At 36.0% G+C, this 70761-nt stretch overlaps 4 protein-coding genes and 1 long non-coding RNA gene across 10 annotated transcripts in view; 3 read left to right on the plus strand and 2 right to left on the minus strand.

Moving 5' to 3' along the window:
• Positions 1 to 6896: 6896 nt before the first annotated feature.
• On the plus strand, positions 6897 to 15427 carry LOC121318434 (protein mono-ADP-ribosyltransferase PARP12-like). Its single transcript, XM_041255103.1, has 10 exons — positions 6897 to 6992; positions 7744 to 7895; positions 9308 to 9500; positions 10210 to 10345; positions 10723 to 10867; positions 11073 to 11196; positions 12585 to 12678; positions 13170 to 13266; positions 14204 to 14324; positions 14426 to 15427. Exons 1-10 carry the CDS (start codon positions 6965 to 6967, stop codon positions 14485 to 14487), a joined length of 1152 nt encoding a protein of 383 aa, XP_041111037.1. The 5' UTR covers positions 6897 to 6964; the 3' UTR covers positions 14488 to 15427.
• Positions 15428 to 19896: 4469 nt separating this feature from the next.
• Positions 19897 to 36335, plus strand: LOC121318436. 2 transcript variants are annotated; one of them, XR_005950611.1, is made up of 4 exons: positions 19897 to 20009; positions 20606 to 20651; positions 22256 to 22356; positions 35787 to 36335. It is a non-coding gene; the product is annotated as an uncharacterized LOC121318436 (long non-coding RNA). The 2 variants fall into 2 exon arrangements; XR_005950610.1 differs by lacking the exon at positions 35787 to 36335 and adding an exon at positions 22467 to 23138.
• LOC121318435 (SCY1-like protein 2) lies at positions 29510 to 48456 on the minus strand. 2 transcript variants are annotated; one of them, XM_041255104.1, is made up of 19 exons: positions 48339 to 48456; positions 46965 to 47169; positions 42158 to 42315; positions 41385 to 41529; positions 40440 to 40589; positions 39665 to 39886; positions 39379 to 39495; positions 39022 to 39147; positions 38370 to 38546; positions 38009 to 38020; positions 37768 to 37890; positions 36878 to 36991; positions 36351 to 36483; positions 35183 to 35301; positions 31588 to 31688; positions 31215 to 31278; positions 30672 to 30761; positions 30444 to 30563; positions 29510 to 30305 (listed from the first exon to the last, which is right to left on the minus strand). In XM_041255104.1, the coding sequence occupies exons 2-19, from the start codon at positions 47139 to 47141 to the stop codon at positions 29676 to 29678; spliced, it is 2778 nt and encodes a 925-aa protein (XP_041111038.1). In that variant the 5' UTR covers positions 47142 to 47169; positions 48339 to 48456; the 3' UTR covers positions 29510 to 29675. The 2 variants fall into 2 exon arrangements, with proteins under 2 accessions (XP_041111038.1, XP_041111039.1); XM_041255105.1 differs by lacking the exon at positions 38009 to 38020.
• Positions 48457 to 52138: 3682 nt separating this feature from the next.
• Positions 52139 to 60583, minus strand: LOC121318438 (actin-related protein 6). Its single transcript, XM_041255112.1, has 11 exons — positions 60334 to 60583; positions 59709 to 59826; positions 59326 to 59394; positions 58652 to 58775; positions 58405 to 58540; positions 57753 to 57809; positions 57351 to 57449; positions 57140 to 57218; positions 56777 to 56948; positions 53255 to 53393; positions 52139 to 52752 (listed from the first exon to the last, which is right to left on the minus strand). Exons 1-11 carry the CDS (start codon positions 60399 to 60401, stop codon positions 52623 to 52625), a joined length of 1191 nt encoding a protein of 396 aa, XP_041111046.1. The 5' UTR covers positions 60402 to 60583; the 3' UTR covers positions 52139 to 52622.
• A 2125-nt stretch (positions 60584 to 62708) lies between these two features.
• LOC121318437 (T-complex protein 11-like protein 2) overlaps positions 62709 to 70761 on the plus strand; it is an 8359-nt gene continuing 306 nt past the window's right edge. Inside the window, exons 1-11 of one of the 4 annotated variants that reach the window (XM_041255110.1) lie at positions 62709 to 62852; positions 64218 to 64426; positions 65453 to 65638; positions 65786 to 65918; positions 66163 to 66283; positions 66416 to 66636; positions 66901 to 67037; positions 67907 to 68097; positions 68316 to 68497; positions 68764 to 68936; positions 69414 to 70761. The exon at positions 69414 to 70761 is cut by the window's right edge and continues 306 nt beyond it. In XM_041255110.1, the coding sequence (XP_041111044.1) occupies positions 65482 to 65638; positions 65786 to 65918; positions 66163 to 66283; positions 66416 to 66636; positions 66901 to 67037; positions 67907 to 68097; positions 68316 to 68497; positions 68764 to 68936; positions 69414 to 69664 (1566 nt within the window). In that variant the 5' untranslated portion in view covers positions 62709 to 62852; positions 64218 to 64426; positions 65453 to 65481 and the 3' untranslated portion in view covers positions 69665 to 70761. The remainder of the gene's footprint in view (positions 62853 to 64217; positions 64427 to 65452; positions 65639 to 65785; positions 65919 to 66162; positions 66284 to 66415; positions 66637 to 66900; positions 67038 to 67906; positions 68098 to 68315; positions 68498 to 68763; positions 68937 to 69413) is intronic. The other 3 variants (XM_041255111.1, XM_041255108.1, XM_041255109.1) reach the window with 3 other exon arrangements.

Raw genomic sequence — 70761 nt, forward strand, 5'->3', positions numbered from 1 at the left:
TTTGTCTGTGACTCTCTGTTTCCCCCAGTCTTGTTCAGCTAGTGCAAATGTTAAAACAGTTCCTCATCTCAGGTTAGTGGCTGGTCTCTGGTCAGGCTGAGGTGGAGTTGCTGCTGGATCAGCCACTGGCCTGTTTGTGAATGGGAGACACTGTAAGAGAGCTGAAATACAAATCTGGGTTAGTCTCAGGATACCAAGTGGCAGCTGAATCTAGTTAAATCAGGTCAATTAGGTTTTTAATTATTTATTTAGAGATTTATTTAAAAATACGAATATTATGTCCCCTTTTTAAACTAAGCATTTTGAGCGTCATCAGAATTTGGTTTTAAACCGAGTTAATTAATCTTTCAAGCAGACAGACTTAAAAACAACATGCTTTTTGGAAAGTAATTCCACCGAAAACAAAGAGCAAAACATTGCAAACATCTGGCAACCAAAAGTGTTGGATCATCATAAAGGTATTGGTATTCAAATGCAGTTGCCTGTTAAATGTTTTTTTGTTTTGCTGTTATCTGGGTTTTTTTTTTTTTTGGGGGGGGGGGGTATTTATGTATTTTTTTTTTGTATATGTTTAAATTGTATTTTTAATTGTAGGCTCCAACAGCAGTACATTATTTCTAATTCCTCAATAGTTTATACAATACAGTACATGGCACTATAATTAGAGGGTATGCAGTAATTAATATGGCCATTACATGGTATTAACATTAAACCACCACAAAGAAATAATTAAATAAATAATAACATAACCCAGTATGACATAAACTACCCCATAAAGAAAAGGGTTGTGCTGTACCTCACAATGCCCAGGTGAAATGTGTGCTCTGACTCACTTATACACCCACCACATTTTATCTCTAAGGTGTTGTTGTGGAACATAATTCAATAGATAGGAAAGCAATTAAAGTGTTGAAATGTTCATTTAAAATATCTCCATTGTCAGAACCACGTAATGCCCGTTGTGCACTGAAAATACTAAGGAAAGGCATATGTGTAAATGTTTACTGGCATGTCTGGCAACCCATTGTGGATCGTGATACAAACGATTGCTCAGACCTTATGTCTGTACACCTGCTGGCACAAGGACGCGTCAGTTTTACATTGCTAGCTAAAACCGAGTTATGCAACCCTAAAGCACAATGGTATTAGGTAAGCTTTTTTTCCAGTGCAACGATCAAATTGTTTTTATGTAGGTTGTGTGTATCTGAAGTGCCACAAAAAGACAGTTGGTATGGGTGAGTTAGTTTGACTATTGTACTATGTTTAGAATCACTTCAGTCATCACTTCCTCTGGGTATCTTCTATAAACTCAGATGTTTAAAGCCCCTCATGTCTAAGTACAGATGGTACACCAAAGTGAAACCGTTAATGCAATGTTTGTATCCATGCAAGCAAATAGGAAAACATGTATGTAGTGGTATAGCTCTTATTTCTTTTGTTAAGTTAGGCTATATCATAAATAATGGCCTCTTTAAAAAAAAATATTAATTTAAAAAAAGAAAAAAAACGCAAACTATTAAGAACTAGCCCACTTCAAAAAACTGGATTTCATAATCGTGATTATTTGTTAACTGGATCCAGCAGTGACATTTTCTGGAAACAAAAAAACGGATCAAAATGATCCAGAAAAAAGTAATCTCGGTCACAAAATATAGGATTACAAAATCTTAATCTCTGTTACCCAGATTGAAAGTTTTGAAAAACTGGCCCCTGGTGACTACCAGACATGGTGGTTAGACATGCTTCTGAAGCTACGGGAATGCTTTATTGAAACACATTTTAAGAAGTTACCAGGATGTGCTTACTGAAATAAAAACTGGTACCAAGTCATTCTAAACAAGAAGAAGAGCTCATGAGTTCGGATAACCCTGATGTTTTATACCAAGTTGCTCTTTGAGCCTTCTTTAACATCCTCCAAAGTTCACCTGTTTAAATGGCTCTTAATTTAACATAACACATAAATAATACTGACAGTAGAGTTTCACACTGATCAAAGATGTTTCTAAGATAATGAAATGCATTCTAGTACAGGGAGACAGCAGGTTTAAGGGGCTCAGTCCATGCAGGTGGAAATAAACCTCAGACAAGTGCTATCCAAGCATGTAACAGCTTGAATTTGTTTGTTATGCATTCATTTGTAACTTTAACTGGAACGGTTTATTCCAGGGCTTTTGCAAAAATTCCCAATGTGGTCAGGAGATGCAAATATATTACGCTGAAATCCTGCTATGACAAACTTAACTACTGTAACCAGAAAATATTTGTACAATATTTAAGATTAATGCAGTTTGCTTCCCTTAAAGAGACAGCCCCTAGAATTAACTGTATAGTTGGACCCTGCTGCTTTATAGGTTCCAAGGGGGGACTTTTGTTCTAGGGGCCTGGGCATGTCTGTTGGAAGGAAAGGGGTATTTTTTTCCTTCAGTTTTCATTATTTGTGTGCCTCCCCCTGCTGGACATAAATTGAAAATGCATCTCTGTATTCTGTAGTGATTGCAAAGCCAGAGTAAATCACCTGGCTTTATTCTGACCAGCCACTCACACTCTGTATTTGTTGATTCACCTTGGATGCTTATGTATGCTCTATTTGTTGTTCAGTTAAATCACTTTCATACTATGAAGTTCTTTGATCCTGGCAAATATTTGCTGTTAGCACCTGTGTAATTTACGTTCCAGAAAAATAATATTTAATCCATTCTTTATTGAGCATATTGGTCACCCTGATAATTATTTGAGTCATGTAAATTACAATCTACAGTGCACTTTGCCAATAGTTTCACCTGGAATTGCATTTATTTTTAAACAAAACATTAGAAATTAACTATAATTTATGCTAACTGGATTTACCTAGGGCACACCATACAAAACCATGTCTAAAACAACGCTAAACAAATTGCCATTTGTATTATTTTAAGGTTCCTTTATTTATTTAATCTAGAAAAACTACCAGTTTCAATATGCAAAACAATTTGTAAAAAAAAAAAAATTAAATACTGACCTAGAATGACCCATCTAAAATTCAACCAAGAAAAACAATTATAATCAAAACAAAGAAAATCGTCTCAATAAAAAAGTATCCATGTGAAACCTTTTAACATACTCACCAAACTAATCGTTTCAAGCAACTCATCACTTCTGTGCTCTCATTTGTCATATGATACAGGGCTGTGCCTGCTCTTAGTTACTGCTTTTCACTGTGTGGCTTCCAATTTAGTCTATAAGGAACCTGTAAAGTTTCCACGATGTTACATAAAAAAATAAAATAAATAACAAAAAACTGTAGACAAAAGTACAAAACAGTACTGCTCTCAAAAGACACTGTATTGTATGTGTTTACTAAAATATTGCTGTCAATATTCAACCATATTCCCATACCCTTTACTTTTCAATGTTGTTTAAACAGCACAAAACCCAGTAGGGGGTCCCTGTACTCGTGTGTACAGGTTTACCATAATTAAAGATGCAGACTTTCAAACTGCATAGTGTCCATTAAAACAGTACACAACACAGTTACACATTATTTTACAGCTGACTGATAAAGTGTAGCCAGTGGGCAATTATTAACTGGATCCTTTGTTTGCTAAAAGTCACTTTTTTGGTAATATAGGATCTTCAATTTATCTTCAATTAAAAAGAGTAACACACTGATGTGTTCTCCATCAGTATACAAACAGATTTTTTTACAAAATGGACCATGTTATTACTGCTCCTGGACTTGCCATATTTCACCAGAAAATCCCACCCTTTTCTTGAACGTGAACCAGTAAACATTCCACAAGCGCATCAAAGCAAAGTGCCTATAAGCACACAGTCTTTCTCCATTTTTGCCAGTATTTGTACAAAGTTTCACAATGTACCCAATCATTTATTTTCAATTTTGAATACAATATTTTTTACCAGATGACAATAAACTTCTCTGTTTAACTGAAATCCTTGACACCAATCTGGTACTTTGCTGTAGAAGGAGAACTGAAAATAGGCAATTTTCAGTTAGAAAGTGTAGTGTTAGAAAGTAATACATTGTCAGAATGTGGTATGTGTACCAAAAGCAGACGCTTTTATCCAAGGCGATTTACAGAGATTACGGTGTGTGAACTATGCATCACTTACAACAACATCTCACCTGAAAGACGGAGCACAGGGATGTTAAGTGACTTGCTCGGGGTCACACAGTGTCAGTAGGTGAACCAGGATTTGATGGGTGTTTTCCTATTGTCAAACAGAGGAACATTTACCATTAATTACACATTATTTTTTTGCAAACTTAAACTGGAAGCAGACAATTTCACAAAAAAAAAAAAAACAGTTCACAGCGAAGACAACATGAGATGTCCTCTGCAAAGTTGCACAAGTAAAAAAATGTACAAGTCCCAATGTATTGCATCTGAAAAATATTTACATACTATGTTCTTAACGGTGGAAAAATATTATAAATTACATTAACAACGATGTAAAAGACCGAAAACAACATAATATACCAGATTTTAATGGGCAGTTCCCTGCTGCGGAAGTTGTTTAGGCATGCGCGACCAAACGCAGGGCACCGCATATCACTTTTTACCACGTACCTGCAAATAGCACTACACCTGTAACAACTGTTTTACCGCGTGCCTGAAAATAACACTACACCAGTCCAATCCTATCGCATTCTGTGGCAAAAAGCTACGACTGCCGCGGTAATGTTGCACTGCTGTTTTCGAAATGCAATACGTTCTTTTTCCAACAGAGAGCGCCAGAGAACTTTTTACAGATTTGCAACAGTACTGCACTGTATTTTAATTCACAGGATGATGAATGCTGTACCGCACAAATATTGTATGTTTTTGTTTTTTTTTTTTTTTTTTTTACGTACCAGTACTAATCTTTAGTTTTTAATTAGCACTCTTTAAATCACTCGCTAGATTTGTTAATTTCTTTCTCTTTTTATTGTTGTATAATTCCCATTTATGTACTGTGATTTTTTTAAAATAATTTTGTTAACTGGCAACCTGAATTATGACCAATGGGGAGCATTGACAGAGCACGGGGCTCTGACAGTTATTGAAAACAGGCACATCCAGCTTTTGTCAGCTTAAACCAGGGCTGACTATCTTTATAGTTTCTTAAAATGATGATCTAAATTCACAAAGCAAAAACCACAAATCAGACAGACAGGCCCCATAGTCACTGTCACTGAAGACTGTTCGAACTACAACTGGGTGAATTAAAGTTATCGCTGTTCGTGGTGCTCTACCAGTCTTACTAAAGCTCCAATCATGCAGTTGCATGCTCGCTCCAGCTTTCCAGTCAATTTAATTTTACAGCCACTTCGTATCAATTACTGGTTATTGAATGCATTATCCTAAGAGGTCTAGCACTGCATGTGTACAGAAACTGTTATTGAGCACAGAAGAAGCACACGAATCTACTTAAATTATATTGTGAATTTACAGATTAACAAATTCATTATTAAAAATGAAAATCAATGATGCTGTTGATTATTATACCTTTACTGTGGGTCAAAATGTATGAGTTTAATGGGTGCGCCGCATTAGGCTGACCACAAGGTGTCACTATGATACTGCAGCTGTGTTCCATGCAGTGTCACGTTGGAAACGTAGACTTTCAAATGTTGACTGCAGGGCTGCAGTGTAATTGAAGAGGCCCCTTTATCAGGAACAGTGTTTACCCTGATTTAGGTAGGAGATTGAACTCCTTAGGATATTCTCCACTCCGCAATATACGTTTTTGAAGAATTTAGCACCGCTGGAGGTGGGGGGGGGGGGCATTTATTGGCTATGTTTCCTAATACCCCCACCCCTCCCCAACCTGCTTGCTAAATATTTTGGTATCCCTAAAAAGATAACTGCCCCATCTTGAAATACATGTAAACGCTCTGAAAGAATAAATTATCCCACAAGTGCTGTGGTACCCCCAAATATTTTTTTACTATAAAAAAGTACTATTGTAGTACTACAGTAATGTATAGTAATACTATAGTATTTTGCAGTAATACTGTAGGAAACCATAGTAGTACTGTAGAGTACTATCTACAAGCTAGTAACAGCATTTTATACTATTCTGTATTAGTACTATGAGACAGAATGGCTTTACTATGTTACTAGTTACAGTGGTACAGCAAAATGAAACAAATTATACACAGACACATATAAATATGTTTTACATATTTTTCTCAAAAGTGTGTCAAATATGACTGTCTAAGATGTTGTACTTTATTTAATTTTTATTTTAAAACAGGCTAGTATAGAATAGGAGAGTTGCTTGCCATGTTCTAGATGGCGATTCATCAGTAGAAATGCTTCTAGGTGTGCAACTGTTATGAGTTAACGTGTTTTATGTGTTAATGGTTATTACTTAGACGGTGTTATTTAACACACTGTAAATGTGCTTCAACAGTTATAGAGCATTGTACATCAAATTTTAAAGCGTTAAACTTTTAAGGACAAATACAAAAATATACAGTAAAACTTAATTTGCAACTGTATTTTTCATTTTAGTTATAGAACAACTGGGCGAGTCGTTGTTCCCCATTTTACCCAAAAAACGGTTCCTGCAATGGTGCCGTGCAACATTCTATGTACCTATTGCATATCCCTATTGTCACAAGTAGCGCAAATACTGTGTTTTTGTTGACCTATTTTATAGGATATACTGTATAAATATTTTATTTAGTTAGTGCCAGTATATATGTTTTGTCAGTTCATTCTTATTTTTGAAATGTTGAAAGTTGGAAAACGATTCCACTCATATAACACTTAAAATGTAAATTGTTCAACGCAACAAGCGATACTACTGCATTATATGTACAGCACATGTTGGTAATGGGAGTGTTTATTTTGTTGTAAACATAGACAGTATTCTAGGAAAGCCCCACTGTGCTTTCGATATTGATGAAATGAAACTGAAAGTATCAACTGTCTTTAGCTTGTGTAGCCTTAACTTATCAAAACAGTTCACTTGTACAATGGCTTCTAACATTGTTGCCGAGTCTGGTAAGTAAAGTTTTTGTGAAACTGTTTTTTTTTTTTTTTTTTAATTAAATGTTTATTTTATTGACACACTTGGTATAAATCACTGTGCAAAGTCATATGTCACATGGTTTAAATGGAGTGAGGAAGATATGCGCAAAGCCAATTGAGGACAGATACATACAAAAATTATCTGTTTTTTTTTAAACTACCGTAGCTAGAAAAGAACAATCATCACCCGGTGCCGGATTGCACCGTCAGATTTACATTGATTTTAGGACGAATGTAAATGCCAAATTATGTAGAGGGGCTGGATTAGACAGGTTTTACTGTGACTCGATATTGGAGCAACAGAACCCAGAACACCTCAGCATGATTGTAAAACATACAAGTAAGGGAGAGATGTTTCAAAGGGGCTGGGTCATACAGTAGATCAACACTTGTGCTCAATGAGAAACATTTAGTTGATCCCTGAAAAATGTGCTACTAGCTTATTTCGACAGATCCAAACCTATACTACAGTACAGTTGTCACAGTTGAACGATTGTATACTTTATGACTGCAATAGTCTTAGCAACAATATCAATACTACAGGTACTTTAGAAATATTAAAATAAACGTATCTTCAATGACAAACATTTGGACAAGTCTTTTTCAGCATCCCCCAAGTTGCAGTACAGTATACAATACATATATTACTGGACCCATGGTCCTCTACATTGTATGGATGAAGTATTTGTGTGACTAAGTAACTAAGTAACAAATCTTCAAGCAGAAGATGAGCAGAAGTCATCCACGTACCAGGACTGTGAGGACAGCAGTCAGAGCCTGTCAGATACGGATGATGATTCATCAGATTCAGAGAGCGACAGTGACAAAGAACAAGGAGCCGTGGCATCTTCGGGAGCCAGGGCTGTTAATCAAGAGGTAACTAGACAACATTAACCATTTTAGTATTTGCATTCAAGATTGACAGGTATATACGGTACCAGTTCAGAGTCTTCACAGCTGCTGTCTTCATTTAGATGTGTTGATTTAAGGATAGTAAGAAAAAAAGAGAAGTAATGTTCTGAGAAACAGCTGTATGAAAATCCTTAATTGGCACAAGAGAAAAAATGAAATTGTAACATCAATCGAATCTCTAACTGCGGTTTAATATGCAGTAAAATACTTATTATTTTGTAGAGCTGCTATTGTGAAATAGACTTACTTTTAATGGGTGTACTGTGTTTGTGGTGGTGTCTGAATAAGGAGTGTAGCTGAAACTGCTGGTGAGACGACTTTTGATCAGTAATTGTCTGGATACTCAATTTAATCAAAGCTGATGCATACTGCCATAGCTATAATTAAGGGTTGATTTGACGACCCCAATTAGCACTAATCTTGGACTACTTTACCCAAGTAACATTAGGTAGTCCAAGATTAGTGCTAATCTGTGTCTATTTTGTTATAACTAACAAACTAGTTCCATATATTTTCTCTGCTTTGCACATTCATTGAAAGAAAAACACATTTTGAAACATGATATCTGGCTTTACACTAGGTTTAAAAAGTATCTGTTTGCACACCATGCTTTGCACTTGCTGGGTCATTTAATCTGGAGTCAAATTATCCCCACCCCTTTACAGGATTCTTTACTATTCCCCACCCCTATTGACTGACCAAAACCTAATTTGCATGGTTATGATACAACACTAACAAACTAGTTCCATATATTGGTTCTCTGCAACGATTGCACATTCATTGAAAGGGGAAAATGCAAAACATAACTGGCAACTCTTAAAAAACAGGTGCTTTGAATGGTGCATTTGAGGGTATTCTCTGGCCAGAACATCGTATTTCATGTTTAATTTACTGACTTTTTTTGATGAAAACTAATCCACTTCTGGGAGGTTACTAGAAGTCCTCTGCTTTTGATCAACTCTGAGGATACCTGATTTTTAGTCCCTTGCAAATCATGCTTAAGTGTTGAATATTGTATAGTACCAGGTGTCTGTTTTAAAATGAAAATACATGTTTGCTATAACATGTGTTTTATTTTTTGAAAACTGCACACTTGAGCACTATGTATCTAATGGACAAGGGTAAGATAGATGGAATTATTGTGTTAGCTGCAGTTACTTTAATAACACATACAGTCATATGATTTCTATTTTTTAAATTGTTAACATAAGGCAAAATTCAATCAGTCATAACCGGTATTCATTTCTCATCTGTAATTGTTTTCATAAACATGCAATGAATATCACATGTTTGCTGCTAAGGGAAATAGACTCCTAAAGATAAGTACAAACATTGTTATTCTTTACTGATCTGGAAGTTGTTAACATAACCTACAGCCATGCAGGTACTACAATTCCGGTAAATGCAAATATGGAAAGAAGTGCAAATATCTGCATGTTTGCAAGTACCACTTCAAAGGGAGGTGCAAGAAGGGATCAAATTGTCCTCGAAGACACTCTGCTGCCTCCCAGAGTGACTCGTCATCTGATGAGGATGACAGAGGGGGAAGAAGAACAGCTACCCCGACAGGTATGACCAGCCATTATGAATGCTGGTTACAGGTTGAGAAGCTGGTGCCAAACCAAGGATACATTCTGGCTGAAATGGAATGCAATAGTGGTGATAATAAAGCTTCTCTTGCTTGGAATTCAGGACAGAGAATCCGCAATGTGAATTAATTGAGTTGCAGTTGAATAGACAATAGCGAGGATGAATTTGGCCGGAGACCTTGTCCCTAGGTGCTCAACAGCTACTCACAATGCCAGCCGGCTAGCACATGCACAAACAGTGTCATGTAGGCTCGTGCCGCAGATAGGAAGTGGCGTGTTGCCACCTCCTCCCAAGAACAAGCCACGCTGCAAGGCGGTGGCAGGAGAGGAGGCGGCCAAACAAAAAAAAATATGAATGAAAGCCCCACAGAGCCTTTTGAGCTTGGAGATGACGTGTTGATTAGTAGTCGGATTCTCCTTCCAGAAATACAACCAAGTTTCCCATTAAAATCAAAAGTAATTCTCCTAAATTGTTGTGGGAATTTTCTGTGGTGATGTGAACATACACTGAGGATAAAATTATTTGACACTGTATATCTATATATATATATTTTTTTCAATTACATGTACATTAAATTGGGAAAACAATATTTTGTTTTTTTGTAACCACATGGGGGGGGGATAATGTGGAACCTTTCTTATTGTTAGTTGGTTGCCATTCTAAAGCTACTTTACTTTTGCCTCTCTAGAAACGCATGATAAGCCTTATAAGTGGCAATTAAACAGTGGAGAGAGCTGGAGGGATATTGCAAATGACCATGTCCTAGAAGCCCAGTACTCACTGCCTGGTGTCAGAGGCATCAAAATCTACAACACAACTTATGGGTATGTTGTCTAAAGCCAGAGACGCCACTCAATGTCTTGATAATGTGGAGAAGCAATTAAAAGGCTCACTTTTTAAACTGTCAAGTACATATCTGGGAAATGCAAGACCTTATACTTACAGTGTAAACCTACCTAAAACTTAATAGACATGTGGTATTATCATAAAAAAATGATATATTGGCTGTGTAAAACAAATATATATTCAGACCACAATTTGTAATTGTGGTCACTGCAGGTGTTTTTGTGGTCACACAGGCAATTTTTTGTCCAGTTATGGTCACCTCAGACAAAAGAAAGCAATTGCATTTGATAAATAACAAGGATATTTAAGCTTTAAACTGTAGAGGGAGCAGTGCTTAAGGCTTGTCTTTCTGCAGGGCGATTGATATTGATTTTAACAAAATGAGGATCCGTAAAAAAAAAATAAGAGTGCGGCGCAAGAGTTTTGACGATTGTGGACAAGAAACTGAATGGCTGTGGTATTACCATGGAAACAATGGCTGGATTGAGTATGGACAAAAGGTAAACGGTTTACTAGTGCAATATGGAGGCATTGTGTTAAGTAAAATACATGCGACTAAGACATTTGAGTTCTGGTCTGAACAAGGTGTCAACCATTGGCCCTGTCTTGTCAGGAAAGGTCTGGAAACAAAAAAGGTTTCATGTTTATTAAATACCTGTCCTCTCAGAATACAGCAGCTAATTGATCTATAATGTATCACTTCAGGATTCCAAAGGCAGCGCTACATCTTTGAAAAGTTGTGACATTGAAAAGGAGTACCAGAAGAAACCAAAGAATTTTCTTTACAAGTTTACTGTTGGGCACACGTTGTATGAAATAAACTTTAAAGGTAAGTGTGATGCATTCAAGGTATTATACCTGAAAACAGTATTTACATACAGAGAACAAGGCATAAATGCCAGCTTGTGTAGGGTTCCCAGTATTTCAGTTACAACCGATAAAATCAGGTAAACCTGCATTGCCAAATAGAACAATGATATTGTGGAACTAAAATATAAGAACATAAGAAAGTTTACAAACGAAAGGAGGCCATTCGGCCCATCTTGCTCGTTTGGTTGTTAGTAGCTTATTGATCCCAAAATCTCATCAAGCAGCTTCTTGAAGGATCCCAGGGTGTCAGCTTCAACAACATTACTGGGGAGTTGATTCCAGACCCTCACAATTCTCTGTGTAAAAAAGTGCCTCCTATTTTCTGTTCTGAATGCCCCTTTGTCTAATCTCCATTTGTGACCCCTGGTTCTTGTTTCTTTTTTCAGGCTGAAAAAGTCCCTTGGGTCGACACTGTCAATACCTTTTAGAATTTTGAATGCTTGAATTAGGTCGCCACGTAGTCTTCTTTGTTCAAGACTGAACAGATTCAATTCTTTTAGCCTGTCTGCATATGACATGCCTTTTAAGCCCGGAATAATTCTGGTTGCTCTTCTTTGCACTCTTTCTATAGCAGCAATATCTTTTTTATAGCGAGGTGACCAGAACTGCACACAATATTCAAGATAGAGGTCTTACTAGTGCATTGTACAGTTTTAACATTACTTCCCTTGATTTAAATTCAACACTTTTCACAATGTATCCGAGCATCTTGTTAGCCTTTTTTATAGCTTCCCCACATTGTCTAGACGAAGACATTTCTGAGTCAACAAAAACTTCTAGGTCTTTTTCATAGATTCCTTCTCCAATTTCAGTATCTCCCATATGATATTTATAATGTACATTTTTATTTCCTGCGTGCAGTACCTTACACTTTTCTCTATTAAATGTCATTTGCCATGTGTCTGCCCAGTTCTGAATCTTGTCTAGATCATTTTGAATGACCTTTGCTGCTGCAACAGTGTTTGCCACTCCTCCTACTTTTGTGTCGTTTGCAAATTTAACAAGTTTGCTTACTATACCAGAATCTAAATCATTAATATCTTAGATTTTTTAAGTTACTTTTTATTTTTCTAATAAATAATGTTAAATTTAGACTTTTTTAAATATGTTGTTTTTTGTTAGAACAATCTTTTATTACTGCAGTTTGTAAATTGTAACTTTCAACACAGCATAAAAACTGTTTTTCACATTCCAATAATATACAGTAATTATACCACTTTAGTGCCATCAGTGGGATCTTATTAGAAAAATAAAAAGTAACTTAAAAAATCAAAGATATTTAATCTAATAAAATATATAATATATTTGTTAAGTCCTATTTTTACAATTTCTGTTCTATTTATACAGAAATGCAACAGATCAATCTAGAATCAAACCATAAAAGGAGAGTAGTTCGCCGTCCAAAATTTACAGCTCTGCATGTGAAAACAGGAAAAACAAAGTAAGTACTTACTTCAATGCCTGAAGTAAACCCACAATGTCTCTATCATCTCAGTAATATGAAAAGCTTCATCTCTGTCACCTCAAAAATATGTAAAGCTTCAGGTTTATATATCACTGAAAGTGACAGGATTTGAATTATGCATTTTATCATGCTTTAAGTTCACTATGAACCATCACTTTAATGATCTTCATGGATTCTGCTACACCAGGAATGTCAATAACACCTAGTTATTTAATACTCAGTGGCCAAGTTCAACCTTTAGCACTGAAAATTGGTTTTTAGCAAAATACAGAGTGCATGTTGATCCATTCATAAGTATTTTTTATTTATTGTTCAATGATGAGTTTGTCAAATCAGAATATAAATTGTATGAATTACTATTTTTCCTAAATTAGAACAGTATTTATGTTTTAGCTAAAATAACATAACCGTGTAACCCACAGTGCTGTTTTTTATTCATATTATTGTTCTATTTTTTCCCAATGCAGCCCTACTTCCCAACAGCAACACGTTTCTCCCAGGGGTACAAAGCCAGTGTGGCAGTTTGAGGGAGATAGTGGAAAGTGGTACGAATTCAAATACAGGGTAAGTGTTGGTTTTATTCAATAAAACAAGCTGACAAACTAGGAACAATTTCTGTGTAAACTCTTGGTTCTATAAGGGTGTAGTTGGTAAATGCCAATAGTTCTTATTTTAGCTACATTCTGCTCTGTAGAGAGTGGTGCTGGAGAATAAGCTTGTGCTTTACAGGAAGACTTATTGTACATGACTCATCACTGTTACCTGAAGGGGCCTGAATCCAGGAAACTTAAATGACTGAAACGGGCCTGATCCAGGGGCACGCCTGGAATATTTCATAGCTGCATCATGACCACCCATTCCACCCCAAAGCAGGGTTCCCGTGGCAACAAATAAAGAAGACAGAACCCTGAAATAATTATTATTACTTATTATTAGTAGTATTTAGTCATTTAGCAAACGGTTTTATCCAGAGGCTTGTGGGGTGAACTATGCATCACAACTGCTGCTGCAGAGTCACTTACAATAGGAACTCGGTTTTACATCTCATCCAACAGGATTAACCAGAAGCTTAATTCTCAGTTTGGGTATTTAAAACCTTTTATCTTCCTGTAATGAAGTCCATATCAATATCCCCAGGTTAGTAACGCAATTATGTTTTGGCAGGAGGTGCTAATTTATCACTGCAATTTATCAGTAGCTAATTACAAATCACTGCAAGCTAGTTGAAATCAACTTCATGAGCATTAAGGCTATGTGAGTAAATCACAGAAAATGAAAGCAAATTGGAAGCTTGATCAACCTGTTTCATGTTTGTGTGCATCAACAGGTGATAAGGAGAACATTTACTTTCACAAACCAAATTATCTTCATACACTACAGTAACATGTACAAAACATTCCACCAAAACCAGTTTTATTTTAAAATTATCTCACAAAGGTCAAATAGACCACACAAGATCCTAATTGTATGCTACATGTTCTGTTCCCTCCCCACCCCACAGTTTGCTACTGACACAGAATCATCAGTCTCAAGCAAAGAAATAGAAGCAAAATACCAAGCAAACCCCGAGGGCTCCATGACATTCAAGGCTGGCAAATACCAGTACATGCTGAATTTCTCAGGTAACAACCGACACACAAGATATTGTTCACAGTGCTATGCAGTATTTCCCACATCACTGTTCAGTAAGCTTAAATAGTTACTGTTTTTTCTTTTAACTCAGATATGACTCAAACCAATCTTGCTTCGAAAAAGATACGCAGAATACAGCGGACAATGATTTAATGGAAGACAAACGCTATGATCAAGACGTATCCCAAGACCTTGCTGCCTTAAAATTGATACCTTCCTGTATATATGGTGCGATTTACTGTATACTCTATATAACAAGCAGTTTGCATTTAATTCCATGGAGGTAAGTTTGGTTGTGTTTTGGTTGCCATAACTACAGATGTCCTACAAAGTAATCTGTCCCCAAAAAATCATTGAAATGCCTTAAATGACCTCTCTGTAAACAATTTAATCAAATAATATTGAAATTTCATCCAGTGAGAAAGTCACTCAACCAAATTCCACATTGTTTCCTGGACAAATGTACAAACAACCAAAATAGAAATTGACAGACAAAGAGGGTATGGTTACTTGAAAACGTGTGTACATATTTTCCTCAAATACTGAAATGCAACATGAACATATACAGAAAGTAGGGTAGCAACAAGATTGTATTTTCTGAAATGTGGGTCGATCCTCATCTTGTTTAAAGGGTTTCAACATTCATATCAATGCATAACCTGGTTCCAATGAACCGCAATCACAAAAGCAATCATTAAATATGAAATTGTTCTAAAAAGTTACTCCTATTTATGTCAAATGTTAAGTGCAGTAGCATAACTATTACCTCCTATGTATGAACTTGAAATGAAATTATTGCACTGCCAAACTCATAACTTGGGTGATAGCGAACCAATTATATGTGTGTGTGTGTGTGTGTGTGTGTGTGCTGGGATAATATCTGAATAATCAAACTAATATTTCTTGACATGTATTTGGATGCAAAAATGAGATGTTCTTATCTGCTACAAATGACAAAAAATATCTTGCACTTATGTGGAATGTAATGTACAAGAACCCAAACCAAAGAGTTTTGTCCCCCTTCTTTACAATGCCATTTCCACGTTTGTTTTATTTGAAGTGTTTAAAGTTAAATTTCAGTTTTAATTTGCTTGTTCAGCTACAAAAAGGCACAAGTAAACCTCATGTTGTTACTTTTGTCTTATATATATATATATATATATATATATATATATATATATATATATATATATATACGGAACATAAGATTGGACATCTATGTTGATACCCATGTACTTGTTATGATGATAAGAGGTGGCTCAGTTCAAAGTGATGTTTATTCACAAGAATTAAAAAAACAAACATTTTGTTCATATTCACAAAGCCTTTACTGCAGTACTTTGTAGCATTTTTTGTAAAAGCAAAAATAAATAAATAAATAACATATGAACAACATATGAATCCAAATTAACATGTATTTATACTAAAGTAATATAAAAATGACTACAGAAGATTTAGAAGTGAGTAGTTTTTCGAGATTTACGATTATACTGTATTTATACAGTATATGTTGTTTTTTTCTGACTTTATGTGAACGAAAAGACACACATTTGCCCGTTTTCCCATTGGAAATAGTGATATTTTGAAATATCACTGTCCTGGTCACAAAAGCAAAGTTTGTGGGGAATAATAGCCATTTTCTATACTTTTGAGGCATAAGCAATTAGGAAATAATACTTACTACCCAGGAACAAAAATTGTGTTACATAGTGTTATCCTACTAAAAAAAGAAAACAAAATGTTTTCGTGAATGTCTTTTAAGATTATAATGAACATAAAATCCTCTATGATCCAACATTTATTTGAAGTGAATTAACTTTGGCTTTGACTGGGCTAGGGACACTAACTTACCACTGCAGTCAACCGGCAGATTCTTGCCAATTGTATCATCCCTATTGTGTCAGCAACATGATTTGCAATGTTAAACCTTTATACTGCACTGAAATTCTATCTGAAATTCTATTAACCTAAATTCTTTAAATGCCTTACCTTTAAATTAATTTCTGTATACTTTGAAAATAAACTGTAACATTGACCTGTCTTTGGTGCATGCATGTAATTCGGATATGAGTGTGTTGAATTTTACTCTTGAAAATATTCACACTGTTTACATAATCATTCCCATGCTGGCAACATGGAATTAACTTCACTTCAGGAAGAGGTAGTGTACCAGGCAATAACTTTTTAAATTTTCTAAAGCTATAGCAGAACACTTGAAAAGCCTTATATAAAATAAAATGTTTTCTTTCTTTCTCTCTGCCATCATTTAGCTTGTATTTCCAATTCTTGTATTTGTCATTCTTCCTTCCTGTTTTTAAGACACAAAATAATCAGGGACAGGGGAGGTATTGAAGTGTAGAGAATTTGAAAGAGATGCATCTGAGACAATGAGACCCGATCAGTGACTGAGTATGAGAAGAGTGTGGCAAAATAAACAGATAACTCCACTGGAGAGCACATTTCATAAAATCCACATCATAAAACCACTTTAAACAACTTCACTAATCGTCATATTAATTCTCCCCACGACAAAACCCCATGAAACCTGTGTTACAGACTCTAGTTATTAAATGCATGGTTTAAAGTTTTTTTTTTTTTTTTTTTTTTTTTTTTTTTTATAACCGTGTGACAGTATTTAAGAGATGACCGGAGCCATCTTAAGCAAAAAAATTGTATTAAAATAACAATTTATTAGTAGGAATTAAACAGTACAAGAGGATGTTCAGCACATACAGACTGTAGCCATTACTTTCATCAATACTTTGTAGGAACCTATCGTCATGTGAAGCAACAACTCCAGTTTTCTTTTTATCCCCCGCTGGGGATGTAGTGTCACACCTTTCTGCATATACCTGGAGAACTGATTATCCAACTGTCATGAAACTGGGTAGTAACTTTATTTATTGAGGTTATGACATTGTGGGGATATATGGGGGTGTCACATTTATATTTGTGCACTTATACAGCATCAGGAGAACTATTTATACAATTGTCATGAAACCTGCTCCTATAGCTTCTGCTTTTCTATTGCTTTACCACAACCTCTTCTTAGGGATCCAGTCATTTTGGTTTATTAATGCAAACAAATAAACAAGCAAGACCGTTCTCCCTTAGATTCCCTCCCATACTTTCACACTATTGAACATTGATATTACTTCTTAAAAGGAGTACAGTATATGCAAGCCTAGATCCACATGGTAAAGGTACTATAATTATACATATTGACCATTCTGAAATAGACGGAAAGCAAACTGGTGGAAATTTAAATTATCCATCACTTTGGTCTTTGGAAAATAGACACAGATTCTTAGATCATTATATATGCCGCCAAAAAGAAATTGTCTGAATAACTAATGAACCAAACTAGTGGATAGATTCCCATTGTGTTTTCTGCAGCTTTAGAAAATACAAAATCGGTGGGAAAAACAGGAGGTGCAGAAAAGAACAGTCGAAATAATGGAATGAAGCACTATCCTCCAGAGGATCTCTTTTGAAAATAACCCCCTACATGTTTAAATGTGACAATTTAACCAAAAACTTTTTGAATCATGTTTTTCTTAGTGCAGTAAAGCAATGCTCTTAGGCATAAGCATACTGTAATAAAGATTACAAAAACAAAGTGACTATATAGAAAAGCAATCTCTATTTCAACAAGTTCTATGATGTAAAAAAATAGCAGTTTCCACCACGACATGAATTACCCTTGGAAAATTCCTATTTAAAAAAATGGCTCAAAAATGGGAATAGATATAAAATTACATGCGTTTAAACAATCCTTTTAAATCGGTGTGGTTGAAATGGTCAGTATTCCATCTGTACCTGTTCCTAAGTATATATAATTACAGTGACAATGGTGTGTTTTGGATGAAATCATGAGGTTTTATCACATAGACTGTACTTGGTCTAGGGCTATAGTATTTTACGATAAAGAGAGGATCACAGATGAGTTTTATTCTAGCGAAGGAGTCGGTTATTTACACTATATTGTGTTGTGCTTTGTTGGATAATAGGATTTGAAATCCCCATAAAAGTGAATTGAAGAGATACCATTTTTCATGTAATTAAATATATTTGCACCAGGCGCAAGATAATCGCACCGCCTGCATGAGTAACTGGGTTTGGTAAATGAAGACTATAGGGAAATGACTTTAGTAGGGTTGTATGGATATCAGGTGTACACTGACCGATGTTACTGTGTGATACATTATTATGGCAGTGACACAATCAAATCAAGTGGGACTGTAATGCCAAATCAAAAACAAATAAGAATCTAATTAAACTTCTTTCCACACTGCTCTGTCTGGGATTTTCAGATTAAGTTCTATATATTCCAAATGCTAATAAAAGCTCTGTGTTCAAGGAAGTAGCAAATGCTGGTCAAAGGACACTAAAAGGTTGGTTTTTATATGGAAAGATACAGTGTCAGGCTCTGTGTTGCTTCCACCACAGCAACTCACACAACATTAACTGAAGAACTCAAAGACTGCTTTATATCAAGCTACCGATTTGTAATGGCTTTCTCAGGACATGGGGAGTTCAAACTGATTGAATGTACTTTCTTTAATTGATGACCCAACAGCTACAGGTATTTATAAGTTGAAGTCTGCTAAACAACATAATAGTAGTAATGGCATTATTTAACTGCAAGATAGCTTGGCAATATTTAGAGCATAGTTAAAAATATTGAGGCTGTTATGTATGGTTTAAGACAGCAAAGGGGTTTCTTGTTCATAGATAGATCATCTGCCCAAAGCAGGAGTTTATAGGCTAGTAAGCATTTTGTTTTGCCTCTATGGAATGGAATGAGCCTACACTGTATTATAAAAGTATGTGTGAATGTACTGTACAGTACATGAATATGGCAGCTGGAATTGTGAAATGTCTGACGTTTGCCTTGGATCCTCATGGCATTGAAGTTAATACAAATCATACTGCACGGAATATAAAAACAAGGAGCAGTTTAGAGATTTTAGACTTTTATTGTTCTGTGTATTTACATTGTAAGATTCAAATGTGACCTATGCCTGTGTACTGGAGGTTATGAACTGGCAGCTTCTCACAAAGCATGCGAGCATCTTAACCACTATATATATATAGTCCTTATATAAAATACGTTTTCTAACCTCACATCTCAACGATGAGTCAGAATGCGTAACAACACTGTATTAGACACACTGCCCATTACACCTGCACAGTTAAAATCCAGAAAAAATGTCTGGGTCTTCTGCTCTTCGAAACTGTGCTTTAACATAACTTAAAAATGAATAACAAGGACCTGAATTGTTATACTGTTCGTGCCAGCATGTAACTCCTACCCTAGGTCCCAGCAGCAAAAATCTTCTGTTAATTATAATAACAAAATCAATTTAAACGAATGCACACACACTGAGGAAGATAGCATACCTGGCCATCTACTTTGCTAGTACATATTCCGGTTGAATCTGTATTATATAAATTAAGACCAGGGTGTAACTAGCAACACAAAGTTCATAACCATAAGCATAGCCAGATTTTCAATGAAACCATTTCCTAGCGCAACACGTCATGCCAACAACTGAAAGTGAAACTAAACAGCATCTCTGACTAATGCATCAAGTAGAACTCTTTTCAGTGCCGTCACAACACTACCAGCACCAGCAGGAGCCGGACCTGCGACACCAGCCAGCAGCAGAGAAGTAAGTACCGAAGTAAGTTTCAGTTTGAGATATACAAAAAATTAGGACGATACGAGTAAGTTAAAAAAAATAAAATAAAAAAAAAAGCTTTAAAAACAAAATAAAAAAAGTTAAAAGAACATGCAAAACTCCACATGGAATTGTAAGGTTTAAGGAAAAATAGCAATGTTGAAAATTAATTGTTTCCCGTACAGCATAGCAGTAGACAGAATGCTGTAATTGTATTGTTTACAAGCTGAAAATTGAGGTTATACTGCACCCTTGTGGTTTAAAAAGGTAGCGTTGGTCTTAGTGTTTATGAAAATAACAAACCAAAACGAAGTGACGTAGTGAAACAAATGGTACCAAAGACATTGTCAGATGATAAAAGTCTTGCCGTTGTCATAATAAACTAATCTTCCTTTCTCATCCTATTAAAAATGTTCTAAAGTACACAATCGGTCCACAGTGGTGTACGTTTCATACATTTCAACCAAAAATAACATGCAGCAGTGACTGCTAGGCATAAAGACTAAAGTCCTTAAATTATTTTATAAAATGTATGAAATGCATGTCAGTAATTAAAGTGTTAATGAACTGTATCCTTAAAAAACTAGGTGTTTTTTAGGAACCTGATGAGGATGGCACTGCAGAATTCCACAGGTAAGGAACCATTGATGGGCTGTTAAAAGTTAATGAAAAATAAAAAACTGAAATGTCTTGGTTAGATAAGTATTCACCCCCAGAGTCAATACTTGGTAGAACCACCGTATCTACCAGGTTTGCATATCTGGATTGTGCAATATTCCCATTCTTTTAGGCAAAATTGTTCAAGCTCAGTCAAGTTGGATGGGGATCATTGGCGGACAGCAATCTTCAAGTCTTGCCACATTCTCAATCGGATTCAAGTCAAGGCTTTCACTGGGCCACTCTAGGGCATTCACGTTCTTGTTTTTAAGCCACTGCAGTGTCGCTTTGGCAGTTTGCTAGGGGTCATTGTCCTGCTGAAAGGTGAATCTCCATCCCAGTCTTAGGTCTTTTGCAGACTGAAGCAGGTTTTCCTCAAGGATTTGCCTGTATTCAGCTCCATCCATTTTGCCCTCTACTCTGACAAGCTTCCCAGTCCCTGATGATGAAAAACATCCCCATAGCATGATGCTGCCACCACCGTGCTTCACTGTAGGGATGGTCTTACCTGGGTGATGTGCTGTGTCGGGTTTGCAACAGACATAACGCTTTGCATTTAGGCCAAACAGTTCAATTTTTGTTTCATCGGACCACAGAATCTTTTGCCACATCTTTTCAGAGTTTTCCACATGCCTTATTGTTATGCTCAAAATCAGGGTACTAAAACAGAACACCTTTATATTTTTTATATTTAAAAAGTAATCTACAGCATGGATATAATGTAAATGGAAGTTATTAATATTCTGGTACAATCTTTGATTATTCCAATTTGCAACTGGTAATGGCGAGCAGAATTGTGATGTAAACCAGGCAGTTAAAATCATCTCCTAATGTGGAACACTGGAAAAGCCTATAACATTTCATTAAATCACTCTTGTGCATGCATTTGCTTTATAGACTGTGAATGGAGGCATTTGTTCTGTCTCAAGTGAGGACATTGAGTCATGTGTCATGATAATCAACTGGAGTATTTAAAAAAAAAAAAAAAAAAAAAGTAGCGGGGTCCCCACATGTTGTTACAATTGTTTAAATAACATACCTGTAATCTCTTCATTAACATCTTGACAACTTTTTACTTCTAACATTAAAGTCTGTTTCAAATCTATTTTCAAAATGTCCACTCTAGTGCACAAATAGTGTAAGGATTATTGCCCACATTGTAAAACAGGTAACACATGGCATCGCTCTTCCTGCAGTGATTTAGAAAACAGATCATAAACCCTAATGCACTAGAGCAGACATTTTGAAGAGAGCTTCGAAACAGACTTTAAAGTTATAAAAATTACAGATGCATTATTTAAACAGTTGTAGCAACACGTAGGGACTTATAATGCTATTATTTTTGTTTTTTTTGGAACCCCGCGACTTACTCTTTAAGACATACAAGTAAAACAGGTAACAGCATTAGAGGGTTCTAGGTTTGTCTACAGATTATCTGTAAATAAATATAAGGCTCTATCCCTGTCATACTGAGGAAGTGACTTTTATGTGAATGCTTTGTCTGAATATTAAACCTTTTAAAAAAATAATTTTGATTATAGTTTGTCAAAAATACTTAAAACGATTCATTTTTTTTTCAGCTATGACGCAGAAAAATCTCAGCACTACTAAAACTCGACCAGTTCGGCGTCTGCAACAGTGACCACCTTTGCACAGAAAATGCTGAATTTTTTTCCCACAGGTTTGGAGAAATTATTTTTACTTAATCAGTTTTAATTAATTTAAACATTGGAAAAGGCTACTTAAAAGACATTGACCTTTGAATATATTATTGTATTTCTGTCTATATAGGAAGATAGTGACCATCAAACCAAGGCAAGTGGCTGGCTCTAAACTGTGCGATCCAGTGTACTTGTAAGCATAGTTTACATGGATCTTCTCCTTTGAACTGCCATATAATAAAGGAGAGCATCAAGTAGCATGACAGAAGAGCAGCACAGTTATCAAACAAACTGGGACCACATCAGTGGGATATCATTACATGCTATTGATTTAGGCTTCACTGCCAGCAAGATACCTAGACAGCCACATCATATTGTTTCAGAGGGTTACCTTAGGAGTTTCTATGTGACCCTTAATTGATCTGTAACATTGCCAATTTGTTTTTCTTTTTAGAAAGCGGCCCTAATATTGTTATTGTTGCAGTGTTAGAAAGTCACACTAGTCCTACACCCATGATCAACTGATACTGTTGTAGATCTAGACTTGGGTCAGAATTCAGTGCAATCAGTTCATGTATCAGGGGCCTGGTTCTTCAAATTCCTGGCACATGGTATTTTCAAAGAGTTTATCCAAAAAGGGAAGTTTTGAAACCCAGGACTGGGTGTGGTTACCAGTTAGATTTTCTTCTCCAGTTTTCATGTGTGTATGTAAGTTAATCATTTGTGTTTGCTGCTTAAACACATACGTATATGAACACACCTACCTAAGTTATGATACCACTGTCAAAGTAATATTCTGTTGATCTCTGGAAATAAATACATACATTTATCATTTTTATATATTTGCTTTTTACATCTGTGATGTTTTTGTTAACTGATATAGATATGTTGGTTTGCAGATTCTATAAAATAATAATACATTTAACATTTCTATTTTAACGCATTTTATGAATTCAATCAAATGGGTATTGGGATACACACACACAAAACCCAAATATCCCTTTCAGACACGTCGTAAATGTCTGATCAGTGGGCTATGTGCAACAGCTATTTCACACATTTGCACTTTTTCTAATCTTTGTATGAAAAGTCATACAGTCATCTGAGAGTAAACCCAAATGGATGAAACCTCAAATTATGTTCTTACCAAAACCTAGATAAGTTTCTACAATATGAACCAATGTTATTAACTAAAATATATTAAAAAAATACAAAATTAAACACTGAAATGTGCAAAATTGTTTTGAATACTAGAAGCTAATTTTATTTTTATTATTTTAAAATCAGAAAGTCCATGTCTCTTAGCAGGATCTCATTCAGACATGCAAAACTACATCACTCTCATTCATAGTACCAACTAGTATGAAGACACATCACTGTACATTTATTACATTGTATCTTTATCTGAAGCCTCTAAAACTTTATATAAGAGTAGTTGTTTGTTTTTTTTTCCCCAAAACCGATGTACAGTGCAAGTGTCGTGCTTTGACGGTTCCCTTTTCATTCTAATAATTATATAGAAAGCACACCAGACATTATAGTAATACACAGATTCTGGAATGGGCTTTGCCCTCTCCTAGTTTCCCCTAGCAACCATAGGACCTTGGACAAGCTACCAACATGCCAGCATGACAACCACCACAGATGTTTCACCCCCTCATCTGCATTTTGGCTTTTTGTCGCGATGCCGCCATCTCCCAAAGCTGCAAAGAGCTAGCATGTATTTTTTTCATTAATGGATACATCCATGGAGTGAAGTTTGTAGTGTCAGGGAATAATGATGTGACAGTCCAGTGTTAACGGACCATGAGAGCGAGAAGCCACACCACCTGCATGTTGCAATTGAAAAGTCTAAGAGAGGTTTTATACTGACACATTGTTGGTGACAAAGTATAGTGATTTAATACTATATCCATTGCTTAAAGTGGGTTCTGTATTACTGTATCTCTTGTTTAAATCAGCCCTTGTATGGTCGCAGGAAACTTGTTTGGAATAGAGTGCTCTATTCGCAGACGACCTATATTTTCTCAACAAGGACCGACAGACAATTTTTCATTATGCTTACAATTTTTTGGAGGCCTTCCTTGTAATGTTTTTTTTTTTTTATAATAGACTTTATTATATTTACGTGATAGAGCCCGTCGGTGAAAGCTCTACCGTGTGATAGATGACCTCGACCTCGACTCATTATGCGTACCAAGCCCTAGATAAAACAGCCGTTCCATCAGCTGATACAGGGTCTGGATGCCCTTTCACAAAATTATGTAAAATGAGTTTTTGCTTGTAAACATTCCAGATTTATAAATACAGCTCTGGAAAAAATTAAGAGACCACTGCAAATTTTTCTTAAATCAGCATCTCTACATATGGCAGCCATTCCATTCCAGTGTCTGTTGAATTCCAACACAGACTCACCTCATTCTACTGAATGAGGTACTGATTAGGGGATCACCTGAACCAAATCTTATTTTATGAGGAAAAGTATAAAAACCACTCCTGTGGTCATCACTATCCTCTTGCATTAGGACCAGCTGGATGCCAAAACAGTGCTAGTAGTACCTCAAAAGTAATTGGAATCCAAAAATAACTATTGACCATGCCCAAAGATTTGAAAAGGAAAGTTTTGAGTGAGGAAAAGAAGGGTTCAATTCTGGCTTTACTGGCAGAGGGATACAGTGAGCGTCGGGTTGCTTCCATCCTTAAAATTTCAAAGACGGCGGTTCATAAGAACAAGGTCAAGCAGCACACAATGGGGACAACAAAGCTACAGACCGGCAGAGGGCAAAAACGACTCTCCACTGACTGGGATGACCGCCAACTCATTCGAATGTCACTCAGCAACCGTAGGATGACATCAAGTGACCTACAAAAAGAGTGGCAAACGGCAGCTGGGGTGAAGTGCACGGCGAGGACGGTTCGAAACAGGCTCCTAGGGGCAGGGCTGAAGTCGTGCAAAGCTAGAAAAAAAGCCCTTCATCAATGAGAAACAAAGGCTGAGGTTTGCAAAAGACCATAAGGATTGGACCGTAGAGAACTGGAGTAAGGTTATCTTCTCTGATGAGTCCAATTTTCAGCTGTGCCCAACATCTGATCGTCTAATGGTTAGACGGAGACCTGTAGAGGCCTACAAGCAACAGTGTCTCGCACCCACTGTGAAATGTGGCAGAGGATCGGTGATGATCTGGGGGTGCTTCAGCAAGGCTGGAATCGGGCAGATTTGTCTTTGTGAAGGGCGCATGAATCAAGCCAAGTACAAGGTTGTCCTGGAAGAAAACTTGCTTCCTTCTGCTCTGACAATGTTCCCCAACTCTGACCAGCCCAATCTCCAGACCTGAACCCCATTGAAAACCTCTGGAATGTGATCAAGAAAGATGGATGGTCACAAGCCATCAAACAAAGCCGAGCTGCTTGAATTTTTGCGACAGGAGTGGCATAAAGTCACCCAACATCAATGTGAAAGACTGGTGGAGACCATGCCAAGACGCATGAAAGCTGTGCTTGAAAATCAGGGTTATTCCACCAAACATTGATTTCTGAACTCTTCCTAAGTTAAAACATTAGTATTGTGTTGTTTAAAAATGAATATGAACTTATTTTCTTTGCATTATTCGAGGTCTGACAACACTGCATTGTTTGTTATTTTGACCAGTTATTTTCTGCAAATAAATGCTCTAAATGACAATATTTTTATTAGGAATTTGGGAGAAATGATATCAGTAGTTTATAGAATAAAACAAAAATGTTCATTTTACCCAAACACATACCTATAAATAGTAAAACCAGAGACACTGATAATTTTGCAGTGGTCTCTTAATTTTTTCCAGAGCTGTATACATGTCTATGAAATTATTTCTAGGCTGTCATTTGTAACATACACAATCATAGACATGATCATTACTCGTATGAAAATTGTATTTTTAAATAATCAAACTGTTTGCCACATTAAAACATACATTGTTTATTATTACTTAGCACATTTATTTTACAAATTACATTCACTATATCGGCATCTTGGGGCTGGAGGACTGAAATACTGGTTCAAAAAAAAAAAAAAAAAACTGAACACAGGGCCTTATTTATAATTCATAAACAAAGTCGTTTATCACACCACGTTAGGCTTACCTCACCCTTGAGCAGAGGGAAGTATCTTTTGTAATGTCAACATTTAGTTGCGAATGGGGCCTGCCACACTTCGTTTTTAAGCTTGGGAAACAGGGAAAAATTGAACGCCCTGGATATGGTCTGGATACCTGCTGTCCGAGTTGCAGGTTCTATAACAGCAGTGTTTGACCACCGTTGTTTCTTTTAGCCTTTAAAAAAGATTAGTTACCATATGACTGTATGTGTGTGTTGCTTAGAGTTTCTGAGAAAATGCCCGCCAGGGTAAATTTTATTGCAAAAGATTCACCAAGGGTATTTATATTCACAATTTAAATTTGTATACCCTAATAGCACACAAAATATTGTTATTAAAAAAAGGTAGATCAGTTTATATATTTTTCATTCATTTGATATGTCAAAGATGTGTATATGCATTTAAGATTGGCTTGTCATTTTGCTCATTGTAGAAGTTCTTCAACTGAAAATAAAATACCCAAATTATTCCCAGATGTTAGGAGTTTTTCACGAATGAGCTAGGGCACTGACATATGCAGATGTCAGTATCTGGAATAGATAAATCTTGCCTACAAAACAAATTCAATACAATTAAGGCTCAACTGTAACAAACAAATTGCTTGTATAATTGTGTAACTTCACTGCAAGGTAAAATGTCAAACAAAGTCTAAGCTCTAATTGGTATAAAAGAGGATTCAAAAGTGGTATATTGCCATACAAAAAACCATTGGTTGTGGGATATTATAGTTAGGACTTCTGAATTTTTGGTTTTAACCTGATACAAAAACATTGGTTTTTTGGTTTTAACCTGATACAAAAAAATAAAATAAAATAAAATCAGTACGTAGCCAATAAACACTGGAAAAACAATGTAAACATTTAATCAAATCACATTGACTACTCCTTTCCCATTAAAAAATAAAATCCAATGTCCCTCCTTCCTGAATTGTATCTATCACTGATACGTTCTGAATACTTTAAACCAACCCCAACTACTGAGTGGCACCACATTCCTACATTTCTATTGGAGACTCCGCTTGCAAGATTTAAAACGAGATTGCAATTAGGAATGGAGGCATTTAAAGCTGTATTACAGTTAAGAGACGGAGGACGGAGGATTTAAAACAGAATTGCAAATTGTGGCAAAATGTAAAAAAATGCGTACACACAAAACCCCAGAATAATGTGCCTGTGACCATTGGGATTTAGTTGTGGAAGACAGTAAAGGAAAGAAGGTACAGCTTAAGTGTGCAAGTACTGTCGAGTTACAATACATATTTTGACAGAAAAAAATGCCCAAGCATTTTGGAAAGAAACCAAAAACACTCATTTCATACAGTATATATAAAGCAAAAACGTCCCAATTTAACTAACACACGAAAATAACTAAAAATAAGCACAGAAAAATGAAATTAATAAAAACCTCAAAAACAGAAGCCCTAATTATACGAGTATTTTATTACATCAGGACATGTACTGTACATTCTCCTTCTAATTTCCTCTGCATGGGAAACTTGTAAAGTGTTAAAAGTTGAAAGAACTAAAAAGTAACAATGACTATTCACCTGCCTGATTATATACAATGAAACTTTTTTTTTTTATTTTCCACATCATCTGAGATTATCAACAAGCAAGCATGATCATTTACTACGGCTCTACAGTGTAATAAAATATCAGATTTTATCTTAAAAGGCAAATACATTTTTACAGATTTATAATTAAACTTTGAAACAAAGGCATTCTATAGCAATGCCATCTGGTCCCAGGTCCGTGACAAGAAAAAATTATTTAACCAAAGCAGCATAACTGAGTTATGCAAAGGTTTTCCCACAAAAATCAATAATTACCACTTACAATCTGTCCATCAGTAGCACTACTGCTTCATCAAAACATTTTATGCTCAAAACCTGTATCACATTCATAGCATAAGGCCCTGTGGTATCTTGAGCAGCACCCCAAAAAAAAAAAAAGATTGAAAAGTATTCTGATGGTGTTACTGAACAGACTATATAGTTTAAAACACAACATATTACTTTTCCTAGCTTTCAGCTTTGTTGAATGTATTCTTGCAATATCTTTTAACATAAAATCGCAATTGTTTTGATATTTTTTATTAAACATATCCCTGGTCAGTTACCAACCTGTGTTGGCGCGAGCAGGTAGGATAGAGGAACCTATCAAAATGCTGAAATTGCCAAAATGCTGCAGCCAGGAACCAATGAAATGTTTCTGGATTGAACAGGTTGGATTTTAACACCAATTCAGTAGACATTTTGATAGGAAGACCCGAAGCAAACCAATGTGGAATGACCAGGCATATGCTAATAAAAATACAGAAACATCCAAGATTATGTTGAAAAAGACTCTGCAAGAATACGAACAACAATGCACTGCGTTTTAGACCCTACAGCCTGTTCAGCAAGACACTTAAATCACCTTAATTAGAACTGAAATCCCAAAGCTGGAAAGAGATCAATAATGCATAGTATCATGGATGTGCTGAAATCTGCTTTAAAGTATTTTCATCTGGAAGGTTTCATGCATCTCTGGTGTGGTATTTCTATCAATGCTACAGTATCTAAAGAGTAACATTCTTGCAGTGTTTATAATAAAAGCTGCTGTTATTCAAAACTACACACACAATTTTAACTGAAGTTTCTTATTCCTTTGTAACTTTCCAGAAGAGAATGCCATTTTCTGCTCTTGAACATAAAATTTGGTGTTTGCCTGTCTGCACAGTGTACTGCTGTGCCAATTAAAACTAATAGGTTTTGTAGGATTGAAAACACAGTGGAATGATCCAGTTATTATATATAACTGTATATATTTTTTTAAAAGTGCTTTAACAAGTTTTTTGTTCAATACAGGATGTTTATTATAAAAAAAGTCAATCAGTTATCCGTTAAGTAGTTCATGTAACTAAATATATATATATTATGTAACTATATATATATATATATATATATATATATATATATATATATATATATATATATATAAAATATATATATAAATATATATATATATATATAAAATTTTGGAATAAAACATGTTTAGGTCCACATCACCAGGCAAACCTAGATATGGCATACAAATGATAATAGTAATATAGGATACAATAGATATGGTAGATGTTATTTCAGCTCACCCATGATTCTGATTATTTAGTTCTCTATTAATGATTGAAGGAAAAATGAAAAATATAAAAAAATGCAACAATGTCCTAGCCAAAAAGGTCTTTCAGGTCATTGTTTACAGAGGTGCTGGTTTTCATGGTGTTATTTGGCATGCCGGGCTGGGAGAAGTTCTGAGGGTTAAAGAATGGATTTGCCTGGATTCCAAAGCCTGTCTGGCCCGTCACCCCAGGTTGCACTGGAGCCATGGGCATGTTCATGGTCTGTGGTCCTTGGGGTTGCCCAAACTGGTTCAGCCATGGGCTGGGGGCAGCTGCTGTTTGTGCAGGTTTCAGTGCCATTTGGTTCAAGCTAACTTTGTGTTTCTGTGGTACAAACAGAGAATCTAGAGCCACCATGTTTGCAGGTTTGTTTTGTTGCAACACACCCACTGTACCTGGCTGACTTAACCCACCCATGCTGTTGAAACTGGGCGTGCTTGTTGTCGTAGCCATGCCACCGTACATGCTGGGGTTGGGGGTGCACATTCCCATGTTCATGGCAGAAGGCTGGAATACCATGCTGGAATTAAAACCATTGCTCATGTTTCCCGTCGCACACATAGTACCCATCGAGGACATGGTGGAGAATCCTGTGGAGGGGCCTGGTTTAGTGGTGCTTAGAGACAGGGTCCCCATAGACGACATGCTGTCTAGAAGGGTGCTGGTCAGATCCTTCATCTATAAAAATAAAAATCGGATTAGTCTAAAAGGCAAGCAATACCAAAGTACCCACAGATTTCTGCAGAACGGTATTTATTTTACATATTTTATTTGATGATGAAAATAAATTCTACTGATGAATACTGAACGTCTTACTGGTTTTATAGAAGCGGCCGTTGTCACATTTGCGGGAGCAAGAGGCTTCTGATTCCTCAGTTTCAGAGTCTGCTCCTGTTGCTTTGCTAACCGCTGTTTTTCCTCCAGTGTTAGAGATACCTGGTAAAATAATAAAATGAAGTTGGTTGCAATGGCAGATTTCAAGCATTACACAAATGAAAACATATATACATTTAAAAAAAAAAAAATCAATAAATAAAAACATACTCTTGATGGTTGGGGTGCTACTGCCGTAGACCCATTTTCTTTCCTTTCAGATCCTCCGCTTACAGAATTTGATCCAAATATGTTGTCAATCTGTTTGGGAAAGCAACTGATTTTTTGTAGTGTAATAGAATTATACTACAGTGTGAAATTATCTTCCTTACAAATGAGTTTGTAATTTTTGGATAACCCATGCATATCCATCACTTCTCTGTATAGCATTTCTGAAGAACACACTTTTGATGTGCTGAACTGGCTAGACCTTTGTGAAAAGGTTTTCTTTTGACATGCACATTATCAATTTGTGGAAACAAACTTGCTTTGAAACAACACCCATAAGATGAATAAACTAAAGTTGCATTGCTGAAATCAAAGTAAAGGAAATAAGAACCCTAAACCTTCTAATGAACAACAGGCTAAATTAAAATCATGAACCTAATACATAAAGTCCCCCCCTTTACAAACACGAAGAGATGCTGTTAAGAGTTGCATTAAATACAACAATAAACACACAAACGTCCCATTATGTCCTAACAATCTTCTTACCTGATTAACTGGATTTGACTGAGGCGCTTCGGTTTTGTTCACTGAACTGGAAATTGCCATTCCCCTAATGCATTTTAAATACAATTAATTAGATTACAAGGAGAAAAAAAAAAAAAAAAAAAAAAAAAAAAAAAAACCATGAAACAGAAATACACCAGGTATGAATGAGTACAATACACAATTTTAAATTTCAAGTTTGTTTTGAAAATATAATGTTTAGAATAAGGTGTTTATAGGTTTTTTTTTTTTTTTTTTTTTTTTTAATATTAATCCCCTGTAGTAACTTTAAATGGATGGCTACATTAATGTAAAAAGTGAGAAAAAAAAAAAAAAAAAAAAACATAGTTTGACTTATTGCCTCTTAAATACTTACCTGTGCTGTTCTTGCATGATGTGCAACTGCTCAAGTTTGGTCTTGTGTTCTGTTTCTACTCGACTCAACATGTCTTTTATTACCGCCATAAAGGAATTGAACTGGGAGATTTAAAAAAAAAACATTGTTGTAAATGACCGAAAATTATTACTGAACCAGGCAACTGTGGACTGCATTTTATTACATACTGTACATGGTCTAATTATGTAGCTTTTTGTAGCTGTAGCCTTCAATAGTAGAAGCAATTAGGAGGACCACCCTGACGGGTTCAAAATAACAAACCACTCTGACTTTGAACCATCATCGCTTTTACCTGACCCGAACTGAAGTAAAACTTGTAACTACAGATCGGGATCTGACCTTTTCGGGCTTTTTATCTCTTAATAACCCTTAGGAGGGCTCCCTAAGCAGCCGCACAAGATGGACATGGGAGGACACACGTCACAATATTTAAAAAAGAAAGAAAGAAAACCCCAAACAAAACATGTACTTGTACATATACTGGCACTTAATTTCATATTGCTGTTCAAAAATAAAATAATTTAAAAACATGCTGTTCCATTAATTTAAAAACATGCTGTTCCAGTGTACGAGCGGCAATTTGAACACGGGGGGGGGGGGGGGGGGGGGGGGGGGGGGGGGGGGGGGGGGGGCGGAGCATTGTATGGTCACAACGCATGTCATCTCCATGTATCAATCTCCAATTTATCAATAGTAAAAAAAAAAAAAAAAACATTAGCAAAGAAAATCACCTTTAATAGTAATACATAGCCTTTTTACATACTGGAGATGGGATACACCAAGTAAGGCTACGAATTTGGCACAGCATTTTTTTTTTTACATTTCACAGGATGACGTGCAGCAAAAAACCAAGAATTCACGGAAAGGTCACATTTTAGCTATATCAACATACACACGAGCTTTTAAACAGTACTCCAAATCCAATATAAAGACTATTGCTTTTGACTACTGACAAGTTTAAATGTTACTTCAGAGTACACAACTTAAAGTACATACCTCAGACTCTGACATAACTTCTGGTCGGCGTTGAGGGTCTCCGACCCTGTGCGACAAGTTGGAATTATGTTATCTACAACCTTGCCTCTTTTTTGAACAGGCGTAGTCTAAACAGACCATCAAACCTTACACCTGTCATTCTAAAATACTTAACCTCTCTCTCACATACCTGCATCTCTCAATGTTTGCAATTCTGCATTTTGGGTTCTCTGATGGTTGAGAGGACGGATGCACCAACGATGTCGCTTTAGTTTTGTTTTTAAACCGCTTGTCTAAGAGGTACCATAGAACATCTACTTACATGTCCATTTATCCAATTTCACAAATGCAGTCTTATTTAAAAGTATGAACAACAGCTTCAACCACTTTGCACAGTCAAAACAGCTGCGAGCAAATAGTGAAGCTGCACAACTTTTACAGCTGTCTGCTTGACATATGGCATTCATCTGCAGAAGTACAAACCACGATTTAGAGTTTCACGATTCTGAAACAGCATGTTGAAAAGAAAGCCTCTGTAAGTCCGTAAACATACAGTACCAGTCAAAAGTTTGAGTACACCTGCTTGAAACCAGGTTTTTCACAATTATCTATGCTTTTCTGTATAAAACTTGTCTATAAACACTTAATATTTCATGATATGATATGTACTTATATAAGCTGATAATCATAACTGAATTGCATTCAAAAATTTAATTTAAATGAAAATGTAAATCTTGTCAATTTCAATGAAATGGTCACCCAAAGCAAGGGGATGTCAGTTAAAAGTCTGAAATGTGCATAACACGGTGTCAGAACACTGGTCTAAGTATAAAAGTGTCTTTGTTAGATGTTCTCTGAGTTAACTAGCATGTTACCTAATTAACCTTTTGTCACCAATTATTGTTAACAGTTGAGGGTCCATGATTGCTATAAAATATAGATAGCATAGGCACAAGTTTGTCACTCCTGAATGTAATGGAGCAGAAAATGGCAAAATGCACTCGGTTAAGCAAAGAAAACTGGCACTCATGAGGACCGAACAAGGTCAGGCAGGCCAAGGGTGACCTCAGAATCAGAGAACAAGTTCATCAGAGTCACAAGTCTGCGAAACCGGCGATTAACTGCCCTGAAATACAAGCTCAGCTAAATGCTACTAGAAGTACAGATGTTTCAACATCAACTGTTCAGAGGAGATTGCGTGAAGCTGGCCTAACTGGAAGAATTGCTGCAAAGAAACCTATGTTAAGAGTGCAGAATAAGAGGAAGAGACTTGCCTGGGCCAAAAAACACAGAAACTGGACTTGGAGGAGTGGAAGTCGGTCCCATGGACCGATGAGTCAAAATTTGAAATATTTGGGTCCAACGGCAGAGTATTTGTAAGACGCAGTGAGGGTGAGTGCATGAGTTCTGCATGTGTGGTTCCCATTGTCAAGCATGGAGGAGGCAGTGTCATGGTCTGGGGTTGCTTTGCTGGTGACAGAGTTGGTGATCTTTACCAAGTCCATGGCAAGCACAACCAGCATGGCTATCATAGCATACTTCAGAGGCATGCCATTCCATCAGGATTACGACTAGTTGGGCAGTCCTTCATTCTTCAGCAAAATAATGACCCGAAACACACCTCAAGGTTGTGCAAGCAATATCTGGCAAAGAAGGAAAGTGAAGGACAACTCAATCTAATGACCTGGCCTGCCCAGTCTCCAGACCTCAATCCCATAGAACTTGTATGGGACGAACTGGACAGAAGAGTCAAAGCAAAGCTACCCACAAGTGCCCTACATCTCTGGGAATTGCTGAAGAAGAGCTGGGAAGCCATGTCGGGTGATTTCCTGCTGAAACTTGTTAACCGAATGCCTTGTGTTTGTGAGGCTGTTATTAAGGCAAAGGGTGGCTATTCTGAGGAATCCAAGATTGAGAACATTTTCAATTTTCTTGAACATTGCTTTCATACTCCTTATGTTTTGTTTATAGTAGCATGTGTTTTCATTTTCAAGTATTTACATAAACGTATACGACGTAAAACAGTCAATTATGAAAAAAACTAGTTTCCAGCAAGTGTACTCAAACTTTTGACTGGTACTGTATGTTCACCGATACATTTGTTCTTCTGTGTTTACAGAAACAGCTCGCTCACAATTTTTAGTATTTTAGCTGTCCCCTATTTACGTGCTTGCTCGCTCAGCTATCTCATTCGTTGCCCTATATAGCTACATGGAAATGCTACGTGCATACGCAACCAAACAATTTACAGATACTCAGATTTGTATTTTCATTGCATGACATACTGCATTTTTAAAGGAAACAAAGGAAGCACCTAACCAAATGTGTTATTACATACATTTCCAAGATTTCACAGACTTTATTCAAATTCACAATTTTCATGACCTCCTTGACAAAATCGTAGCCTTAACTGTAAAACATTAACATTAATTGAATAAACCAGCTCCGAGTGTTGCACAACAATTTTCTACCTGAAACCCGTTCGGGTATGGGTCTGCCCAGACCGCAAAGACCTTGACTGAGCGGGCAGCCTGAGGTAATTCTACATGTCTTAATGTACCTGTAAACTACCAATTCAAATTTCAATGAAAAGCCTAACCTGGTTGAGGTTGAGGTTGTTATCAATGCTGAGAGGGATGAGGTGGGGCAGGACTTTCCCAGCCAGTTGTTCTTTGGTAATCCCCAACTTTTTATGAGCAAATGTACACTTGTAGATTCCTGTGAAAAGGACAGTATAAAAAATCCATTAAAAAGATGCTGATACAAAAAAGTCAAACAAATTGGCCAAGGTAATTTTATTCTCATCAGAAACAAGTAAAATGTTGTGAAACATCCGTCACTTGGAAGCCAAAAAGTTGATTAAACAGTTACATATCCCCAATATATATGTATAGTTGAAAAAAGGAAACATTTGAAATACATCCCATGTATTCATCAACATATAATAGCTAGAATACCACGTGAGATGATACACGGTAGACACAACAACACTATAAACAAATACGTATTAGTAAATAATGAATTGCTCTAGTTCAACATTTAATTCTTTAAATCTTGAAAGTGATGATGAAAGCAAACTGTTGGAAGGTCATTTCAATTCAGATAGTGAAGTTATATTGCTTATTCTTTCAGTTCCATGTGCAGTACATTAACTGATGCAACAACTCCTGCTAAGTATTTTATTGTGATTCTTTTGTTTTTAGAGACAAGTTCACCGAGTGCCATGAGTCCCATCTGCTGTAACAAACACGCTACAAAGATTATACAACATTTCTCAAGACTCAATCAAAACTTAAAAGCTTTAACACACAGCAAGGTCTTTTTTCAGTTCAGTCTAAAGAAGATACACCGTTTCATTATCCCCCTTGTCCTGATGTGAACTCAAACATATATGATGCAGCATTGCATATCCCAGTGAAAGCATGGCAGACCGCTGTAAAGAATCTGTTCACCGATTAATTGTTAACTTCACAGCACCCCTGTACATTGAAACCAATGAATTCTGTCTAGACAAGAAGTCAGAGCTTGCTGCATTGGGGAAAGGGATATATGCGAATGTACCAATTCAATATAACATTTTTCTTTAAAAAAAAAAAAAAATCACAAATTAATAAAAATTGTACCCAATGAAAAATCATTTCCGAAATGCCCCAACTAAAACAAAAGTTGGAACAAAAATGTAATTATATTTCACTATCTGAGTATATGTGTGTGTGTGTGTGTGTGTATCTGAGTAGTTATGAGTTGCCCGGCTACACATACATTACCTAATACTCCCATAAGCACAGCAGGCTCCCTGGATGGAATTTCCTGCAGGAACGGCAGGAGCTCATCAATTACAAACCATTTATCAAGATATTCTAAAATCTTGCCCAGACAGACCAGGGAATTTACACGGACCTACAAAAGAGAATACAATTAAACTCCCTGCAAGTTGCATTTTCAGTTTCCATTTAAAAAGAAAGACACTACCGAAAACTACAGTGCTATTATAATACTATTTTCTAGAAATTAAATTGTGGTATGCATAAAAGAAGCCCCATCTTATTTACAAGGCTGTCAACAGTTTGGATTTAACTACACAGTCCCTAAACACTAACCTTAAGGGTTAAAACAGGTACTACAGGGATGAAGATGTAGATTTACTTCAAATCTCTTCTATAATTTGAATATTAGACTGCAGTTTACATAAGTCACTACAAGCAGAGCATAATGTGGATTTTCCTTTGAATTATTTAATTGTACAATAAATCAAAAGTATTTTTTTTTTTTTTTTTTTTTTTTTTTTACTTACTGCAAGAGAGGATGTCTGTAAACATGCATGTTTAATTCTTGGAATTAATGAGTTCTTCATGGATGGATAATCTATCAGGTTTGCAAAGGTAGGAATGATGTTTAGACAGAGTTCCTGCAAATTGTGAATATAAAAAAAAATATATATATATTTAGTGAGCAAGCCTAAATCTTAAAATCATACATTTCTCACAGGGTCCTTATCTTTTTAGTATAGCTCCAAGTGAAAAATGAGTTGACTATACAATGAGTACTGTACTAGACAGAACATCACATTCGATCAGATCTGCGTATACCACAAAAACCAATAATAAAGGAAATTTAAGTTTGGTCAGTGCAAGTACTGGTTTGCAGTACTTTGAGTAGTAATTGCCTTCACACACACAACCTTGGAGTTATTTAATTATTTTACTCCCAAAATATTTAATTCAGGGGTAGGATTAGTTAATTTGTGAGTGAACTCACTCCCCAGTTTTCCTCTTGTGTGAAGGCAAACAGTAGCGTGTCTTCCTTCAGTCGCTACCATATTAATTTGGTACGAAAAAGGCATTAGTGCACAAAGCTGTAAGCAAAAAAGAAAATGAGCACTTAAACGCACAGATTGACGAAATGTTTAAAAGTCAGACCTACACACCAATTACAAATACTATCTTGTCTGCATAGTTTTTAATCATTATGTAAATTAAATCACTAAGAAATATTACAAATATATATAGGAACAAGGATGAGTGTAACAGAGCCCAACTTGCCGGATTACTTCTTCCTCCAACCGAAGTAAGACGATTCTGGTACTACCCCCACGGGTACATATTTTAATTGCTCAATTACAAACTGAAACCGTAGGCTTACTTCAACATATTACAATCAAACCGTAGTGTTTTCTGACAGTACCTGAATCTGAATTGAGGGTGCTTCCAGAGCTCTGTAAACCATTGGTAGCACACTGTTCTTTATATCTTCTGGAGGAGTTTTGGTCAGCAGCAAATCCATTTTTTGCAAAAAGATTAACAGAATCTGAAAAGACAATCCTAAAGCAATTACTTGGAACATTTGCTGTGAAAAACAACTCGTTTTCTCATTATTAAAAAGATTACAAAGCTGGATGAAACTTTCTATACACAATTTCACTCACCATATTGCTTGCCTGATGGCATGGAAGAAAACAAAAAACAAAAACAGTTGTTTGGTTACATGTCAATTCAAAACCCATCTTATTCTGGAAACTGCAAACCCTGAATATTCAAGTCTCCCCCTCCCACTGATCTGTGATTTCACACTGGTGAGGTTAACAAGCATAATATGAATTACTAATGCCACTGTCATGTCGTTCTGCAGGGTTTGATTTCAGATTACACTCTTATGTTATGTATTTCAGAATCTCCTTATCCTTTAGCATGCTGTCATACTTAGCGCTACCTTTGCATGAGGATTTGAGCTTGGCTGCTTTAGTATACACACAGAGCAGTCACTTAAATAAGACAGATGCTGAATACCTGAATAGGTTCTTGTTGCTTGAAGACTGGGGAGAGATCGGGCAGGATTAATTTAACATACTCCTGTTTAGTGCACTCTTCAGCAATGAGCAGGACGTTTGGCAGGACGAAGGGAACCATATCCGGGTTCACAAACTCAGAGGTCAGAGCTGGCAGGATACGGTGTACTACAACCCGCTACTCAGAAACAAATCACATATTTCATAATCAAATTGAAATACATTGTTTTTCTACACGTTTAATTACCATCACTGAAGAACTTGCTTGCAGTTCCATTATAGCAAACTTTGTTTCATTCATTCATTCATTCTCTTTCTTTCTTTCTTTCTTTCTTTCTTTATATATATATATATATATATATATATATATATATATATATATATATATATATATATATATATATATATATATATATATATATATATAAAATTTCTCACCAAAACCAAAAATCATTTAATTCAGTTGTTTTAATAAGTATGAAGGAAAGATCTGAAAGGGCTAGGTCTTTATCATTAGGAAACCAACAAGTTTAATGACCACAATGTGGCAGCCATATTAGGTCACAGGTCAAAGTGAAGGAACATTGTTTAGACTGAACCAGGTTCATAGAAGAGAGTGATCGGAATGTGGTTGGTAATGGAAGCAGACATACCTTAGGCAATTTAGGAAGAACCTTTGGAAGTCCTTTGTAAAACTGAGATTTCTGCAGGTTATCTCTTTGGAATAACGAGTCAAAATATTGTAGTGTCATAGCTCCAACATCATCAAAAAAGGGAATCTGTATACACAAAAACATGCAAATAATGAATTTGTATCAATTTGTTGTGAGTTGTTTACATAAAAACAAAACTTCTATATAGTCAGTATTGTTGTTCTTATTGGGATGTATGTATACCACATACTACTGATAAAGACAACTGTATATTACTTGTTGTGTCACCGAATCTACTTTATTAAATATGAATTAGCATGTTGTGTGTATAATTTATTGTAATATAAATACACTTACCTTGGTCATCTGATCTGCATCAGGCCTTACAGTAGAAGTTACGTTCAACAAAAGCTTTACATGCTCACGAACCTCTTCTGGAATCTTCTGAAGGATGTTTTGACTTAAACGGCTCAACTGGTTATAAAATACAAGACAAATATCATTTATTAAGCTTTAACAATAAATAAAGACATCTATTCTGAAACAAAGACAGCAATTTATGTATTAAAAAAAAATAGAAGGTATGTATCACAAACTGACAGACATAAAACCATATGCATATAAAACAAATGCTTTCTTTTACCTGATCCAGTTGTTTGCTGAAGCTTTTAAAAATACCATGCTTGTTTACATCAAAGATTGGCTTTCCTTCATTAAATACAGCATACACAACAACTCCTAAAGAGTACATGTCACTGGCTGTGTCACAGCTCACAGAGAGGATGTATTCAGGAGCCAAATACTCTGGGTTAGGCAGGCACAGCGATGGAAGATTCGGGTCCCACTCTTTACAGGAGTACTTTGGCTATGAAAAATAAATAAAATAAGATCAAAATAATATCAATTAAAAAAACTGTTCTGAAAAAATAATTTGGTCCCAATACACATTCAGAATAGTGACAGTTACAATACAAACTACAAGCAAGAAAATGTTATATTTTAGAAAGAACCAGGCAAAATATTTAGTATTGCAAACCAGCCGTCTTTCAACACAGCAAAACTCTCAACTGTCCAACTGACCAATGTGTATACTAAAAACCAAACAGTTTGTTACATTTACAGTCGGACAAGTATTATTTGTTAAATACTAAAAATTGTGTATTTTGCTTTTTGTTTTATTAAATTCCTGTCCTTAACCTGTTACCTTGAATTGATATAAGCACATAGTTCCAATACTTTTGTCTGCAACTGTATGTTATATAAACACTCTTAATTGCAAGTAGTTTTTTATTATTATCATCATCATCATCATCATCATCATCATCATCATCATCATCATTTTATTTAAAAGAAGACCTGCACAAATACTTTTTTTTCATAATCATTGAAAAAAAAACAATTCAAATAAAATCCAGTACCTCTTGTTCAGATGGATTGGATGAGGAGATACTAAAATCAAATCCCATGACTTTCCACACTCCACTCTTATTCAGGATGATATTCTCAGGTGTAAGATTCCCATGAACCATTTTTACACCATTGTGTAAAAAGGACAAGCCTTCGGAAATCTGCAATACAAAACAAATCTTACAATAGCACCTTCATCCTGCTTTAGATCCTTCGCTCCACATGAGGAGAATCCTGCAGGGAGGTTTCCTGATCTGAAATGGAGTTGGTTCATGCTGAAAATTAAGAGTTTTAAATTTTTGGGTAGAGAACAGATTGCAGCGTATGCAAGAAAGCAAAACACTAGACAGAGAAGTTTAAATAGGAGGTTAATGATTATAAGCGTTAATTAATTAGCTGCCCAGCTACCACCCTACGAATTTCGACCTAATGCTAGCATCTGTTGTCAATTATAAATTAAGTTGCCAGCATTAGTTTATCACAGCTCTGCATTTTCTGAGTAAAAGAGCTTATATTTTAAAACCCTCTGGTTAAAAAATGTTATCTGTTGTACCACCAACTGAGGCTATTTCCAAACATCCTCCTTTTGTCTGACCATGTCTGATTTCGACTGACAAATATAACTGCTAAAACAATAAATTACCTAGAATTATAAAACATGTTTTTGTTCTGAAGATGATTTGTCACATATAAACAATGCAAAACGTCCACATGATGCTGTCTTTGAATCTGGAGTATGTCACGGTAACCTACTTCACAAACATGGTACACCACCAGCAAATTCTCTGTAGACAACATTTCCCAAAATGTCCTTTTTCTAAAGTGTTGACCAACAAAACATGTTGCGGTTTTAGAATTTTTGCAACATGCAATGTGCATGGTATTTACTTTCACTGGCTCTTAATTTATAGCAACTGTTCGTTTCCAAGTTCGCATTGGGCTACACAGACACTCACCTGTAAGAGTCCATATTTGGTTTCAACATCATACAGCTTATATTCCTTAATGTTGGTAGGTACAGGGCTTGGCAGATTGTCCCACTGTCCAAGAACATTAGATAAGCTTGCAAAAACAGGTTCTGTGCAGAATGCCAGGCAGTCTCTACATGAAAAGGGTAGAGTTCAAAGGGGATTTAAAAACCATTCACTTCCATGTTTATATCCAACATGATAAACTATGAATTATAGTACATTTAACTAAACTGAATAAATAATAATCAATATATTAAACCGGATATTTATAGGTGTGGAAGTTTAGCAAAACTGAGCATACCATCATTTTATTTAACATTCCAATTACTTTTATTAATTTCCTTAGGCTCGTGTATGCAATTTAAGCATGATTTTAAGCATCTCTCCTCAGAAAAAAGGGCTTTTTGCTGCATTGTGTCTAAAATAGCCATTATTTAAATACTGAATCTGTATATTATAATAATGTAATTAACTTATTTTGTGCACGCCCACCTGATTGCAGGGGGTCACTCTGTCATTGTGTCATTATCGGAATTAGTTTTCCAAAAAATAATCTGAATTCTTATGCTCATGTAAACACACTGACAGATGGGATACTATCCTAGTAACAGATTGTAGACGAAAGATCAGATTTACGTTACTGCCAATGGAAGCACGTCTGTTTCTACTGACAAGGTAGACTCTCTTGTCAGAATTAGGTCAATGTAAAACCTGAAGACTTTTTGCCAGCCCTGAAGTGAGCAGTCACTCATTTTTACCTGGACTCTTCAAGTGGGTGCTGGACAGTAAGCAGACGTGGGTGCCGTAGTCTTGTAAGCTGCTGGACTCCTCGTTTAAGAGAATCTATAATCTGGTCTTTATCAAACTTCTGATATTTTTCAATCATTTTTTTATCGAATACAAAAACTGCTACTTCCTGAAACAAAATGTGAAATATAAATAAATACATAAACAAACACACATAACCATACAAATAAATAAAAACCATAAATAAAATTTGTTTGGGAGGGTTCTAAAAATATATAGTGCAATACATGGCTATGGAGAAGACTGCACAGAAATTGCACAAGATCAGGGGGTCAATTGCAACGTACCACTTAATGGTTTAATTGAGATTTAAACCTGAAAGAGTCTTAAATGTACCAATTTAGACCACACAGTGTCAAAAGGCTTTTCAACTCCTACGTACCAGCAGTGACTTAATAGGAGCCCTTTTTGTGGTCTATTTTAGACCATGTAGCTGCACTTTTAACTGTGGGTTTTTTACATTTGAAGGGAAAGTATTTCATCAGAAAGATACTTGCCGAGAGATAGATAAATAGAGAGATAGATAGATAGCTAGAGATTATATATATATATATATTGATATAGATCTTCAGGTAAAACGTTCAGAAAATATATTCACATGCCATTTTTATTGTACATAAAAAATCTGGTTTAATAAAAATGCGACAATAGGTACTGCGCTCGATGTGCCTTAATTATTTCATTTTAGACTTTTACATTGTGCACAAAATGTGGTTATATATTAACAGTGTCTACCTAAATGTCCATTTGCTTAATTTTAAAAAAGCAGTATGTAAAATTCTATAGGGGCGGGTATAGCTAAATGACTTTGGCATTACTACGGTTTAATGACAAATAGCATACTTTAATAAATTAAATACTAAGAATAAAATAGTTAAAATATTTAAAACATATTGGAAAAACTAAATATTTTTGTAACTTTTTTTTTTTTTTTTTTTTTTAAATAGAATTTCATCATGGATATAGTTATATTTCCCACCCAAGGGGAGAACATTGTTAGATTATCAGGGATACTGAGAAGACAGTATAGAAATACCAGGAGCTATTTCACAACATATATTGACAACAAACTATAAAGTTTTTTGTTCAGTGATGGAGTTCCCCCTCGTTTTCCAGACACTGCTGCTAAATTGTGTCAAAATACAGTACAGTAACTTAAATGCTATATTACATTTCATTTTAGGTTTCACATAGGCATATTCAACACTACAAGATACAACTTACTTACTGTGTAGGTGAATCTATAACAAAAACAAATGTAAAATACCAAGTTAGAAAAACGCAACAGCCGTTTAAAATGGTGAGAAACACAAAAGCCCAAGTTAGGAGAAGCAGTTGGGGAAACCTTGTCAAGCATCAAGCAAATAGGCACAATTGGAAAGGTGTTGGGGCCAAACATTCACACAATTGTTGCTTCTAACTTGGCTTTTTTTTTTTTTGATCGCTCCACTTTACATTGAAATGCTGATTCTCTTATCAGCTGGGTTTAACCAGAATAAAGATGCTAAGACATGTGCCAAGGAAAGAGCTCAACACAGAATAACCAAGCAGTGTTCTTGGTTATCCTTACAAGCACTACTACAGAGAGAAAGACAGACAGACAGAGAGAGCGAGAATGGGAGAGGTGTCATCACAGGCGCAGACAAGTATGCTTTGGGAAGACACATGAACAACATGCAGGTAAGGCACAGGTAGATCAGGGCACACATGGACAGACATTTAGCCCATACATACAAGAATACATGAAAGAGCATGAAGCAATATATATCCAACAATGAAGATGATGAACAAGACCAATAATGGCAACGAGTGCAAGGGATAATGAGAATGCAGGGTAAGTGTATGGGAAGTGACAGTTGATGGGGCAGGCATTGCAGATCCAGGGCTGGGGTGTTGGAGCATTTATTTGGTTGTGCATGATCAATGTTTTTGTTGTGGGAGATGTGACTTTTGAGCTGATAATGGAATGGTCACAATCCCTTGAAGTTGTGCAAAAAACATTTCAATGTAAAGTGTAGCGATCAAAAAAAGAAGCCAAGTTTGAAGCAACAATTGTGTAAATGTTGGGCCCCAGCACCTTTCCAAGGTTTCCAATTTGCTCGACATCTGACATGGTTGCCCCAGTTGCTTCTCCTAACTTGGGCTGTTGTGTTTGATGACAACTTTAAATGGCTGTTGCGTTTTTCTAACTTGTTTTTTTACATTGTTTCTGTTATAGATATCACTTCTTTTTTTACTTCAAATAATGAATAAACCGAGGGAAAGATATTCGAGAATGTGTATGGTAAATAGACAGACAGACAAGCAAGTAATAAGTAGAGTAACAACAGAAATGAGAAAAGATTTGAAAGTAAAATAATGGTAGAAGGGACTTTTGAACAGTATTGAAAGTGTAAACATTGTATTATTTTAGTTGCAAATGTACATCCATGAGTGGTGAAAATAATGTCTATTTTGGTAGGTATTGATATTTACGTAGGTACAAAACTACAATGTTATGAATGGTTAAAAAGGTACAAATGCATGTCAGTGCTAAAGGCTAGTATTCCAACACATTTTAGTGCTGAAAAAAAAAAAAAAAACATTATTCTCCTTGTTATAGAGGAGTTATGAACTTAGGCCAATGTAAGGCATTCGTAAAACATTAGATCTCTTCATAAAAGGCCATATCCATGTCCTTTGCCTTTCTTGGCCATGGTTTGACTTCAATGAGTGCATCATTTGCATGCACCCATTTTCCAGTAGCACCCACAGCAAGAAGACACACACACACAAAAAACACTCTGTCCAGTGGCTACACTCCCCTGCTCACGCCACAGTTCTGACTGAGGTTTCAGCTGTCAGTCTTGCGCGCAGGAACACCCAGAGTGTGAGCATAGCGGAGCGAGACAATTACATGGAGCAGGCGGTGTGGTTCCTTGAGCAGACATTTCTGGCCCGCTCCTCTACAGCACTGAAGAACTGAGCACAATTTTTTTTTTCTTAAATATGTTCGGCCATGGATTTTGGACAAAAGAGTTATAAAGTTTTTTTTTGTTGTTTTTTTTAAAGTTGACAAATACAGATGCAGTCACTTTACAGTATCTTCCATTATGCCTGTGCATGGTAACCATTCATTTTCCAGTTTCAAACCACAATTAGGCACTTTCATGTTTTGCAGACTTGAGAATTGTATTAAAAAATAAGTTTTAAAATGCGCTACTGTTTATAGATAAGAACTCAATTTTATTATGAATATTGTGTTATGTTTTAAGCAACATAAGACGATAGTGTTCATTATGGAACCACTACAACCATTATGGAACCACTAAAAATTTAACACCAGTGGAGGTCACTTAACTTGGTGTGTGATTTTGAAGGTGATTGGTTATACCTGAGCTAATTTAGGATTGCTATTACAAGGAGGGGTGGACACTTATCCAACCAAGCTATTTCAGTTTGGAAGTTGTGGGGTAGGATGTGTAGATAAATGAAAAAAAATATATATATATATAGATATATATATAATTCCAGGCTATAAGGAAAATATATATATATTCCCGATTGTGGAGCTGCATTTGTGCCATATAAAAATGTGAGAAAAGTCATCCGTGTGTGTGTGTGCGTGCGTGTGTGTCCATCTGTCTGCGGTTATTGTTCACATAGTTTTACGGTTATGCACCATACAGTGCTGTGAACATGGTTTATACTTTCTGCACTCTTAAATTAAGGATAGTTCATACACTAGTGCAGCGTGGTCTGTCAGTTCCGTCAACTTACTCAATGTGTTTGTGGGTTGCTTTGAGCTCCCTATGACATATTCGGATACAAATAAGCCCTGCATAAAGCTAATTTGGTACGAATCATATGAAAAGTGTGAAATGTACGCATGTTTTCAGTACCAAACAATAATAATGAGAAAGAGTCTTTGAATTCAATTGGATAACTACTCTGAGCACTTTGTCATTTTTTTTTTCTTTGCTGGTCCTCTCAATTTGTAGGAAAGATTCATTTGAGGCATTCGTCTTTAAATAGAGATGGTTTCAAACAGGTCTAAAATAAACCACTAAATGGGTCTTGCTAAACCAAATACTTGGTTTAAGTGTTTGGTACTTTGGAGTAAGGTTTAATTGAGACCAACTGAATGGATTAACGGTTGAACCAAACCCGAATTTACCACCAAGATGACGGTCTTAGTGGTACATTGCAATTGACCATATATGTCTACTTCTTTTGCTTGCAACTACAATAGCTACAAGAAATGTCAACAGGTATAAAAAAAAATAGGTGCATTTTTATTTTTAAGGCAAGTCATTTATAAAAGGAGTTCAACATTAAAATGTAGTATGGCCGTTCACAACATATACCACATACCCACATCACCTCTGTTTTATTAACACTTCATGCAGGTACGTCCAGTCTGTACTATTCATATTGGGTAGTGGTGGGTTCACTAGCTTTTCTATGCTAGTGCCTTGAGCAAAACTCTATATTAAAAGCAGGTTTACCCCTTAACAGAAAAGTATAAAAGGAGACATAGCTTATGTCAAATGTACACAGTAGGTTTCTGTATAAACACACATAGTACGCTTCAATTCAGAATTTGAGCTTTTCTTTCCTCTGTAAAGCACCTTGGGATTTTTAGTGCAAGAAGGTTGCTGTATACATGGAGATTTATGGAGTTATTTGTTCACAGCTCAGAAAAACTTAGGAGTTTGACTGTATGCATTAGCCTAAGTTTGCATGAAATTAGGAAAATTCAACAATGTAACAACTGACCTGTTTGGTGGATTTTTTGATGCCATTGAAGATCTTCCAGGAGAGCATTGGCCCTCCGCTGGCAATGTGACATCCCACTTCAAACTCCCTGGTAACAGGGTTCCCCATGACAGCACTGGTAACATCTGCAGTTACCTTTGTCACCGTGCTTTTGAACTTATTGAGCATGGACTCCATGGTTTCACCCACAGTCAATCTGATTCACCTAAAAATGTAGATGAGAAAAAAAAAATAAGAACAATCTATTCACACAAGAGGACAGAATAAAACTACAATTTTATCAAATCTACAACTACCTATGAAACTCACTCAAACTTTACGTTTACTGCTTTACTGTAGTATATAGAATATCGAAAGCATTTTCCTTTTGCAGTTTCTAAAAGTAATGTTTAAACGTGATTTTGTATATAAATTTGAAAGGTAAGTCATGTTTTTGTATTCTTACCAAACACTCCATTAATCAGAAACCCCAATTTAGTTGACAGATAATACAGACTGTTTTGCCCAGTCCCAAACACCAGAACATTTGGCACACAGAACAAAATATATTCAAATGGCGGTGCATATGTTCGCTACAATACATTAGACAGTACAATAGCTACACTTCTATTCACAACAGACACAAGACATCGGTAATAAAGCCTGGTTATAATTAATATAAACGTTAAAATAAGATCATTCCTTGCAAAAAAATTGCAATCAACTTGTACCTGTGCTTTCTAGCTTAATTGTCTTACAAAAAGAAAAAAAAAATCTATGAAATGTATGGCACTAATATTAGACGTTTTAAACCATTTGGTGAACTTAAACAAACGTAGTTGGCAGAATATATCGCACGCATTTTAAAAGACCTTAACATGTATGCAAACAAATCAAATATATAAATCATATAAAAATAAATTAAACAACATATCTTCTGACCGAGGCAGGGGTGTAAATAACAATACTACCGACTTCTTTACACAGTCACTGCCGTATGTTGTAAGTTACGTGTGTTATGTTTTGGATATAGTCTGTATTGTTCAGCGGTTAAATTGTGTTTTAAGTTCAAATAAATTAAATGACAAAACCCCAATTTGGTTTCGATTACAAGTATTGTATTATTTTGGACAAGGGTGTGTTTACACCTCTTGTATGTCAATCACGTTGTTGTTTGAACATACGCTATTTAATTAACTGCTGAAAATACCTTTTTAACAGACCAGAACAATTAATAACACAACTTAATTCCAGGTGACTTTCTAAATTGTCCACACAACCATGGGCCCCTCAGTCAGCGATCAGCTGTTGTCCACTCCTTCGTCAAGTCATTGTAAGTTATTATTCATACTGCTGTCACATTCTTAAAACGGGTTTGCGTTTTCACTTTCTTACCTCCTAGCTGAATTAAATGTCCACGTTTTGTGTGGCTTCCTTTCTATGGCTTTGTGAGTGAACTCTCAGTGTTTGCTGTACACACCAGCCTCCATGTCTTCCAAATTGTCGAATTCTACCTGCCTGGAACGTCACTTCCTACATAGATACAGGGTGAGTTCACGGAGATCATTCTTAGAAGATCATTGGCTAAATTGGTCAAATTCTGCACAGAATCTGCGCAGAATGATCTCAGTGAACGCACCCGCTATTCCCCACCCCTTCAGAATCATGTGGTACAAGTCAGAGGAGTATAGAGAAATACGGGGTTGTGACTAGAGTTATAATATTGCTTGTCAAACTGTTTACTACCACCGTGGGTATTATCTAAGTCTGACATTTGTTTTCGGAGTAGAAGGCTTCTGGATACTGGGGATTGACATCCATGTAGTTCACGTCAAATTTATGAGGAAAGACCAGACAGGTTGTATGGCTTCGTGCTCAGAATATATTTTTCAATCCGCTTCATGCGGTTGGTTATTTGTGAATATTCATATATGGCAGAGGCTGGCCACAATTTGATGTCATCAAATTTACTGCTTTACAAATAATATGTAATGGAAATCAAATCTTATTCTTCCTGGTGATCCTGGTCTCTTTCATTAACTACTTGATGGGAACCTTCATTCCTGCTACTGAGGAGTAACAAGCAAAGTTTTTTGTTTTGTTTTTGTTTTTTAACTACAGAGCAGGCATAATCTTAGAAAGCCTAGTTCTAGACTGGAGAGGGGAGGAAGTTACCTTTTTTTGGATTTTTTTTTCCATTTTCTTCCCAAACTATGAATATGGTGTCAGGGTTTGGCCCACTTATCACTGCAGGGGTCTTTACTGCCACTTTGTCCTCAGCACTGGCTTTTCTTGTCTCAGCACCCAAAAGTTTCCAGTGCTTCTGCAAAGATAAACTGTATCCTGGATTCTTTAGAAAAGGCTACGACCAAAACAACGAGCCAACAAGCAGGTACCTCTTAACTTATCTCATTGTCTTGGCATTTATTTTGATTTTTGAATTAAACATTATTGCCCCGGGGATCCTGAGTGGCGCATCCAGCAAAGGCGCTCCATGTGGAGTGCAGGATGTGCCCCATAGCCCGGGGGTGGCAAGTTCGAGTCCTCACAGCCGACCGTGACCGGGAGCTCCTAGGGGGTGGTGCACAATTGGCCGAGAGCTGCCCAGGTAGGGAGGGCTTAGAAATGCTTCTGTCACCAACTCCCAAGGCTGGAGGCCCTCATTCGAGTACCACAACAAATGGACGGCACTTTTTGGGGAAATCATTTCTGTAATAATCATGTTCCTGCTTACCTGGTGGGCAGACATTACACTATGTAACACAATTTTTGTTCCTGGGTAGTAAGTGTTATTTCCTAATTGCTTATGCCTCAAAAGTATAGAAAATGGCTATTATTCCCCACAAACTTTGCTTTTGTGACCAGGACAGTGATATTTCAAAATATCACTATTTCCAATGGGAAAACGGACAAATGTGTGTCTTTTCGTTCACATAAATTCAGAAAACACAGTAAAATCGTAAATCTCGAAAAACTACTCACTTCTAAATCTTTTGTAGTCATTTTTGTATTACTTTAGTATAAATACATGTTAATTTGGATTCATATGTTGTTTTTTTCTGACTTTATGTGAATGAAAAGACACACATTTGCCCGTTTTCCCATTGGAAATAGTGATATTTTGAAATATCATTGTCCTGGTCACAAAAGCAAAGTTTGTGGGGAATAATAGCCATTTTCTATACTTCTGAGGCATAAGCAATTAGGAAATAACACTTACTACCCAGGAACAAAAAAAATAAAAAAAATTGTTACACGGTGTTATCGTTGTTGGTGTAGTGACGTTTCAACTGACTTAAAGGAGGAACATGCCATTTGTTTTTAATCGCTTCCGTTGATCTACATACTTCTTCGGCTGTGCGGCGGTTTGAGGAAGCTATGAAAATGTTGGATGATAGAGCACCTAAAAAATATGAGAGCGGAGCTCAAAAGAGGAACACGCAGAAGTTAAAAACTATTCTGAAGGTCAAATGTTAAACAAAATATCAAAGTTGACAAGCTATTTCAGTAAACTATCAACAAATGCACCAAATACATGTGATCTGGAAAATAGGCCTACATATGAAGCAAATCTCAACAGTATAAATCAGAAAAGAACCATGAACTGAAGAGGAAAAAACAACAGGACGAGTCCAAGGAGCTAGACTGTAAGTTGACAGTCTGAGAGATGTGCTTCGTGGATGTTTTCAATGTTGTTATCGACAAACTTGTAGCAGAGTTGCAACGCAGGTATGAAGCATACAAAGAGGTGTGCCAACTTTGGATTTCTGACTAATCTGAATCTGCTGACTGCATCAAAGATACATTCATGCAAAGAACTTATTTGAAGCAGGAGCAGGAGCAGCAACTGGTTGTGGTTCAGACAGAAAGATTCTGGCTGGGGATCTCAAGCACAATTGAACAAAAAATAACACTGATGTACGGGTAAGCTGGGCTGAGTTAAGTGGGGAACGGAGGGTGGTGATGCTGGGATGCCAGAGTCACTGTTGAGCCCTCTTGAGGTGTCGTTTGGCTAGTCGACGAAACACAGAGGACAGAAGGTGTCCACTTGAAGACCCCAGAGATGTATCCTACTTAGCTCAATCCAGACGGTTGTCATGCTGATGCGCTGGGGAGACCGCATTGTGGTTGATCCCCAGAGCCAGCATTGCAGCTGTTGTGTGTGCTGAGGCGCAGGGGAGGTAAAATAAGCTGATCCATGGAGCCAACATTACACTTCAGCCATCAACACCAGATAGGACATTTACATCACTGGATGGAAAGAAACGTAAATGGATGGAGATGCAGATGGATCACATTAGTTTACTGTAAAGCTGCGTCTTAGTTGGTGATTATCTTGGCTAGACCCGAGTTCAAATCAGCATGAAGGTTTAACATCTACTGTCATGTAATGGAAATTATCAGCTGTTAAACTACAAAACATATACAACACAGACTTAACGGAGGATTTTGCAGATGAACTGGTACAATTTAGCAAGTTCACAAAATGTAGACATTGCTTTACAGATTTTTTTGACAGATGTCTCCATATTTTTTTATTTTATATTTTGTGTAAAGAAACTATATATTTAATAAAATATATGTATATCCTTTATGAATTTAATTCAATAAAGAGCATTTGATTTTAAGGTCAACAAGATAATTACACATTGTTAAAAAAAATGCAACATGGGGAATAAATAATGCATTTCAATCTGCAGCACAAACTGAAAGTTAACACAATCATCTATTACAGCATTCTGTTTTGTATTCTGTATACCGGAAATGATGCATCTTGTAAAGATTTAATCCTATTATTATTATATTGTTTTAACCAAGAACTAATTATTTAACACATGGTCACTGGTACAGAAGGAAGGTATTTTAAAAGGCAGTATTTTTTTTGTACTTATTTACATAGACTGTACGTCACTCATTTTTAAAAACAGTCAAGATATTTAAGTTATTAATGTGATTACTGGTTAAGTGATAATTACATAGGACTACATTCATAGTGGGTGGTTTATGGGGGGGGGGGCTTTTTATATACTATATAAATTTTTTTTTATTTTTGGTAACTTTCCAAAATGCATTCCAAAAGGTATTTTTTTCTGTGAAAATGTGTACAGTAATAACTCGACAGTACTTGCACACTTAGTTGTACCTTCTTTCCTTTGCTGTCTTCCAGAACGGAATCCTTATGGTCACGGGCACATTCTTCTGGGTGTTTTGTGTGCAGGCATTTTTTTTTTACATTTCACCACAATCAGCAATTCTGTTTTAAATCCTCTGTAACTTAATTGTAATACAGGTTTAAACTCTGCAAACAAGCCCCCATTCCTAATTGTAATCTTGTTTTCCGGTGTTTACTGTCTATACACCGAAGCCCTAATTGTAATGGTGAAAGAGTAATAGCATGGTCAAAAATTATTTTTGCCACACATTTTTTATTTTCTGATCACCAATCTTGGGAAATATATGTAAATCTAGTTCAAACAAACCAAATTACAAACAAAAGATTACTTTTGTTTTGTATATTGATCAAAGTCTAATACATAACACAAACAAGTTTTGAATGTATTTTTAGACCAACTAGAATTGCTAACAGCATACATTATTTTATACTGCCTGAAAAGGTGGCTCCTGTGTGACCAAATTATTCTGGGTATGTTTATGATGCATTCACAGAGAAGAGGGACATTAAATATCAAACTTCTCTTCACATATACAGTGTCCATTTTCTTCATAATCTTCTCTAGTAACAACCATCTCATCAAAGTCCGGATTATCAGATAGCAGTTTCCCACCTTCCCAGGAGTAGGTCACTGGACTGTAACAAAATAAAGGTATGGCATTACTTCACTCATATCCTGGGTTCAGTGTCTTGAACTAAATCAACAACATCTACAACATAAAATAACAAACTTTGAAACGGTTCAAAGAAGTGGCTCCCATGATAGTTTACTGGTAGTTTCTCTTATAATTCAGTTAATATTGCTGTGAAGTTACGGATATGGATACAACATGACAGGCAGTATTAAAGACTTTAGTAATAGAATTGCACCCCTGGGGCTGTCTACTTGACAATCATGTTACACTGGAAATGATGGATACATATCCTCGGGCTATACTGTATAATCACCTACCTTACAGGACAGATTTTTGAAGAAAATCTCCTTTGTGAGTGGTGTAGCCATTTTACTTTTATTACTGTGACTGATCTTTCATGGAACTGTTAATACAGTTCTATAGCCCCTCTGAGCCATATGAACCCCAATTTATGTCATACTTAAATTGTCAGATTAAAATCACAATTCATTTTCATAACTTACTTTTTAGGCTGCACTACTGACACCTCATAATCCGTTGGCGTGAGGGATCTGACGTCTTTGAAAACTCGGTCTCTGAACCCAGGAAAGAGGGTATTGCCTCCTGTGAGCACAATGTTTTTAAAGAAGTGGGGCTGCATTTCTGAAGAAAAATAAAATGTTAACAAAATAAGCTAGAAATCTGGTTTACGGTTGCTGTCATAGACATTTTAGAAATATATAATTCAGAATCATATTACCTATAAAAGTTAACCAAGAGCATTTTATAAGATCAGTTAATTGAATAGTATGTAAACATACATTTTGGACATCACCAGCACACATTCTGCATGCAGTTTTTATAAAACCCTGCACATATAAAGCCGCTACCTCAAATGTTATCTGGGTACTAGTATTTGACACTGTGCTAGCAACTGCTTGTAAAACTTTTGTACAATAAAACACTAGTATTGAAGCGTTAGGTCTTTACAATTCAGAAACCAAAAACTCACATGGCCCAAATCGTATCCCTACAGTGAGTTAATTACCGCGAATCCACCACAGCACAACCCCACCACCGCGTGACTCAGTACGGGGCAACCCCACCACCGCGTGACTCAGTACGGGGCAACCCCACCACCGCGTGACTCAGTACGGGGCAACCCCACCACCGCGTGACCCAGTACGGGGCAACCCCACCACCGCGTGACTCAGTACGGGGCAACCCCACCACCGCGTGACTCAGTACGGGGCAACCCCACCACCGCGTGACTCAGTACGGGGCAACCCCACCACCGCGTGACCCAGTACGGGGCAACCCCACCACCGCGTGACCCAGTACGGGGCAACCCCACCACCGCGTGTCTCAGTACGGGGCAACCCCACCACCGCGTGACTCAGTACGGGGCAACCCCACCACCGCGTGACCCAGTACAGTGCAACCCCATCCCTGCAGGACTCCTTACCTAGGGACACCTTTACAGTGACGAACCACCACCGCGAGCCCTGTTACAGCACATCACCGCTCACAACTTTGTAGCTGTACTTGTTGCCTGCCCAAGATGCATTCAGGGTCTTAAGTTATTGTCAAGTAGCTGCATAGTTTTTTTTCAAGTTATTGTTATTAATAATAATAATCCTGGCTTCTTTTCAAATAAACATGGTTCCTCTTTTTTGTGCTACTTTACGATATGCTATGGTAAATTAAGATTAGGCATTGAAAAAACGAATAACAAAAACAATGTTAAAAATAAAGATATCTCCGAAGATTTCTATTTAACTGCTAACTTTAGCCTGCCCTAGAAGTTTTAACAATCGGTTAAGCAGGATTTGTTTATTTATTTATTTATTATAAATTGTTAAACATTATTTTGTTGTCCTTGCTTCTCCACCACTACTTTTAAGTGGTCAACCCATACTGTTTGCTGCTAAAACGGAAATGCCCCATGTGCTCTTTGAAACGAAAAGGGCGTTGTAGTTGGGTAAGTTACCTTTACTGTAATTCCCTAAGCCACCTGTTGCAAGTTTTTACCTCTCTTAAAAGACTTACGATTGTACACTCCGAGCTAATGCAGCGAGTGAATAAAGGCTATCCTTAAAATGTATGGTTTAGAATTGAAACCATAGTTTTATTGCTTAATAATAGGTCAGAAAATCCCCCATTTTGTATTGTAACCCCCTTGCCACCTGTTACATTACTTAATTATTGAAGATTTTCTGAATTGGCTATTGAACAAAAATGTTCCATTCAAGTTTTAAGACTGTATACTACTACTGAATACAATAAGGCCAGCAATGTTACATCTATGTTTATGCCGAAATATTCTCCCTTTTGATTAACTCACAGACTAGTTTCATGCACTGACTTTGTTCTTCACCTCTACTCCATACATTTATGTTCGCCACACAACATTAGTAGTATTAATATTAATTATCAATAAGTATTAATAATAGTAATACTAGCAATAATATTAACTTGCTGGTAACTGCATGCCTTGGACCCGATGCAAGGCAATATCATAATAATACTCCTGCTATGTCCAGAAGTACACTTACTTTGTTGATTATACTGTTTGAATTGAATAATTCAGGAAGGTTAAAAAAAAAAACAACCTAGGCTTAAAAAAAAAAAAAAAGAAATCCTGCATAACCGACTGTCCGAACTTCTAGGGTAGGCAAAAGTTAACAGTAAATAGAAATCGTCAAAGATATATTTAACATTGTTTTCATTATTCGTTTGTTCAATGCCTAATCTTGATTTACCACAGCATATCGTAAAGTAGTATCGTAAGGAGGAACCAAGTTTATTTGAAAAGAAGCCAGGACTACTATTATTATTATTATTATTATTATTATTATTATTATTATTATTATTATTATATTATTATTATTTTTTTTTTCCAACCGAGCAGGTATTAATCACACTGTGACCTTTGTTAGACAATCTCTCCAACTGTCGTTTCACTTTGAAACAAAACTGAATTTAATTTTGGTACTATATGCCAAAAATAATAATATATATATATATATAAAAAAAAAAATGCTTTGAAACTTGTAATTGCTTCGGAAGTGTCCTTTATCGAAACTCTGCTTGGAAAATATGTCTTTACTGAAGAAGAGCAACTTGTTAAGGTAATGTGGAAAATAAATAAATAAATAACAATAACTTAAAAAAAACAACATGCTGCTACTGCACAATAACTTAAGACCCTGAATGCATCTCGGGCAGGTAGCAAGTACCTACAGAGTTGTGTGCGGTGATGTGCTGTAACAGGGCTTGCGGTGGTGGTCTGTCCTGTAAAATAGTCCCGTGGTGATGGGGTTGCGCTGCACTGGGTCACGGGGTGAAGGGGTTGCGCTGTAATGGGTCACGCGGTGATGGACGTGCGGTGATGTGTTCGCAATAGACACGCGGTCATGTCTTGTAACCAGCCCCAATATGGAAAGTCCCCGTTAGAACGTTTTGATTTTGTTTTAGGAAAATTAAAAATATGGGATAGACATCTCAAGAGGTTAAGTGATATTAACACTTGAAGTAGTGTTTTTTTTCCTTTTTTCATATACTGCAAATTCTATAATTGACCACCTGATGGCATGTTTAAGTCTAGTAATTCACACCACAATTTGGGTTGAACTGGTACAACAATGCCTAAAACCATCTGTATATTACTGTGCTAGAAAGCCAACAGTTATATTTGTGATACAGATAAAAGTCATTGGACATGATGAAATTGGACCTGTCTGCACATACTACGCTTCTCCCACAGTCTCTTTGTTGAAGTGAGAAAATCAGCTTTGAGCTGAATGTATCAGATTTTGCCATCTTGCTTCACTGAAACTGTGGGACAGGTAAAGGGCATAAAAAACTATTTAGCTGAATGAGACACTGCGATTCAGTATTAATACCTCAATGTTCAACAGTAATACATACAGAAGAAAGGGCTCAGAGATGTTTCAGTTAGGAGAAAGGTTACACAAAACAATTCGATTTTAAAACCTTAGTTTAGTTATGTACAAGGTACAAACAAAATCCCCCCCCCCCCTTACCATCAGGCAGGTTTTGCACAGAGTTGACAATAGCTTCTGGAATGCCCATCTCCTGAATTCCAATATCAGAGGGGTGGAAGACTGTTTCAGGAACAGCAAACCTCTCATTGCAGAGACGGAGAATCTGCTCCCCGGTTTTATACTTTCCGCTAAAATTCATCTCTTCCCGAGACTACAAATAAGCAAAATGTAATTGAACACAAATAACATTATACTTGAAAAAAGTGGAACGCTTTGTTTTTAAACCAAAACACACATTAATGTTACAACATTACAACAAGAAGAATACCTTAGTTAAAACAACCACGTTGTTCTTTATGTTACAGTTTATTTTAGTTTATAAAACAGTGGTTGAGTCTTTACCTTGCAAAAGCCCTTTTTGATTGTGCTGAAATCTGGGAGCACATAATCTCTCATCACAGTGTTGTCTTCTCCTTTTAACCTAGAAGGAAATATATAAATTAGAGGCCATGTCATATTTTCATTAAATAGGCTCTTAGTTGAATAAAGAAGCCATGTCATATTTTCATTAAATAGGCTCTTAGTTGAATAAAGAAGCCATAGAGGTACTTACTGAGCTATTTCCATGTCCTTGTAGAAGTCTTGAGACACATAGCATACATCTTCTTTAACTTGATTAATAACATGAGTCTCATCCATAACATGGAGTTGCCTTTCACATTAAGTAAAACAAAACCAAATAGATGTGAGCTAACAATGCTATTTAAAGCAGTGCAACGATGACTAGGCTTCATGCAGTATTTAAAATGCCAATAAAAATGAATTAAGCATACATAATATTAAACATACATAAATCAACAGATTTAGACAGTTTCTCACAATACAATTCACTAGCCAGTACACTTCCTTTACTATTGTAATAATTTATAAAATTTTGTCAAGCATCCTATTTTAAAAGCAGAGAAAGTGAAACATTTATAATGCATTGAATAAATTAGTGCACAAAAGTAATTACCTGTATGAAATTATCTCTTTTAAATGATTAGTCAGGAGCTTTCCGCCAACATTAAGCCTAAAATACAAAAATAAGTGTACATAAATGCCAGTCATCTCCATCAGCATTTTTTAATGTTTGGAAATGATCTGAGCGATGTTCTGTAACCTCTGACTATATCAAAATACACTAATAAATAGAATTTTCAAAATCCTGTTTCTAGCAAAACTACAGCTAAAGCTATGAAGTGTATTGTGTATATAATTCTGCCTAATCTATTAGTAATTTAACAATGTAATGATTTAACTTTTTTCACAATCCTGTCATATGCACTGCTATATCCAACACATAAAACATCTTCTGAACACTAATGTATTTTAGACTAAAAAGTATTCCATTCCAAAGAGCACAAAAAGTATATTTAGCAAGTGTATACCAAAAAATAACTATGGCAACAAGCTGTTTTGAGTATTTCAATGAACATAAAGAACAGAGTAAAGTATATAAAGTATATATATAGTGTCCCACTACATACTCTAATATTAATTAGGTTTCCTTTTTTCCTATTGTTACAATGTAAGATTTTTTTTAAATTAATGCTTTCTGAAGGCAATCATTTAATGGTTAATTTCTAATCCTTGTAGTGAAAGAATCTCACCAACAGGGGCTTTACCTGCATATGCCATCTTTCATTTTTTTACCCCGGCAGTATGGCACTATGTGTGTAAAGGAGTATCCGCTATCCACAACAATGCAGCACAGCTCTGAACTGTTGTCTTGAAAGTATTTGTGAGCGCTTAAGGATCCAGCTGAAAAAAGGAAAGCGAGTTATTACAGTATCTGCTGTGTTTACGTTGCTTGTTACACTATAAGTACATATGTTATGATAATAGGACATACTAGAAAAATCATCTACTTACCATTAATTCTAAGAGCAGCTTGAAACTGATATTCTTCAAACAATATTTCATTCATGGACTCTTGAATTGAAGTGAAGTTAAAGTATGGCTCTGTGATCACTATACTGGTGTCTGCAAAATCGACCTTTTAGACACAGATAGACACAAAAGTATGATTACATTGTAGTTCCTTCTGGAAATGCTGGATACTTTATGATGCTACGATACCATATTATATATCAGTATATATATATATATAGTATTATATATATATATATATAGATATATTTATATAAACAAAACAAATGTAACTATTTTAAACACCAATATTTTACTGCAATGTTAATTAGACAGACCAAAACTTGTTACTTTTAGACGTGTATTATTAAGCCATATTACAATCTGGAATAGATCAAACAGAATCTTATCACCACTAGACACCAAATACGTTTTTTTTTTTTTCATGTATTCTGTAATGCAATTTGGCTAACCATATGCACTATAGTCCCAACAGTCAGTACCATCTGTTGGTGCCATCATTAACTAAAAACAGAAATGTACATTTACTGAGGGCAGATCTCATTGTTGCTGAAACAAGGGCAGTTCTAATGCACTGCACTAGTAGAAATGAGCAAATATCAGTTTCTTTAATTATGACTGTTTCCAGTATGGTTTGTGAGAATGGCATTTTATACCTTGTACATTTCCCTTCCAAACAGATGATCCCACACTTTTCTCTGGACATCCCAGTTTACTAAATAGCCCTGCAGTACAAATAAATAAATAAATAAATAAAAGTGAATACTTGATTGATATGAGTCACAAAAGTGCAGCAATATAAATAATGCCACTGAATTATTGAACAACTTTTATAACCTCAAATAAATTACTTTCTGACTGGCTGGATAAAAAATACTGCAATTGAGAAACTGTAAACAAAATAGCTACTGTATTCCTTTATAATAGCAATTTACCATAAACAATACTTAACAGCATAACATGGGATTGTAAATTACAAAAAACATTAAACAACCTTAAAAAAAAAAAAAAAAAAAACTGCAACTAGCTGAGAACCCACCTTTTGAAACGGAAGAATGTAAAACAGTCCAGATGGATCTTTAATTTCATCAATTTGATTGGCAGTAAATGTTTTCAATCTTGCTGTTTTTGACCGAAACTGGCAATTGGGTATTACACTAAAGCAGAAAAAAAGAGGTTTAACGGATTGTTAGATGGAGATAATGTGACCGCCTGTCCTCGTTTCCCCTGGATCGTGACTGTATGTCTTTCTGGGACACTAAATGCCAGTATCTTAAAAACTGAACACAAGTTACACAAATCAGTATACAATATTAATGGTTGTCAAAACTATAGTCGTAATATTATCAATGTTTCGTACTGGATTAATGTAGGAGATCGAGAGTTTAAACCGTTTGGAGGTACCTCAATGACCATCCCTAGAGTTGGAGGACGAGTTAAATTACTGTATACAGACATTAGCACGTCATTTTTTAACATCTTATAATAAGACATGCCAGCATTAAATTTGCAAATTAAAAGCTCTGGATTTCACAAAAAATTATAATATGCTGGCCTTGTTTTCATATTTTATATTAATAATAACACAATAAAAAAATTTAACGACGTAATGTTTGCATTCGTGCTTGTGTTACGTACTTTAAATACAAGTCAATAAAACCAACCTGACTTTTTCGTGGCTGTATCCTATTTTAGCCGTATAAGCTCCGTTGTCAAGAACTAGAGTGGCCATTGCTATGCCAAAACAAGGTTTAAACTTTATTTATTTATTTTTTTTTTTTTTTTCCTAAACCTATTAAATTCTTTCTCTAAAGCATCAATAATTCCTTGTGTTGTTCACTCTAATACCACTGACTACACCAAGGACCAATCTGATTTCTGGTGTCTGGTGTTCGGCTAATATGTCCGTACTAGAAAACTGATAGAAAAACAATAGTTCCGCCTTAAATGTAAGCCTCTTATTATTCGTGGAAGTTGTTTTTACTTAATGTATTTATTACATTTGCCAAATACGTCTTTAATGTTTTATGCTACCAAATTGTACAATAACATTATTAACTTTTGCCATCATTAACATTAAATACTGTAGTAAAAAGGAAAGTGGAAAGTGTTATACATATTTGGGTTGATTTAAACAAAAATATGTGGAAAATACAATATTTGGTGGAATAACCCAGATTTTCAAGCACAGCTTTCATGCGTCTTGGCATGGTCTCCACCAGTCTTTCACATTGATGTTGGGTGACTTTATGCCACTCCTGTCGCAAAAATTCAAGCAGCTCGGCTTTGTTTGATGGCTTGTGACCATCCATCTTTGTCTTGATCACATTCCAGAAGTTTTCAATGGGGTTCAGGTCTGGAGATTGGGCTGGCCATGACAGGGTCTTGATCTGGTAGTCCTCCATCCACACCTTGATTGACCTGGCTGTGTGGCATGGAGCATTGTCCTGCTGGAAAAACTAATCCTCAGAGTTGAGGAACATTGTCAGAGTAGAAGGAAGCAAGTTTTCTTCCAGGACAACCTTGTACTTGGCTTGATTCATGCCAAAGCTGCCCTATTCCAGCCTTGCTGAAGCACCCCCAGATCATCACCGATCCTCCATCACATTTCACAGTGGGTGTGAGACACTGTGGCTTGTAGGCCTCTCCAGGTCTCCGTCTAACCATTAGACGACCAGGTGTTGGGCAGAGTTGAAAATTGGACTCATCTGGGGGTGCTTCAGCAAGGCTGGAATCGGGCAGATTTGTCTTTGTGAAGGACGCATGAATCAAGACAAGTACAAGGTTGTCCTGGAAGAAAACTTGCTTCCTTCTGCTCTGACAATGTTCCCCAACTCTGAGGATTGGTTTTTCCAGCAGGACAATGCTGGAAAATGATTGGGTCGAATGTTATTGTGGACCAGATGCTCTCTTAGATTTCTGTCTCTTCTGTATGACATTAGAGGAGGATTGTTGAAAATGGGAGCTGTAGAAGGATCATCTTGAAGAATGTTAAAATATCTTTGTATAATGTGTTGTACTTTTTTGGTCATATGAGGATAAGTAAGAACAAGGGGAATACAATTGTTGGTATTATGTGTTTTGGTTTGTGAAAAGCATCCTTTCTGTTTATTGTCGACATAATTAATTGAGCTTCTCTAAGTACAGTGTCTGGAAACCCAGTTTTTGAAAAATGCACACGTCATTTTTTTTCATTCAAAAAACCAATATCATCACTGCAAATGCTTCTCAGTCATTGGTAATTGGGAGAATGGAGTTGCGAAAAGATTTGGGATGTGAAGAGTCGTATCTTAGATATGAATAAAAGTCGGTTTCTTTATAGAAAATGTAGTATTGATGGTACAATTAGAAACCGTGATGGTAATGTCTAAGAAAGAAATGTGTTTAGAAATGTTCTATGTATATTTTAGTGCTGGATGAGACTGGTCAATAAAATGTGTGAAATCCATTAAATCTTCAGTAGTGTTAAATAGAAGTATATATATATATATATATATATATATTATATATATATATATAAAAAGCCAAAATTTCGCCAAATGTAAAGAAACATGTCTTTGTTAATCAATTTTATATATATATATATATATATATATATATATATATATATATATAATATATATTATATATATATATATATATATTTGTATAAACATAACCCTGATTAACTAATTGTAAGACATGTAGTTTTAAACCGAAAAAACTATTCACCTAACATCAGTTTAGGTAACAATAACTTTCCCAAGCGGCAGAGCGGAAAAGCGAACCTTTCAGTATATTTCAATTATGTTACATCCGTAAACAAAGAGCCCTGTGCTCAAGGAGGAAATACCATTGTCGATTTTTGAGGGGATACAAACTGAGTAAACTGTGTTTACCTTATTTTAGTTACACATGCATATATACGATTTGTATGTGTAGAAAGAAAAGGAACACATCTTAATGTATGTAAAACTGTAAACAAAATAGTAGTAACGTTAACTCATACATATTGCTTCACCCCTCTAAGATGGCAAAATGCTGCAGTCCTTGTAGCAACATAAATAGTGCTGTGTATGTCTATTTGGAGAGCGAGCTCTTTAGACCAGCGAAAGGTATTGCACGTTTAATTCTCAATTACCGAGGACACTTACAAAATTCAACCCTGTTTTTACAGTCTCCTCTAAGCGGAGACTTTTTAAAGGTAAATATGTGTATGTTTTAAACATTTATTTTTAACGTTGTTGTTTTGCAGTTGGGTAACTTGTTCGCTTTGTACACAGCTTTGGGGGTACAGTTGTTTACTGCTTTTTTCCAACTGCATTAAAAGCGTATAAAATAAATATTTATATATATATATATATATATATATATATAATATATTATATCCATATATATACATTTTCAAGGTAGGGCAAATACACACAGTTCTATTTTTAAATAATGTTGATTTCAAAAGAAGTTGTAGAAAAATTTGTTTTTCTTACTTATTATTCTGCTAATTTACATTTATTGTTAATTGGTGAGATTTTTGGAAGAATGAAACAAACGTTCGATCAGTCATGCTAACATATGTGTTGCATGATTAGCTCGGGTCAAAACTAACCAGCGTAGATTCTTGTAGTTATACGAATGTAAAATCGTAAAATACCAGGCCATTTAAAAAATAAATAAATAAATAAAAATATGTATTTTTTTGTATTTTACAGTCGAACAGTGCTTGCCGTTAAAATGCCAGCGCTGTTCCCATTGTTTTGAAATGTCCTTTAAATGTTCGTTGGCAGCGTCTCGCTTGTTTTGGTGCTGAAGCTTAGATACACGAAACTAATTCAGATCACGTGTGCTAAACATAGTGACGCGTCCTTCTGTGTAGCACAACATGCAGCACATTAAACTGTCCTTCTATGGCTGATCAAGCAGCCAATAGGAAAAGAGTTGCTATGCTGAGTGGTGGTATGCTGTATATAGTAAAGGGGTTATATTTTGTATCCAGCAGTCATCCGTCGTCGTCACAGTGCACTTTACTTGCTTACCCTCTCGGCAAAGATGTACAGGCATACAACTAATTACCTATTTGTGTGAAAAAAAAAAAAAAAAAAAAAAACATTTAGCTGTTCTGTTTATCTACTAAGAGGTTGGTTCCCCGATCTGCATGACTGGTTGCAGACAGCCATTCACAATAGAATGTTTGACTTTTACTCCATTTTTAAAAAAGCTGATTGCTTGAGACTCCCTCAGTTTCAGGAAGTACACTATAGGGTGAAAACTCTTGGAAGGTTTGTTAGAAGTGCACCTCGTCACCTGTGCCAATAACCTGGCAAGATCTGTCTTGTGTAGGCATGTCTAGAGTGGAAATACTACAGCTACAAGACAAATGCCTAAACAAGATGTTTCTCCTTCTGTACTGTATTTCAAACATCTGTGGGCTGTAAACTTGCAATGAGATCATTCAGCTTTACAGCATCACCAATGTAAAACCAACACATTAAAATGTCTAAGTAGAAATTTTGTGATTTTATTTAGAGCAGGTTTTGTGAACTCTTTTTTTTTTTTAACCCTTTACCTCTAGATTTCATCTAAAACTGAGAATTTCAGTTTGGACTGCTCACCCCCTCCTGACCTTTAAATCCAGTTCCAATTATTTCCCCTTAATAACCCCAATAGATTCAACCATGCACTTGGTCTTTTCTAATCTGCTGTTGCTGGCACCTTTCTCTGTGCGGTTAAAGATTCATTCTGTAGACAATTTACATGCTCAGAAAGGCCTTCAACATCATGGTAGGTAGTTTGTAAAGTACCTTTTGAGATTTAGTCCTGATTTAGTTTCTTGCTGTTCTGCTTAAAAATATTTTGAACGCAAGAGCCACTGCTAATTGAGTATTCACTTCTCTGTTTTAAATCTTATGTTAAATATTGGATGGCACAGATTGTGGTGTTGCAGAAATGTGCGTATGAAACATTCTTGTTTGCTTATGCCTATGTGTGCGTTAATATAATTCTGGTTTGTAAGTACCTAAACCAAAATGGTTGCTTCCTGTAATTAATTTGTAGGCCAAGTGTAGAATGTAAGACTTTATTGTAATGTGAAAATGTTCTGTTGTTGCTCTTTTTGTTTCTTTAGTGCTGATATATTCTTACACCTGTTTTTTGGTTTATTTATTTTTTATCCTACTTTAATGAAAGACTCAGTAAACCGTTAACAATAAATATGGGGTTATCAAATAGAGCACTGTAAACAGTTCAAAGCTGTTTTAATATCAGTGTTGATGGTTATATTGGGCTGCTGTTCAAGCACACATCTAGTTCTTGTATTAATACTGTTCACATTTCTGTTGCTGCCATTCTTACTTTCAGGCTGACTGCTTGCATTAACTTGGTTGCAAACAATTCAAAGTACATTGGTAAAATAGTCGATCCACTTTGATGCATTAAGAAGTTTCACTGCAGTTCAGATATTCTCACTTTGAAGAAAAGTTTCTATTATCCTTCTTTTCCCATACGTTTATAGTGAATCTGCGTTCTTTGTATTAACAACTTGTTTTTAAGTAGTCCCTGTAACTGTTTTTAATTGTACTTCACATGAACAACACCAAACACCTGCTTTTTTGTCAATATTGAGCATCTCATCCTTGAACGTTGCTTTAAGCGTGAAAAATGTGATTATTTTTAGAAGAAAAAGCATAGCCGTTTTCATGTCTTTGGTTTTTTTGCGAAAAAACTGTAGTCAAATCTTGTTGCCCTCTAATATTTGCAACTTTGATTTTTTTTTTTTTTTTTTTAAATGTAACACTTATTATATTCTAGTTTTGTGTTTGCCTGTCAAGTAAATTAAGATGCCACTCAATGACGGGCGACCTTCCACAAGCGATGACCAAAATAGTGACACTGAATCCTCAGAGCGATGTGACAGCATGACTTCATCCAGTGACACTGAATGTTCCCGACAGAGCTTTACCAGTGAATCCTCCAGCAAGCACAGCTCCCCAGCATGTATGACACTTATTTTTTTTAAATCCATGATCCAAGCATATTATCTTAATTATCACTATGTATTTTCAGGTTCTGAGTAGTCTTGAAATGGTAACATATTTCAAGCAAACCAGACCAAAACATAATCTGAACTTTTATTCCCTGCAGCAAGCCCTCCTAAATTGGTTACATTTGATGACCTTATGACCTCTGCAAGAGACCTTTCTAACCTGAGTTTGGCACATGAAATAGTTGTGAATGGAAACTTCCAAGTAGAACACCCTGAACTGCCTGAGAATAGGCAAGTGTTGTGGTTTTTTTATTTATTTATTTTTTACTCTGTGTGTGTGTGTGTGTGTGTGTGTGTGTGTGTGTGTGTGTAGGGGGTTGTTTTCCTTTAAGCAATCAATGTTATGATCTCGATTACCCTCTAAATCCCCCAAAAGCTTGTTTTGCGGTGACGCTTGATTTATAATGCTGTAATCAAACAAAGTAAGGATACTCTGCTGTATTTGAATGTGTTTTTTGCTGCTTGATCGCTTTAGTTTGGAGAGGAAAGTGAAAGAAATTGTTCACAAGGCGTTTTGGGATCGCTTGGAGGCAGAACTCAATGAAGACCCTCCTGTGTATGAATATGCCATCAGGCTAGTAGAAGAAATCAAAGAGGTGAGAATAAGGCTTACATCAAATATCATATTGCTCCTTGTAAGTGAAAACAAAATAGCCTTGTTTATAATGGTGTGTTTTCTAGATACAAAGAATAGCATCAAAATTAAAACAAGGTTTTTATCTTTTAAGATTCTGCTCTCATTCCTCAATCCTGGTGCAAATCGACTTCGGAACCAGATTTGCGAAGTTCTAGACATGGCTCTCATACAGCAGCAAGTTGATAACGATGCTGTGGACATCCATGGACTAGAAAGCTACATTATTACAGTAATGGGAAAGCTGTGTGCCCCGGCACGGGATGATGATGTCAAGAAGTTAAAAGAAATTTCTGACGTTGTCCCATTGTTTCGGTAAGTCATGCTGTATATAATGTATTTTAAGCAGAAAACTATCAATTATTGGTTTTAAACCCATTTAATTTATAATTGTGTAACAGAAAATATACTAACTAATCTCTTTTGTAGTTTCTCTCTCTCTCTCTCTCTCTCTCTCTCTCTGGTTAGCCTTGCATCCTATGTAAATGGCTTGCTTAACATCCCCAAATGTACTTATTGTCGATATATTTAAAGATTGTTTATTTAGGTAATCATTTTTTTGCCATATGTTATTTCCAGGGAGATTTTTCGTGTGCTGGATGTAATGAAAATGGATATGGTCAATTTTACAATTAATAACATTCGACCCCAGCTGCAGATGCAGTCCATTGAGTATGAAAGAACCAAGTTCCAAGCTATTTTGGACAAAACTCCCAGTAAGTACTTTGTTTACTTTAACATAACATTGGCTATTGTTTTTGAGACCCTGTCGTAGGGAGTTCACACTTAAAATGCACCTTATAATTAATCGGTTAATACACATAATTTACAAAGTATTGGCGTGATGTAAACTCTTGTAGGGAGGGTATGCTGAATCTAACGCAGGTTCTCTTTAAATGTCATGTGAAAGTCAGTCTTGGTTTAGTGTCACAGACATTTATGGTAGCAATCATTGCAATGCTCTCCTGAATCGGCTTTAGTCAATGGCTTCTATACGCCAGGGAAGAGTAAAAGAGTAAGCCAGACCGCAGAAATGGTTGAGGAATGTAGTTGACAGTTTATTGTGCTCAATGGCCTGATGACCGTGATGAAGTATGCAATGTAGGTCTCATTGTTCATAGCAAAACAAACTAAGATTATTTCATCCAAGCAACCCCCAACAGATGGGAGATGTGTTTCCAATTTTCACTGATATCTCTTGGAGGAAGGTAGTGGAGCAAAACAAAATCCTGGGCTTCAGTCCAGCTGCTTCTGTTTGAATCTGTCAATGCAGGTGTGAAATAAGAGTCAGCCTTGTCAATTTACCAAGATTCCTAGGCAACATAATCAACTGTGTCAACAAGAAGTTTTATACACTGTACGGTAGTGCTTTTATAGTCCCATGGTCCATAAGAGCTGACCCCTGTAGTTCCTAATTTCTCTACCCTGTTGTGTTAAATGCCACTCATCTCTTTTTTTTTTTTTTTTTTTTTTTTATAGTCCTTCAAAAATGTAATTTGAAAATAACAAAATGTAATTAATGTTTTTGCAGTCAGTTTTCTTAATGTATAGCTTGTTAACTTTACCAGTGAATGATCTTTTTCAGGTGCACTGGACCACACAACTGAGTGGATGAAGGAATCCCTTGATGAATTAATGGCTGTAAAACCGTGCACTAGCCTGTCCTCCTCTGGTGCTGAAAACCATACCAGTAGCATCCCCAGCCCAATGTCAGTGTTGAATAAGTTTTACATCAAACTTTTGGACTGGGACTGCCAGAAGAAAATGTTGCCTGAGGTGAATAGTTTTTCTAGTTCTAAGTTACTGTTGTGTACATCTGTAGTGCAATGGTCAAATTTAACAATGCTGTAAAATGTATATCTTTAAAGGTGAGGAGGTTTTTTGTTTTTGTTTTTGTTTTGTTTTTTGTTTTTGTAACAAAATAATTTTAGCTCCTGAATTGGGTGTTCAAAGGGTTTGTATTAATGAAACATCATCTGTTCCTTTTATACTAGACTCTGATGACAGATGAGACCCGCCTCCTTGAGCTGCAGAAAAGCCTGGAATTGTATAAGGCAGTAGCAGCTGTGTTGTTGATAGTCTACAATGCAATAGGAGGACCCATCTCGGGCTTGCCAATTTTGGCTGACCAGCTAAAAAAGATCGCTAGTGTTCTTCTTGAAGGGATTCACAGCAAGTAAGTAAATATCTGAAAACAAAAATAAACCCATGTATTGTGCCTTGCTTTAATCCCTTTTGGATATGAGCTGCCTATTTGCTTTCTTAAGTGCAATTGAGGAAGGAGGCAAGACGGAGCAGCAAATTAATTAACATTACTAAAACTATTTATTGGGAGCCTTATTTGGTTTATTCCCTTGCTGTAGAGATATATTGTACTTTAGCCAGTGAGCTGTAGCTAATTCAGTGATTATGATTTTTTTTCTTACTATTTATCTCCTCCAGATCATTTAACATGACTGAGGCACTTGAAAATGTAAGTGCTCAAATTTGCACTGCGCTGAATAAGTCTCTGACTGAGCGAGGGTATCCTGCACTCCCGCCTCACGTCCAGGTTGCACTGACAGGGCAGATCTGCACCATTGTGCATAAGGACAACTCTATCTGTAATCTCATTGGTAAGTTTAATGTGAATTTACCTCTCAATTATAAACTTCCAAATATATTATGTACTAATACAACTTCAGATTCGACCTTCTAGTTTCTGTTTGTCTGTTCTTATTGGATAAATATAAATTAAAAAAAAAAAATTAAAAATGGGGGAGTTTTCCATAAGTATTCATTATGGAAATTATTATTATATTATTATAATTATTATTATTCTACAAGATATTCGTACATCCATTTAAACACAATTATAAATCAATGTCTTTTTGTGTTCTGCCATGATGAGGACTTCATCAAAATGTGAATCTGATTTTATAATCAGGTTTCTTAGTAAAATTTATGGTTTTTTTTTTTTTTTTTAATGTAAAGTGGGGGAAAAAAAGGCATGTGATCCTATTATATGCTGTGGTCTTGAGCAAGTCTACCGACCTCCACCACCACCAATAGTATACGTGTGTTTAACTGTGCAACTCTCACCTTTGTTTCAGGTGAGAGAGTCCACTTGTACATGAAACTTAGCATTGTTCCAAATTCAACTACCCAGCCACCTACTGTTCTTGGAGGGCTTGCACTCATTCAGCCTGAGCTGGAGGTAATCAGGGCCCAGTTTAAGCGCATCGTCAACTTCAATAAACAAGTGTACTGTCCCTTTTATGGAAGGATCCTGCGAAAATTGCTATTAAGTGAAGCACCACAGGAAACTGCAGAAGCTGGAACGCCTAGTGTAACTGCTGAATGAGAAGTTAATGGGACCATGCTTAGTATTATGCTTATTAAACTTTGTGCCACTTCCTTGCATGAAATTGTGCCGTAGGATTTTATTTAACAGAGAACCAGTTACGCCTGAGAGACAACTTCTTTAATTTTTTTTTTTAGCCATGGATGTCATATATAAATATGTTATATACAAAATTAGCCTTTTCATGTGGTGCTGAAAGTTTTATATGGTTTTCTTAGTGGTATCAGTAAATAAAAGTGGGTAAACACCCCTTTTTGGTGGAATTGAACAGATGGATTCAACAGAAATAGATTGAACATGAAGAGATACACTGTTATTTGCCCTCGGCCAACCAGAGCCTACCCCAATACAGTCCTTTCCCTCTCAGGTACTGTTCAGACCCGACAGTGCGCTTCAAGTGAACAGTTCCATGAGGGTCCTTTCGTGAGCTAGGATGAAGGCTACTAGCAGTTCAGTGTGCCTAACAGAACATAAACAACCAAGCACAGAACACACACGACACACGCAGTCTAGTGGCCACGCCCACCTGCTCACTGACTGAGAGTCGGTCTTGCGCGCAGCAACACAACACAGATGCTCACTGTTAAAATATCTTGTCTTTAATCTAGTATTTGCACGTCACAGGAGAGTAGAAATGAGTAAACTGTATCCCTTATCTGAGAAGTGGATAAATGCTATATTGCTCAAATTAAAAGTGGGTTAACACAGTTTGCCTGTGTATACTCTTGACTCCACCACTGGGTTTTCTTAATTATATATAGAGAAAGATTTATATAAACATAGTCTTGATAAATGTGTGAATAACAGACTACTTTTTGGAATCACATTTTAGATGTTTGCTTAATGTAAAATATGAATGTATTTAGCTGTTTATTCTATAATCTGCTTTTTTTATGTACACAACAGTTGACGTGGATTGGTTGGGATTATTAATTATTGCATCTTTCTATTTTTAGTCCCAGTTTTTTACATCTATTTGACTAAATTTCTTTCATGCATTGTGCATAAAGGCTTTTTTTTTTATATATATGGCTGTTACTATTATTCGTTTAAAAGAAAGAGAAACTATATATTGTGTACAATATAAATAAACTCCC

This window comes from Polyodon spathula, chromosome 7 (assembly GCF_017654505.1).
Source record: "Polyodon spathula isolate WHYD16114869_AA chromosome 7, ASM1765450v1, whole genome shotgun sequence".
NCBI lineage: Eukaryota > Metazoa > Chordata > Actinopteri > Acipenseriformes > Polyodontidae > Polyodon > Polyodon spathula.

Bases quoted from the DNA above. Each gene is read 5' to 3' on its own strand.
- LOC121318434 (XM_041255103.1), top strand. From the start codon at position 6,965: ATGGCTTCTAACATTGTTGCCGAGTCTG. The intron at 10,346-10,722 runs GTATGTTGTCTA...GTCTTTCTGCAG, and splicing joins ATCTACAACACAACTTATGG to GGCGATTGATATTGATTTTA. The intron at 12,679-13,169 runs GTAAGTACTTAC...TTCCCAATGCAG, and splicing joins GTGAAAACAGGAAAAACAAA to CCCTACTTCCCAACAGCAAC.
- LOC121318435 (XM_041255104.1), bottom strand. From the start codon at position 47,141: ATGGAGTCCATGCTCAATAAGTTCAAAAGCACGGTGACAAAGGTAACT. The intron at 39,148-39,378 runs GTAAGTGTATTT...TTGTGTATACAG, and splicing joins ATGCAGATCAGATGACCAAG to ATTCCCTTTTTTGATGATGT. The intron at 30,762-31,214 runs GTAAGAAGATTG...TTTCCCAAACAG, and splicing joins AGTCAAATCCAGTTAATCAG to ATTGACAACATATTTGGATC.
- LOC121318438 (XM_041255112.1), bottom strand. From the start codon at position 60,401: ATGGCCACTCTAGTTCTTGACAACGGAGCTTATACGGCTAAAATAGGA. The intron at 53,394-56,776 runs GTAAGGGGGGGG...ATTTTTCTTCAG, and splicing joins TGTGCAAAACCTGCCTGATG to AAATGCAGCCCCACTTCTTT. The intron at 52,753-53,254 runs GTAAGTTATGAA...ATTTTGTTACAG, and splicing joins TCAGTAGTGCAGCCTAAAAA to TCCAGTGACCTACTCCTGGG.